This window comes from Carcharodon carcharias, chromosome 14, assembly GCF_017639515.1.
Source record: "Carcharodon carcharias isolate sCarCar2 chromosome 14, sCarCar2.pri, whole genome shotgun sequence".
Taxonomy (NCBI): domain Eukaryota; kingdom Metazoa; phylum Chordata; class Chondrichthyes; order Lamniformes; family Lamnidae; genus Carcharodon; species Carcharodon carcharias.
In genome coordinates, this window is record NC_054480.1 from 139,795,791 (window position 1) to 139,867,879 (window position 72,089).

Genomic DNA, 72,089 nt, shown 5'->3' on the forward strand with positions numbered 1-72,089 from the left:
AGGCCACATTAAAAAGGCAATTGACCGAGGTTTAACGTTGCCTGAACGGTTTCACGCATGTCATACGGACAAAACGACATTTTGCAATACCTCATCCAAGGGTGGGATTGAAAAGAGTCAGCAGCATTGCCAGTGTGAGTAGTGAGGAGGTTTGGAGATAGCTTGCTGTTGGTTGCTTATTGGTACTTGGCAGCTTCATTTCTGTTCGTGGCTTCACTGTTAGCATTTCCAGGCTTCATTTCAGGACTTATTGGTGTCTTCAAGGCCTCCGGAGGATTCAAACCGTGTGGACCCTTCCAAGCACCAGACAACTTCCTGTTACCCTGGTAATGGAGATTATGGTCTCCGCTGGAGGCATCTCCTCTGAGGAGGAAGAGAGGGGCAGCAGAGAGAGGAGGCCAGGGGTCCCAATGCAACTTTCAGGGGAGCGACATGTGGGGAGAGAGGTTCAGGCACAAGGGGCACAGGGCCAGCAGGTAGTCCAAGGCAGAAGGGGCCACAGAAGACGCCACTATCCTGCTGCCAGGGTTTACAGGCAGCAATGCATCTACCCAAAGAGGTGCAGATTTTTGCGGTGCAATGCTTAGAAGATTCTGCCTCTTGAGGGAGAGTGTGACCGCCATTTGTCATATGATTGGACCTGAGATCAGCTTTGATTATATGGGTGGGCACCCCAAGCCAGTGGCTCTGAAGGTCATAGTGGCCCTCAGCTTTTATCCTCTGGCTCTTTCAAGGGGTCAGTGGGGGATTTGTGTGGAGTCTCCCAATCAGCTGTCCATAGTTGCATCAAGCTGGTGACAGAAGCTCTCTTCAGGTGGGTAATGACATTTATTCATTACCTTGCGGACGAGGCCAGCCAGGCTGAGCGAGCCAGAGGCTTTGCAGCAATTGCTGGGCTCCACTGCATCCAGGGTGCAATAGACTGTACACATGTGGCCATCAAGGCGCCGCAGGTGAGCCCGGTGCCTTCATCAACAGGAAGGGCTTCCACTCCATGAATGTGCAGATAGTGTGTGATCACAGGATGCAGATTCTACAAGTCTGTGCAAGGTATCCAGGCAGCTCCCATGATGCTTACATCCTGAGACACTCCCAGGTGCCGAGGCTCTTCAGTGCTCCAGCCCGGCTGGATGGATGGCTGCTGGGTGACAAGGGCTATCTGTTGTAAAGGTGGCTCATGATGCCTCTCCTCCACCCAATAATAGAGGCAGAGAAGCGTTAAAACAGGAGCCATGCCTCCACAAGGCCAGTGATAGAAAGGACCATATGTCTTCTGAAGATGCACCTCCAATGCCTGGACCATTCAGGGGATGAACTACAATACCCCCAGAGTGGGTGTCACTGATTGTGGTTGCATGCTGCACTCTCCACAGTCTAGCACTGGCAAAGGGGGACCCACTGGAGGAAGAAGGTCTTGAGGCAGCTCCACAGGCCACAGATGATGAACCCAGTAGTAAGTCAGAAGAGGACCCCAGTGAGGAGAACGCTGAGGGCATGGAGGCAGAACTCTATACCCTTCAGGGAGGCAGGGACAACAGGACGCCTTGATCTAATGCCCCTTCAGTTAGGCTGCCAAAGATCCATTCCCACCTCATGCCAGGGCTGCTGCCTCTATCCTGGATGCCCAAAATGCCCCTGTCATGTGAACCCAGAGTCCACTCAGTGCCTGTGCAATAAAATTTAGAGCCACTCAGACCCAGCATTACATATTGGCATGTCCTGCACCAGAAAGAAAAGATTAAACACACTCAGGCCATCACAACAAAAGTTATTCAATGTTATTGTCACATTGAAATCATATTGACATGACCGTTACTGGTGTTGATGTCCACACCAGTAGATGTATAAACTAAACGTAACTGAACAGAAGATCACCCATGAACAGTTCCTCTTGTGCTCATAATGCCTTAAATTTGCGTTTGCGAGTGCTGCGTCTTGGTGCCTCCCATGGAGACAGCCTGCTCACTCTGCTGCCTTGTTGGTCATGATGACCTTGGTAGTCGTCCTCTGGCCAGTGGAGCCTGTGCTGGCCCCACCTGGGAGGATGTGGCCAGCCCTAGTCATCGCAGCCTCAACAAATGCCACCGTCACACCCAGAGGGGCGGACGAGCTGCTGCCATCATCAGGAGCACCCTGAAAGGAGACCACAGAGACGACAAGCATGTAGTGCACCAACATGAGGTCACTGTGGACCTCCCTGCTCACCAGTGATGGACAGACACTGAGCTGGGATATTGGGTGCCCATGAAGCCTGGGGGTCTCCGGCGTCAGAAGTGGCCCTTCGGGGTCCCGAGAATGAGTGTGTGCTGGTGAATCTATGAGAGAACAAGGACATTTCATTAGTTAAAGTCACCACACTGTCACTGTGCACGCCAGACACCCTGGTGAGACAATGGAGATCTGCATCATGGTGCCATCGTCTTTCAATGATCAATGGGGAATCCAGGTTTGAGGCTCCCATCAGTGAAGAAGCTACATGAGAATAGTTGTACAATCCGAAACTCTCACCTCTGTGCACTGCACCCTTACCTTCGTCTGGCAGCCCTGCCTCCCCATGATAGTTGCATGGGGAATGCGCTGGCTCTCCAGCTCCGGAGCGTTCTGCTCAAACCTGGTCAGCAGCAGCAGGTTGGGCAGGCCTTTGCCTGTCTATGACCTCTTCAATTGGTTATGGCTTGTCTTCTTCTGAAAGGACAGAGGAGCATTGATTAGTCCACTCTCTTCCTGCAGCACCATTGCAGCCTGGCCAACCCCAGCTGAGGAACACCTTGCAGAGCACATCCAAGTCATGGCCCTTAAGCCTCAAGGTACTCAGACCAAGATGCAAGGGCCCCTTGGTCAGCTCTGGCACCAGTGACAGTTGGCACTAAGACACTAACACCCCTGCGCTCCATCAGGGGGCACAACCAGTCCTTAAGACTTCACCACACTGTTTCATGCCAATGCAGTACTCATCCTTCCTGAAAGCAGCAGGTCATTGAACCTCTGGTGGCACTGCACCCATGTGTGCAGCACCATGTCATGGCTGCTGATCTGCATTGCCATCTCCTCCCAGGCTTCCTTCGTCAAGTGTGGTGGCCTCCTCCTTCCGTCCCTTGGTACAAGAGCGTCCCTCTTGGCAGCCACCTCCTCCAGGGGCACAGCGAGGCACTCATCCACAAAGCGGGAGGCTAAGTGCCCAACAGACCTGCCCTCCAACCTGGCATCTCCAGCCGCTGCTGAGGGCATAAGTACCATCTCCTCAATGCAGATTGAATGCTTCTTCACCAGCAGCCTTCAAGGGGTGGTCTGTGCTGTTTTTAAGCTGCCCGCCAGGCTGCCATTGGACCCAGGCGCATGACATGCCCCCCGGCACCAGCCCCTGCCCCCGCCCAGCCCTTCCCGACCATTGGAAAGCAGTATTTCACACTGGGTGGGCCTTAATTGGCGTGAAATCACAGTCATGGGCCGATCGAGGTCAGGAGCCTGTTTCCCGGCGGCTCTGCCAATCTTGCACGCTGGCCCGCCGAGCTGGAAATTCAGGCCAGAGAGAGGATTCCCATTGCAAAACCAATTTGTAGCAGCAATGCAATATAGGAATAAAAACCAGGTCTAAATAGTTGACAGTCTCATAACTGCAGTTCCAATGTACGGTACAGTAATATTCCAGCAACAGGGATGAAGACATGTAATGGAAAAAAATTGTGTACTTTTCTGAGAATGTTGATGTGAAATGGGCAAATTGAATGAATAGTTGGCCTGAAGATCTGTAACACTGGTTTAGAGTAATAGGTGCAACACTTCATCCCAAAATAAGGGATAACATCCTTATGTATAAATAATTAAATCCAAGAACTGTCTTTAAAACTACAGAATTAATCAACAATTGCTCGTTGATTCCCCAGAAACCCTAGATGGACTGGAACATTGCACGTATATTTAGAAATTGCAGTCATCGCCTCATTGAAATATTTGAATGAAGCCTCCATTTATTTTAGGTGGCCAGTTTTTATGTCTGCTTTCCTTGATCCTGAGTGTATGGTGAGTAAAGTAGGCAGAAATCAAATGTTACAGATCTTCAGGCCAACTGTTCATTCAATTTGCCCATTTCACATCAACAGCTCAGAAAAGCACACACTCTTTTTCCCATTATTTGTATTGAACATGTCCTCATCCCTATTGTTGGAATATTGCTGTACCATGCATTGGAACTGCAGTTTTGAGACTGTCAACTATCCGACAATTAACATTATTTGCCAGGGGAGAGAGTCTGCTCAATTATAGTAGATAATGGAGGTTATACTCTAAATGTGGCTTATTGGAAAGTTTACTGTCAAAGTTCAATGTGAGTGTTAAACTACAACACGGCCAATGAATGGCCCCTTGTTTGTGGGTGGATGGTGGTTGGGGAGTCTGGCAGCCAAATATTTTTAGCCATGTCTGGTCTAGATCCTTTCTTTTTTGAGACGGGTTGGTAATGACTGAAGAAAGAGAATGAGAGCAAGTTGCACGAAGAAAGAAAAAGTGCACATAGGATAAAAGGAGAGACGGACAAAGAGAAAGATAAATACAACCTGTGAGAGAGAATAACATGTATACATACACAATGAAAGTAAAAGGAACCCAGAAAGCTTATGAACTGTTTGATTTTCCCAGCTTATTCCACATTCCTGCCTCGTCTAATCAATGAAATTCTGTCGCTGTTCAGAGAAAGGTTGAGAAAATGAATTAATTCTCCCTGAACAGAGGTGCTCTATCAATTATTTAGTCTGCACCTGCTCTGATTCTCCAGCCAAGATCAGAAACTCACTGTGAAGAAAATCTGATTTTCTATATCTCCAAGATACAATGGCCTGGATTTTCTTCAACCCATCCCAGGAGGGTAGGAGCACCAAATCAGGCATGATCTTATGGTAGAGCAGGTTCAAAGGGCCAAATGGCACAGTCCTGTTCAAATGGGTCCTATGGGTGGCACGGGAGTGTATGTTCATAGACATTAGCCTGAGCTACACTCCACACCATCTTCCCTTGATATTCAATGGCATTATGATCGCTGAATCCCCCACTATCAACATCCTTTTGGACCTTTGACCAAAAACTGAACTGGACCATCCACATAATACTGTGGCTATACATACTCGGCAGGTCAGAGGCTTGGAATTCTGCTGTGAATAATTCACCCTCCGACTCCCCAAAGCCTGTCCACCATCTACAAGGCACAAGTCAGGAGTGTGATCGAATACTCTCCACTTGCCTGGATAAATCCAGCTCCAACAATACCCAAGAAGCTCAGCATAATCTAGGACAAAGCAGCCTGCTTGATTGGCACCCCATCCCTCACTTTAGATATTTACTCCCTTCACCACCGACGTATAGTAGCAGCAGTGTGTACCATCTACAAGATGCACTGCAGCAACACACCAGTGCTCATTTGAAGCACCTTCCAAAATCATGACCTCTACCATCTAGAAGGACAAGAGCATCAGTTGCATCCTTCATTGGTAGAAAGAAAGATGTGCAGAATATTTCTCAAGTGGCAAGAGATTAGAAAGCGTAGATGTACAAAGGGACTCGAGTATCCTTGTCCATAAGTCACTGAAAGCTAACATGCAAGTGCAGCAAGTAATTAGGAAGGCTAATGGAATGTTAGCCTTTATTGCAAGAGGATTTGAGTACAGGAGTAGTGAACTCTTGCTTCAATTGTATAGAAGCTTGATTAGATCGCACCTGGAGCACTGTGTGCAGTTTTGGTCCCCTTACCTCAGAAAGTATATTATTACCAAAGAGGGAGTGCAATGAATGTTCACCAGACTTGTCCCAGGGATGGCGGGACTGTCTTATGAAGAGAGATTGGGCAAACTGGGCCTGTATTCTCTAGAGTTTCGAAGAATGAGAGGATTATCATTGAAACCTACAAAATACTTAAAGGAACAGACTGAGTAGATGCAGATAAGATGGTTGGGGAGTCTAGAACCAGGGGACAAAATTTTAATATAAGGGGGAAGCCATTTAGGACCAAGATGAGGAGAAATTTCTTTACTCAGAGAGTTGTGAATCTTTGAAATTCTCTGGAAGCTCAGTCATTGAGTATGTTTAAGGTAGAGATTGATAGATTTCTGATTAGCAATAACATAAAGGGTTATGGGGAAAGTGTGTGTAAAAGACATTGAAGTGTTCGATCAGCCATGATAGTACTGAATGGCGGAGCAGACTCGGTGGGCTGAATGGCCTTCTCCTGTTCCTATGTTCCCACCATCACCTTCAAATTCCCCTCCAAGCCACACACTATCCTGACTTGGAGCTAATATCACCATTCATTTACTGTCGCTGGGTCAAAATCCTGGAATTCCCTTCCTAACAGCTCTGTGGGTGTACCTACACCACATGGACTGCAGCTTCAAGAAGGCAGCTCACCACCACTTTCTCAAAGGCAAATAGGGATGCTGACCTAGTCAGTGACACCACATCCCATGAAAGAATATTAAAAAAACAGTTGAGACCCCAGCACTGATCCCTGTGGCACTAGTTATACCTTGCCAACCCGAAAAAGACCCATTTATCCCTACTCTTTGTTTCCTGTTAGCGAACTAATCATTTATCCATGATGATATGTTACCCCCTACATTATGTGCTGTTATATTGATGTGATACCTTTTCAAAAACCCTTTGGAAATCCAAATACACCACCTCTACAGGTTCCCCTTTATCCACCTTGCCTGTTACTTCCTCAAAGAACTCTAATAAGTTAGTAAAGACAATTGCCCTTTCACAAAACCATGTTGACTCTGTCTGATCCCATTATGATTTTCTAAGTATCCTGCTATAACCTCCTTAATGAAGGATCCTAGACACTTCCCTATGTCAGATATTAGGCTAAGTGGCCTATAGTTTCTGCTTTCTGTCTCCCTCCTTTCTTGAATAATGTGTTACATTTGCATTTTCCAATCTGCTAGGACACTTCCAGAATCTAAGAAATTTTGGAAGATTATAAACAATACTTCTACTATCTCTGCAACCATTTCTTTTAAGACCCTAGGATGCGGTCAGCTGGTTCTGGGGACTTTCCAGCCTTTAGGCCTAATAGTTTTCCCAGCACCATTTCCCTGCTGATGGTGATTGTTTTAAGTTCCTCCCTCCCTTGTACCTCTTGATTTTCAAGTATCTTTGGGAAGTTTTCTAATTCTTCTACAGTGAAGGCAGACACAAAAAATATCTGTTCAACACCTCTGCCAGTTCCTTGTTTCCCATTATTGATTCTCCAGAATCACTCTCTAGAGGGAGGACACTCTCTTTAGTTACTCTTTTCCCATTCAAATACTTGTAAAAATGTTGACAGTCTGTTTTATATTACTATCTAGCTTTCCCTCATGTTTTACTTTCTTCTCAATCTTTATAACAGTTTTGATCATTCTTTGCTGGTTCTTAGAACTTCCCACTTCCCACTTCATACCAGTCCACAGCATGAAACCAATTTCACAGCCTGAGGCTCTGCACCATCAGTTTCATTTTGAGGCTTAGGGAGGGTGGCTGATGGATGCAGATGGAAGCTAAACTGGATGCTATTGGTTTTGCTGATGCTGAATCACCTGAAATTTCAATTCAGCCTATGCCTAATGTCAAACAAGCAGTTTGCAACACTTAAATTAACAATGGTGATGGAGAGATATATGTGTAAACTATATTGCTGTACTCATAGAGATTGACAGGTGGTTATCAATTGTATTGACAAGGGGTGGCTTATAGATGATAAATAGGAAAAGGCAAAGGATACCACCCCCTGGGTTATACCGGAGATAAGCATGGCAGCATGGTTGGAGAAACCGCTTGAGGAGTTACAGTGACCACGCTGCACTGAACAGCTCCATTGCGTCTGAAAGCGGGATCCTGAATTCTCAGTGGTTTACCATATTATCTTGCCCTCCAATTCTCACCCTGACTGCTTCGCCTATGCTCTTCTGCACTGTTCTAACGAGGCTCAATGCTAACTTCAAGAATTGTAGCTCATCCTTTTGCTGACTACACAACAGCTTTATAGATCGTCAAATCATGGAATGATCCACTATGAAAGGAGGTCATTTGGCCAACTATACCAGTGCCAACCCTTGAAAGAGCAGTTCCCTGCTCTTCCCCAGCAAATTCTTCCCCTTCAAGTGTTTGTCCAAATTCAAATCCCTTTGGAAATTTATTGTTAAATCTGCTCCCACCCCACCCTTCTTGCAATGCTGTTCGGTACACAACTTGCAGTAAAAAAAACATTCTTCTCATCTCACTTCTGATTCTTTTGTGAATTACCTTCAATCTGTAACCTTTGTTACCAATCCATCTACCCCTGGGACAGTGCAAATAAGTAGCAAATAAGTAACAAAATCCTTCTTGATTTTGAATGTCTCTAATAAATCACCCTGAATTTTCTCTGCCTTAAGGAGAATAACCCAGCTTCTCCAGTTCCTTCGTGGAACATCGATTGTAATGGTCTTAGCATTAACTTTAATACATTTGGGATAGAGTTTCCGCTCATTTAAGCCAGTAATATCTGTGCAATCCCATGGAATTGACCAAACCAGAGCAAAAAGATTGGAGAATTTTAAACGCAGTGGAATTAAACTCAAAATAAGTTGGGTTCGAGTTTTTCCACTGGGTTAAGATTCAATTCACCAACCAGGCCCCGGCCACAACAAAGGGCCCTTCAAATCAACATTGCTGATTGGTCTGGTAAGAGAAGACTTTTCAAATTGCGTTAATTTTCTTAGGTGCATGGGAACTGAGAGGCAAGTTTGAAAAGGCCTTCCACATCAAAAAATATTTAATTTACTAAGAAACTAACTAGTATTCACCAACAAAAGTCATGAATGATTCACTATAGACTTCATTTTTAGTGACTGAAAAATCTGGCTACTGGAGGATGCCTCACTCTGACTAAAAATGCTAATTCTTTTTATCTGGCAGACTGAGTTTCACCTTTATTGATAAATGCAGCAGTTAATAATTATTAGTGGAAAGAAACAAAAAAAATGTCCTATTATGCTGTCCAATTCATTGAAGATTTTACATTTGTTATTATGCAAATTTTTTTATCATAAACTTGAACAGTCACCTAACCAGTGGAATTTTGAGCACATTTTGGCTGCAATTTCCCAATTATGCCCAATGCAGCAACCCTACCCCAAGATCTTTGCTACACCCTCCATTCTCTTCATAACTACTTGACTCTTGTTACAGTCCTGTGTTTTTTACCTGGTCATTTCTTAAGTTAGCTAATGACAACTGAGGCGATGGCAGAGACACATTTACAATTGGCCTCTGCATCTCTGGACTAGAATTGGGAAGGTAAAAAAAACACCCTGAGTTCCTGCTCCTGACCACTATTCAGCTTGAAATGTTCCATGTCTGGACATTGGGTTCCAGCAGGATCAAGCTCGGATATACGGCACCACCATCAATGGAATACCTTTACTTTCTCGGCTTAGAGACTGGTGCTTGAGTGAGGCACTACAGGGCAGACAACAATCATGGAGCAGCATTGCAGATTGGATCAGGGCCTTCAATTAAGAAAGGGATGGGGTTCGGTGGGGAGTGGGTTAGACAGCAGTAGCACCAGAGAATAGGAACAACAGGGGTAGGCCATTCAGCCTCTTGAGCCTGATTCTACCATTTAATCAGGATCACAACTCCATTTACCCACCCAGCTTCCAATCGCTCGATACCCATACCTAACAGCAATCTAACAATGTCAGTATTGAGAGCTTCAATTGTCCGACTACCCAGACCCTTTTGATTCCGGATCTGAAACATAAGCGGCAGAGGAAGCAGTCGGCACAAGCAGATCATGTTAGCTTCCTTTGCATTACACGCTGGAAGTTTCCAATGGTTCAGCCAGGGTCAGAAAGTGCACAAAGTTTCCCTGAACAATATTTGATTGGTGACATGCTGTCTACATGATTTCATGAAGTGAGGCTGCTTTTTGACAAGTGCGAATCTGGCTGATTATATGGGTCAGTGGTCATATTTGATTAGCTATCAGTTCAGGCTTTGAGAGCGAAGTGTAAAGATGCCATTGCACATGTGGAGCCCTTCTATAGGAGATGATATGGCAGATTTAGAGATTAATATAATCATGAAAGCATCTGTTGCAGAACTTTATGATTGTGAAATAATATTTCATGTGAAAAATAGACTGGTTGACATTTCTGTGTGTTTTTTTTCATGTTATGCTCCTTGGTTTTGTTCCATTTAACCCCTTAAATGCCAAATATTTTTTCTACCGTTGGTAGACTGTATTTGTGTGCCTTGTCGTCAGGTAGTCTCACCCTCTGGCCAGGGTTTTATGGTTGGTGTGCAGGCTCGGCGGGAGCTGAGGAAGGGGTGGGCGGGAAGCTGGCTGCCGCCCGCGATCGGCTCCGCGCCGCCATTTTATGCGGGCGGGCCAGTTAGGGCCCACCCAGCGTAAGGCGCGACGGCGGCTACAGGGAGAGGGGGTGGGTGGTTTGGGGGGGGGGTGGAGCTCAATGTTCGCGGGTCCAGCGGTGAGCCGGTGGCCGATTCAAAAGCGACAGCGACAGCCATGCAAAGGGCTGCCAGTGAAGCCGACACACCTCATCACGGAGCCAGGGAGAGGGTAGGCTGGCTTGGGGGGGCGGGGGTGGGGGAGTCAGCTTTTCTGATGAGTGCCTCGCTGCCCTCCTGGGGGAGGGGGTAGCATGCAGAGAGACCCTGGTCCCCAGGGACTGGAGGAGGAGTCTCCCCCACCCCGCCCCCCCCCCTCCACCCCCCCAACCCCCCAACCGAACCTCACCAAACATGCCTGGGAGGAGGTGGCATCCTGGGTGAGCACCCACGACGTGGTGAGGGGCACATGGGTGCAGTGCCACAAGCGCTTTAATGACCTCCTGCGATCGGGAAGGGTGAGAACCATGTTGGCATGGGTCAGTTAGGAGCAGGCACCTCACCCCTCCCCCACCCCGGACCTCAGAGTTCTTAGAGGGTGAGTGGCAAATGTCATTGAGGCAGCATCTGGGCAAGAGGGTGAACCCTGGCTGCTTGGAATGAGTGTCTTGCAGCTCCAGGGTCACGGATCGGCTGAGCCCTGCGAGGTTTACCTCAGGTGGGGTTGGAAAGGCTGAAGGGTGGACTAATCAATGCTCCTCTGTCCTATCAGGAGAAAACATCCCATAACAATGCTGAGAGGTTGTGCACTGGCAGAGGAGTGTCCCACCTTCTAACCCTGTCCCCGTACGAGCAGGAGGCACTGGAGCTGGAGAAGCGCTATGCACTCAGGTTAACCTACCGCGGTGAGGTTGGGGTGCCACAGGGAGGTAAGAGTTCAGGGCACTGAGGTCAGAATGTCTGTCATAGCAACCATTCCACTGTTGTCTCTATATTGATGTGAGCCTCAAAATGGAATCCCCACTGATAATGGAAAGATGAGGGCACCCTGATCCAGTTGCCAGGCAGGTACAGTAACAGTGTAATGGCTTCAACTAATGACATGTCCTTGTTCTTCCTTTCAGGCTCACCAAGAGCCCGTTGGGGTGAGGAGCCTTAAGGCCCACCACTGACCCCAAAAGACAGCAACCATGGAAACACACATGCGTCACACCCACTCCACCAAGCAGGCACCAGCACAGATACCAGCACCTCGGTGGGCATTAGGTCAGCGAATAATATCTCGGTGCACAGCAATAAGGGAGCTTCACACTTGTTTGAGGTACAGGCGGAGGCAGAGAGTTCCCAGGGCGCTGGTGGTCAGAGGGCTGCTGGGGACCAGGAACGTGCTCAGTCAGTGGCTGATGATGGGCCTCTAGAGTCGTCCCTGAGGCAGCAGATGCTGGAAGTCCAGCAGGGTGTGCGGGAGGATCTGGTGGGGATACATGAGGGAATGTGTGCCATGATCTCCATTGTGGAGGAGTCTTTGTGGAGGGTGAGCGATGCAATGACCCTCATGGCCGAGCGCACTGCCTCTTCCATGGAGAGAGTGGTGACTCTCATGGAGAGGCTCCTCCAGGAGCTGAATCAGGGATTCCTGGGGATGCGCTCGGACCTGCAAGCCCTCACACCGGCAATGACCTCAGGTGGTCAGTGTCAATGTGGGAGATGGATTGGGCACCAAGTATCCCAGCTCGGTGCTCGTCCATCAATGGTGAGCAGTGAGGTCCAAAGCGACCTGACATTGGCGCATGAGCTGCTTGTTGACTCTGTGGGCTCCTCTCAGGGTGTTCTGTATGATGGCAGCAACCCCTCCATTTCTCCGCCAGTGACTGTGGTGTCTTATGAGGCTGCGATGACTGGGGAGGTGCCAGCTGTGGAATTGGCCGCTCCCTCCCAGGCGGGACCAGCACAGGCTCCACGGGCCAGAGGACACCCACCAAAGTCATCAAGGCCAACAGGACAGCAGAGTGAGCAGGCTGTCTCCAATGGCGGTGCCAGCAAGGGGGGAGGACCTAGATATAGACCCCGCAAGCAAAAAGTTAAAGCACCTCAAGCACAACACGGGCTTATCACTGGTGATATTTTTTTCCCCCTGTTTTATTGTAAATAGTATTTGGTGTGATGGGTAACACCTTTCAATTTAATTTAATTTATGTATGCCTGGCACCACAGCATTACATGTGTTTCTGTTCAAAAAGCCTCTGGGTGCTTCATTAGTTCTGCAGGTGCAGGGTAACCCCTGATATTATGAATGACTTTGTTTGTCAATGAATGTCATTGAAATGGCGCATAGTGCATGTTGCTCACCAAGCAAATGCTCCTGTCAGGGATCGAGTATGGAGCCTGCAGCCCTGGCATGTGGTGGTGGTTCTTATTTGGGTGGCTAGCTGAAGGAGCGTTGGATCAAGTCCTCCTGGGTGTCCCTGCCTTCCTGGAGCTTGCCCAGGTCAGCGTCTATCCCCTCAGTGAATGAAAGTCATTGCACGCCTAAACAGAGCGCCTGTCACCAGCTTGACACAACTGTGGACAGCTGATTGGGAGACTCCACAAAGATCACCCACCGACCCCTGGAAAGAGCCGGAGGCATAGAAGTTGAGGGTCACTGTGACCTTCAGCGCCACTGGCATGGGGTGTCCACCCACACAGTCAGAGCTAATCTCAGGGCTGATCATCTGACAGATGCAGGACACTGTCTCCCTTGAGAGGCAGAGCCTCCTTCGACATTGCACCTCAGACATATTGAGGTAGCTGCATCGCCACCTGTAAACCCTGGCAGCAGGATAGTGGCATCTTCTGCGGCCCCTTCTACTTTGGGCTTCCTGCTGGCCCTGCGCCCCTTGTGCCTGCACCTCTCCTCCCACTGGTCTCTCCCCTGGAGGCTGAATAGAGACACCTGGTCTCCTCCCCTTTCTGGCCCTCTCTTCCTCCTCAGAGGAGGTGCCTCCAACCGAGACCACAATCCCCATTGCCAGGGTGAGGGAAGGCTGTCTGATACCTGAAAGGCCCCAAGCGTTATGACTCCTCCGGAGTCCTGAACTGAAGCCTGTTATTTCTGTCAAAGCAGTTCTGAAGCCAAATGAAGTTGACCTGCTCACACAAGCCAACAGCAGCAACTTACAAGCTACAGCACAAACAGCTTGCATTAGCGAGCCCACTCACCCCTCTTATCCCGCCCGTGGATGAGGTTTATGAAAATGTGGCCTGCCTGTTGCGCCATGCGACCCCCTGAAAATCACATGGGCTGCGTAAATTCACGGAGAATTGGTGCCTCAAGGGCCTTAACTGGCCCGTTAATTCATAGCGGATGCGCCTCCTTTATCATCGTGCGCCCGCCTTCCGAAATATCACAACGGTGCGCAGTGACATCAGGACACGCCCGATCTCATCACGCATCATTTTACGTTCCAACTTGTTGGGCCCGTCCTGCATGCCAAAGGTAAAATTCTGGCCTCTATTTCTTGGAACTTTATTATGTATCTTGTCTGCTCACAAATATCTATCTTTGAGCAACTTTCCTTTTCCCAGCAATGCTGAACTGGCTGAATTGTGGAGTCAAGTATTGGTCTGACACTGGATAGAGTTGGATGAATCCCCCCTCATGAAAGCCATAGAACTTTGCTGTGCTGAAGGAAGCCAGTTACAGGTGCGTTGGTTCTCTGTATATGCTACCCTACTTAGATCCATTCACCTGCCCTTTCCTTGTACCCTACTTGTTTTCTATTTCCTGTGTCTACTTCTCTGTTTAGATCTGTAGTGCATCACCCACCACTGTTTCTGATAGGGCATTCCACGTAAAAAAAAAATTCCCTTTGATTCTTTTGGTAATGATTGTGAGTTCATCCCCTTCAATTCCTAACTCGCAGCCAGTGGAAATACTTAATCTTCTATTTGATCTTGAATTTCTCAGAATGTTGAACATCTCCGCAAAATGTCCTCTTTGCCATCTCCTTTCTACAGAAGATAGAGTTTGGCACCCTTCATGTACTTTTACCACGCTGCTATGTCAAACTTGATTTTAAAACTGTACAGAAGGTCCCTTTTATCAGACATTTCTTAATGTTTTCGGAGGGGGATTAATTCTATAGCCTGAATCTTCCATTTGTTGGGTCCACACGATTGGCGGACCAGGAAGCAGATGCGAGATGTGCTTCTGCCCACGATCGGCCCCCGAACGCACTTTCATGCTGGCTGGTCAAATACTGGAAGACCACATATGCACAAAGCTTAACGGGCAAGACGTTTGGGTCATGGGGTGGGCACAGCAGATGGGCCCAGGAGTGCCCGGGATCAGCCCCTGACCACGAGTTCATGCCGGCTGGCCAATCAATGAAGGCTGAAAAGCTCAGCACTGCCAGGGTGGGAGGTGGGAGGAGGGCGAGCGCCGAGGTCCGCGCACGAGCAGGTGAGTGCGCACTGAAACCTCCCTGAGGGCCGAGAGCCGCCTCGGGGAGCTGAAGAGTATAAGACCCTGAAATAAAGACATGGGAAAATGTGAAAAAAATGTCCCCACATAGGACTCACTCACATGAACGTAGACATTATAAGAATCCTGTTAAAACACTCTTATCTTAAAAAAAATTAATGCCAGAAACCTCACCCCGCCCATGGATGAGGTTTCCTCAGAACTGCAGAGGCCACCTGGCTGATTCACCCACCCGCCAACCGTAAGGGCAGTGTAAAACCTGTCTTAAATAAGCCTTTAATGGCCTCAATCGGCCTCTTAATTGTCGGCGAGCGCGCAGCCAACCCCCACACACACCCGCTAACCAAAATATCACCCGGGTGCATGATGACATCGGAACACTCGCCCAGCGCCATCGCGTGTTATTTTACGCCCGATAGGGTCAGGCCCATGCCCGCCCTCGGGATATAAAATTCTGCCCAGTGTTTCTGTGTAAGCTTATTTTAAATTCCACGTCTGAATGCACTTCACCTACATGCCTACAGTATAAACAGAGCACATACCAATATGGAGCAGAGTCAAAGCTTTTCATCCTGTTAGGAATTTGGAATGAACTTTCAGACTGAGCAGCAGGGTAAAATCTCTGGACTCATTTAAGAAACATGCTATGGAATTGGGAAAGGGCGGGGATAACAAAAACACAAAAGCAGAATTCCGCAACTGCTGGAAACAGAAAATGCTGGAAATATTCAGCTGGTTTGGCAGCATCTGTGGAGACAGAAAAAAAGAGTGAACTTGATGAGACTGGAAACTTTAACCCTGTTTCTCTCTCCAGGGGTCTATTTGTGCTGTTTCTTTTTTTGACTTGTAGCCAAGAATTTACAAATTCTTTCCAATCTGCAAACATCCTCCACCAAACAGTAATTAAATATTGTTTGACCTAAGGCCTTTGTTTACTTACCACAACTTGACATTGTCGATTTAAAGGAATAGATCAGCTTAAACATAATACGGCTCCATTTTAGCAGCAGGATATCTTTACAAGATATAAAATGGTGCTTGATCCAATGCAATGTAAGCAATGCCACACACCAGCTTTATGATGTAAACATGTTTCCATAAAATCAATATAGATTGAACTTAAGAACATAAGAACTAGGAGCAGGGGTAGGCAATTCAGCCCCTCGAGCCTGCCCCTCCATTCATTACGATCATGGCTGATCTCATTTTGGCCTCAACTCCAATTTCCCACCATCTCCCCATAACCTTTCAACCTGTTACTAATTAAAAATCTGTCTATCTCCTCCTTAAAGTTATTCAGCGTCCCAGCATCCACTGCTCTCTGAGGTAGTGAATTCCACAGATTCACGACCCTTTGAGAAAAGTAATTCCTCCTCATCTCTGATTTAAATCTACCACCCCTTAGCCTAAAACTATGGCCTCTCGTTTTGGAATGTCCCACAAGGGGAAACATCCGCTCCACGTCTACTTTGTTTATCCCCTTTAGCATCTTATATACCTCAATTAGATCTCCTCTCATCCTTCTAAACTCTAGCGAGTATAGGCCTAAACTGTTCAATCTATCCTCATAAGACAAGCCCCACATCTCTGGAATCAATCTAGTTAACCTCCCCTGAACTGCCTCCAATGCAACTACAGCCTTCCTTAAGTAAAGGGACCAAAACTGTACCCAGTACTCCAGGTGCGGTCTCACCAATGCCTTGTACAGTTGCAACAACACTTCTCTATTTTTATACTCTATTCCTTTAGCAATAGATGCCAAAATTCCATTTGCCTTCCTTATTACCTGCTGTACCTGCATACTAGCTTTCAGTGATTCATGCACGAGGATACCCAGATCCCTCTGCACTGAAGCATTCTGAAGTTTCTCTCCATTTTAATAATAAGTCACCTTTTTATTCTTCCGACCAAAATGGATAACCTCACACTTATCCACGTTAAACTCCATCTGCCAAATTTTGGCCCATTCACCTAACCTGTTCATATCCATTTGTAAATTTCTTATTTCTTCTTTGCAACTTACTTTCCCACCTATTTTAGTGAAATCTGCAAAGTTAGCTATAGTACCTTCTATCCCTGAATCCAAGTCACTAATATAGATTGTAAATAGTTGGGGCCCAAGGACCGAACCCTGTGGCACCCCACTAGTTACAGCTTGCCATCCAGAAAAAGACCCATTTATCCTGACTCTCTGGTTTCTGTTGGTTAGCAAATCCTCTATCCAAACTAATATATTACCCCTAACTCCATGTGATCTTATCTTGTATATTAATCTTTTGTGTGGCACATTATCAAAGGCCTTCTGGAAGTCCAGATATATGACATCTACAGGATCCTCATTATCCACTTTGCTTGTCACTTCTTCAAAGAACTCTAGCAAATTAGTCAAGCATGACTTACTCTTCATAAACCATGCTGACTCTGATGGATTGTATTTTGACTTTCCAAATGCCCCATGACTACTTCCTTAATAATGGATTCCAACAATTTCCCAATGACAGATGTTAAACTAACTGGTTTATAGTTTCCTACTTTCTGCCTCCCCCTTTTTGAATAATGTTATTATATTAGCATTTTTCCAATCCACTGGAATCTTTCCAGAATCCAGGGAATTTTGGAATATTATAGCCAATGTATCCACTATCTCCGCTGTCACTTCCTTTAAGACCCTGGGATGTAGCCATCAGGTCCTGGGGATTTTTCACCCTTTAATCCCAATAGTTTGCTCAGGACTTTTTCTCTAGTGATGGTGATTGTTCTAAGTTCCTCCTTCTCTATACCCTCTGCTCTACCTGTTACTATTGGGGTGGTACTAGTGTGAAAACTGAGGCAAAATATTGATTAAGCGTCTCTGCCATTTCTGCGTTCCCCACTATTAATTCCACAGTTTCATCCTCTGACATTCACTTTAGCTATTCTCTTTCCTTTTATATACTTGTAGAAGCTTTTGCTATCAGTTTTTACATTTTGCACTGGTTTTCTTTCATAATTTATCTTTGCTCTTTTTATTATTACTTTAGTAACCCTTTATTGACCTTTAAAAGTTTCCCAATCTTCCAGCCTGCCACTGACCTTTGCAATTTGGTATGTCTTAGCTTTTGCCTTTAAGCTATCTTTAACTTCCTTGCTTAGCCATGGATGCTTTTCCCCCTCTTACCATCTTTCTTCCTCTTTGGAATATATTTTACTTGGGAGGAATTGAATATCTCCTTAAATATCTGCCACTGTTAATCAACTGTCCTACCTTGTAGTCTTCCTGCCCAGTCCACTAGGGCCAAATCTGCCCTCAAGCCTATGTAGTTACCTTTGTTTAATTCCAGAACACTAGTGTGGGGCTCAAGTTTCTTGCTCTCAAACTGAACTTGAAATTCTAGCATGCTATGATCACTCTTCCCTAGAGGATCCTTTACTATGAGATCATTAATTAATCCCATCTCATTACACAAAACCAAATCCAGAATTGCCTGCTCCCTGGTTGGTTTCACAACATATTGCTCCAAGAAACAATCTCTAATACACTCTATGAACTCTCCCTTGAGGCTACCCTTGCCAATTTGATTAGTCCAGTCTATATGCATAGTAAAATCACCCATGATTATTGCCGTGCCTTTCTTACATACTCCCAGTATTTCCTAGGTTGAAAACAGATGTAAAGCATCTGCTGTGTCACTGACAGATGTACTTGCTCTCTTATTGTCCATTATGTTTTGCATGGAAAAATGTGTGCCCTTCCTTACCCTTGGCATGTGTATTTCAATTTAATAATTCAGCAGCATGAGTTCATGAGTTTAAAATAAAGAAGGCTATTTATTTTCACACTCTTACCCCAAATTAACACAATGTCATACACTCTGTTTCACACACACACACAAACAAACACACAAAACACACACAGACAAAAATTAGATACAGGTAAATATGGTGCACTTTTACAGATTACAGTTAATTTAGTCTCTGATTTACAATTTCCGGTTTCCTACATGGCAGCCCTGTATTTTCTTCAAAAGTTTCAACGATTTAAAGTTGAATTGAGCATTTGTAAAATGACGGGTTCACAGCAGGTTGTAAGGTTTCTTGTAGTTGAATATTTAGGAGGTTAGATCTCAGGTAAACTTTGAAACTGGAACACGTTAAGTATTTTGGCTGCTTGATGCCTTGCAACTAGTTTCAGAGTCTGTTTCTCAGATTGGCTGGTGACAGATGGCTCTGATGGATCTGCTGGGTCTTGGGGTAAAAAGGTACAATCCCTGAAACTAGGTTTGATTACATGACTTGCTGGGTTAACATTTCTGAGGCCCACCTAGCCTAGTTTGGATGGGGGGGGGGGACCAGTACAATACAATGGAAAGTTGATAATGGCCATTGAGTTTCGATCTTCCCTTTTGCCCAGTTTGAAACTTGGAAACAGGCAGTCTGGAAACTCCAATGTCTTTAGGTGTTGGCCCATCCTTCAGCAATGAGATGTATGAATCCTAAAAATGGTGTGAGGTAACCTCACCTAAGTCCATATTTAATTAGGTATTCATCAGAGTCTTGACACTGTCTATAGCCCAAATGCCAAAAGTCACAAGATTTGTGGCAGCCATCTTAACAGCTTGTTCGTGCTTGATTTTTAAAAGTATTGACGGAAAGTTCACAATATGACATGCCTGTACTGGGTATGACAGCTGGCACATGAATAGAAGCATCCTTCCATCAACCTCAAAAATCTTTTGGAAGAGAATTTATTTTGTGGTGAGGCTTAAAGTCACGGCAGCAGAAAATAAAGGGAGGTTCACTGAAACACAAACAAAGTGTTTCTTGTACTCAAATATATTCATGGAAAATCAGCAATACAGAGAAATTGAGGCTTGGATTTTGGTTATCTGCCTCCACTCCTCACACTGTCAGTGATCCATTCCAGTTCACACTTTCAGATACAAGAGGAATACAAGGGGTTTCTTGTTCTACATGGAAAACTTTTTTCTTTGTTACAGCAAGATGAAACAAAAGCACTTTGCATTTGATGCATTCTCGGCTTTTGGGATCAAACGAACAGTTAGTATTGGACCCATGCACCAGCTCATCAATCATTCACTTAACCATCCTGCTCATTTACGGATACAGTTCATCCCAGCGTACGGTGACAATGGGATACAGAACTCTATGGAGGATATATCTGATGCAAATGTTTGGACACCTTGGCAGCCATATTGAGGAGAGCAACTGTGAGTCACTAATGCAGATGCCACAACACACAAGCCATTATAAGCCGCCATGGTAAAATACAGAAACAAGTTTCATTGAAGACCAAGTGTGTCAAACTGAATGATTCTTAAAAGCTTATTTTTAAATTCTACATCTGAATACATCACCTATCTCTTACAGTAATCTTAATCAATTTCCATTCATTTTAAATGGATTAATATGATGGATAAAATAATGGAAAATGGACTTTAAGACAAACATGTCAAGTTTACAAATGTTGATAACCCACAACATAATTTCAAGTCTTTTCTTTCACAATAATTGCTCCAGTAACTTCCTGGTGAAATCATTAAACGGCTTTTTCTGCCTTCAGTACTTACCTCATTTGATGCACTTCAGCCAACTCGCTAATAGATCTCAGACTTTACCGATGTCTCTCAATTTTCCCTTTTGACGAAAACAAAATTCAAATGGAGAGAGATGAGATACTCAGCTTATTCTTTTCACAAGGAAAAACCTTGATTGCTTACTTGTGATTTTGTCACTCATGAAAACTTGCTGATGAGATAAACATACAATAGATCCTACGGTATATCCTGTGTAATTGCTCATTGAATTTGAGCTGTGTGATACTGGTAACTGATGCATTATGTCTGCCATTTTTTACAAAAGTTTAAACCTGTTTAATAAAGGTGGATTAAAATAAGGAAATTTAAATGAATGCATTAATATACTGTCACTAATAAAGCACAGTATGGATTCAATCCTTTGATAAGCATTTATTGACTATATATTTTTTTAGAGTGGCTTCTATAATCATAACCGGATGGTTATTTGGATGAAACGCAAGGTACAATTCTTCACACTGTATAAAGTGAAGAGCATCAACGTGGTGAATCTTGTTTTAAACAAAGACGATACAGCAAAATAGAACTCATTGAAAGTTTATATTTGGATGGTGGCAAAATAAAATGTTAGTGGATTAGAAATTGGATTTAAAACTTCTTCCTAACCCATTTTCACCAACTGAAGCAGAATAATTAGCTTCGAAAAGCAAATCAAGAGCAGTTTGTCTTGCCATCCCAGTAATGTCATTTGCTGTTTCAATGCCGTTCTAAATCAGCTGAGTCAAAAAAATAAAAACAAATATATAATTTTTCAGATAATTTTGTACTCCTAAGCTGAACTATCATTCAATTTTCTTTCTAAGATATGTTGTCCGTTTCTATTACTCCAGCTGGGTCTCTTTAAAATTGCCCTTTTCTAAGTGGATTCAGCAGTTAGCAAGGAACAAATGGCTGAATGAGTAAAATATTAATTTAGAACTGATATCAGGAGGTTCTCTAACCAGCTCTACCTGTCCCACCTCCCCTCAGCCAGCTTATATTCCACCTCATTTCTATATTTCTTAGTCCCGATGAAGAGTCATACGGACTCGAAACATTAACTGTGTTCCTCTCCGCAGATGCTGTCAGACCTGCTGAGTTTTTCCAGCTATTTTTGTTTTTGTTTCAGATTTCCAGCATCTGCAATATTTTGCTTTCATCAGGAGGTTCTTCCCCACATAAGGAATGATCAATGCTCAGAATAAATCTCCAGCCAGAATATTGGAGGTGAAAACTGGAGACCTTAGGATCTTTATGGATAGATGGGTTAAGATTGGTTGAATGGCCTTCCTCATCTATAATTACCTTGTCGTGGTTCAGTGGGTAATAATAAGAAACGCTAACAAAGCTCTCCCATTCCTAATATAGGAGTTTTGGGGTTAATATAAGTGTCCTACCATCCAGTTCTGATTAGCTAATGGCATAGACCTGTGACTGAGCCTGGGAATTTAATAAAAACAAAATACTGCAGATGCTGGAAATCTGAGATAAAAACAAAAAATGCTGGAAAACCTCAGCAGGTCTGGCAGCATCTGTGGAGTGAGAAAAAGATAATGTTTCAAGTCTGTATGACTCTTCTTCAGAGCAAAAGAGAGGTAGAAATGTGATGGATTCTATACTAAGAGGGGCAGGAGCAGGTGGAGCAAAACAGAAGGTCAGGGATAGGTGGGAGCTCAGGAGAGATTGACAAAGATGTCATGGACACAAGACAAAGGGACTGTTAATGATAATGTTAAAGACTAAAGAAGGTGCTGATAGTGGCATAAAGGTAAGAAAGCAGAAGGTATTAATAGCAGAACAAGGGTCAACACTCTGTTAAAGCAAAATGTAAGAACAGTGACAGTTGGCCCTCTGGGGGTTGGGGGAAAAATGAATTGAAAAAGGGATAAAGATAGAGGAGCAAGTTTATAGTCAGAAGTTGTTGAATTCAATATTAAGCCCAGAAAGCTGTAAAGTCCCTAATCAGAAGATGAGATGCTGTTCCACCAGTTTGCGTTGAGCTTTAATGGAGCATTGCAGCGGGCCAAGAATGGACATGTGGGCATGAGATCAGGGTGAGGTGTTAAAATGGCAAGCGACAGGAAGGTCTGGGTCACGTTTGCGGACTGAGTAAAGGTGTTCCACAAAACAGTCACCCAGTCTGCAATTAGTCTCCGCAATGTAGAGGAGACCGCGTTGGGAGCAGTGAATACTGTAGACCAAATTGAAGGAGGTGAAGGTGAAGCACTGCTTCACCTGAAAGGAATGTTTAGGGGTTTGGATGGTGAGGAGGGAGGTGGTAAAGGGGCAGGTTTTGCACCTTCTGCAATTGCATGGGTGGATGCCTTGTGAATGGGTTGAGGAGTTTGGGGTGATGGAGGAGTGAACCAAGGTGTCACAGAGGGAATGCTCCCTATGGAATGCTGACAGGAGTGGTGAGGGGAAGAAGTATTTTGTGGTGCCATCATGCTGGAGATGGCAGAAATGGTGGAGGATGATCCTTTGAATGCGGAAGCTGGTGGGGTGATAAGTGAGGACAAGGGGGGGCCCTATCATGGGAGGGGAAGGAGTGAGGCTAGAGGTGTGGGAAATGGGTCAGACATGGTTGAGGGCCCTGTCAACCACAGTGGGGGGGGGGGACCCTCGATCAAGGAAAAAGGAAGACATGTCAGAAGTGCTGTTTTTGAAGATAGCATCATCGGAACAGATGCGACGGAGGCTGAGGAACTGGGAGAATGGGATGGAGTCCTTACTAGAAGCAAGGTGTGAGGAGCTGTAGTCGAGGTAGCTGTGGGACTCAGTGGGTCTGTAATGAATATTGGCATACAGTCAATCACCAGAAATGATAAGTAGGAAGAAGTGTCTGAGAGTTGGCGCTCAGCCTCTGTGAGGTAGAGGTCATTACGCCAGAGAACAATGGCACTACCCTTGTCAGCAGGTTTGATAAAAAAATGTCAGGTTGGACCTGAGAGAATGGAATGCAGCAAAGTTCAGAAAGAGACAGGTTGGAGTAGGTGAGAGGAGCAGAGAAATTAAGATGGCCAATGTCATGCTGACAGTTCTCAACGAAAAGATCAAGAGGAGGTAAAGGGCCAGAGGGAGGTACCCAGGTGGAGGGAGAACACTGGAAGCAGATGAAAAGATCTGTTGAATGGGGGGGAGGGCTGCTGCCCACAGAAGTGAGCACGGAGATGAAGGCGGCGGAGGAAGAGTTCAGCATCGTGCCGAACCCAAAATTAATTGAGGTGAGGGTGTAAGGGGATGAAACTGAGTCCTTTGCTGCATACAAAACTTCCAGCATCAGAGACGGGAAGATCAGGGGGCATGGTGAATACATGGCAAGGACTGGCATTAGAAGAAGGGATGGGGTCAGAGGGATGGGCAGGGGTGGAGGGTCCCGGATGGGCATTAGAATCAATAAGTTGTTGGAGCTTGTGTTTCTTAACACCTGAAAGGAAGAGAAAAAGTTACTTGTTAAGGCATCAGGTGAGACAAAGAATGAAATGAAACTTGGGACAAGGACAGCTTTGAGATGGGGGAGTCGTGCTGCTGGTGAGAGAGAGCGAGTGTGTACATATGGCGGCACATGGCACTGAGTGTGGATCTCAGCATGCAGCGAAAAAAGCAGTCCGAGGAACATTGAATGTCCTGGAGATATTGGTAATCCTGGCGGATTCAAAACATGAGGGATGGAATTTCAGTTGGAATCCACGTGTAGTAAGTCAAAGACAGAGACAGTCACTGAGGAAGGAAATATAGCTTTGAAAGCGAGTTTTGGTAAACACTTTGTTAAAGAGCAGGAGAGAAATGGAAAGCAATGAGGGTGAACCCTTGGTTCAGAAAAAAAGGAAGATATGTCAGAAGCATCAATTTGGAAGGTAGCATCATTGAAACAGATGGGACAGAGGCGAAGGAACTGGGAGAATGGGATGGAATCCTTACAGGAAGCGGGGTGTGAGGAGCTGTAGTCGAGGTAGCTGTGGGAGTCGGTAGGCTTGTACTGAACATTGGTGGACAGTCTGTCACCAGAAATGGAGACAGACAAGTCAAGGAAGGGAAGGGAAGCATCATAGATGGATCATGTGAACATGAGAGAGGGACCATTGATTTATATTGGTTAATACCACTCTAGGAGCGACAGTAGCTGAAGTCTTAATTCTACCTCTTCATCTCATTGGCCTCGATATTAGCACCATTGTCCTTCATGACTAACGTCAGGGGTGCGGGTGGTAAAAAATTCTAAAAAATGAGAATGTGCCCCCTACCAACCATATCTGTTTTTACAGCAGGGGGTTAATGTGTGAGAGTGCCCTGCCATTTGGAAACTTCAGGAACATTTTTAATCAGGCTTCCACAGTGCAGGAATTATAATGTGGTATTAGTGTTAAAATCAGCAGAACCTTTGCATCTCTTGATTTCTCCACTGTTTCTGAATTGTCAGACTGCTTCACCAACATCCAGTATTGGATGAGCAGGAATTTTGTCCAATTAATTATTGGAAGACCAAAGCCATTGTCTTCGGCTCCTGCCACAAATTCTGCTCCCTAGTCGCTGACTCCATTCTTCTCCCTGGTGACTGTCTTATACTGAACCAGACCGTTCACAACCTTGGTGGCATTTCTGACCCTGAGGTAAGCTTCCCCACACATCTCTATGCCAGACCAGCTGAGTAGCACTGCCCAACTCTGTCCCTGCCTCATCAGGTCATCTCCTGCAGAAATACTCAACCACATCTTCATTACCTCTAGACCCTATTCTAATGCACTCCTGGCCGGCCACCGACATTCTACCCCCTGTAAACGTGAAGTCATCCTAACATGTGCTGCCTCTGTCCTAACTCGCACTAAGCCTGTAACAATCACCCATGTACTCCCATCATCGCAGGTCATGTTACATTCGGGCGTGTCGGGCACATGCCCACACACCCAAGGTAAAATTCTGGCCATATATATTTAATACCTGATTAATCAATGTCTTGATTTTATAATTCTCATCCTTGTTGAAATCCCTCTATGACCTCACCCTTTGGTACCTCTGTAATCAACCCCACAGCCCTCACAGATTTCCGCACTCTCTAATTCTTGGCCCTTGGGCATCCTCAATTTTAATTGCCCACCAATGGTGGCTGAGCCTCAGCTGCTAAGGCCCTAAGCTCTGGAATACCCTCACTAAACCTCCCCATCTGTCTACCTCTCTTTCTCCCTTGAAGGTGCTCCTTAAAATCTACCTATTTTAGCAAGCCTTGGTCATTGGCCCTACTATCTCCTTGTGTGCTTGTGAGGTACCCGTGGAGTTTTATTATGTTAAAGGTGCTATAGAGATATAAGCTACTGTTGTTTTAGAACATCTGCAAGAAATATGTTCTGTACGTTATTTTCACCCCATTTTGCTCACTCCTGAAATGAAGGTACTGATTTCATAACGAGATATCGGGCAAGATTTTGCCGTCGGCAGGGGGCGGGGTCCATTCGCCGACGCGTTAAATGACGGGGGATGACATTGGGCGGGGGGGTGGGAGCCCTCGACATCACCGCGCCCCATTAAATTTTCGTGAAGGTGGGGGCACGGCCAAATCAGCTGCGGGCCCGCCGACCTGTCAATGGCCAAATTGAGGCCACTGACAGGATCGTTCAAACGATTAAAGGAGCTGCCCGTCCAACCTTAAGGTCGGCGGGCAGGTCAGGAGCCCCGGCGGGCAATAGAGAAAGGGCAGGATTTTATGGCTGACGTGCGGGTGGCGGAGTCCGCACATCAGCGCTTAAAATGTCGCCCGCTGACGTCGCGCGAGGGTCCCCACATCAGCGCGCGGCATTGCGATGTTTAGCTGGGTGGGCGCTCTGCAGCACGACGTGTGCCCGCCATTTATTAAAGGCCTTGTTAAAGCCCTTAATTCAACATTCGATGCTGATCTTGAGGAGCCCGTTTGATCTTCACTTCAGCGCACAGGCACAACGGGCAGGCGGGTAACTGATTTTTTAACAAACCTCATCCACGGGCAAGATATGTGGGTTCAGAGGGGTTGTTAATGTTTTATCTGAAGCATTTAATGCAGAAAGTGTTTTAAACTTGCCTGTGTGATCGTTAGCAGTTCAGATCGATTTCCAGCAGCTTTCTCTGTGCTTTGAAGCTTCAGCTCAGCTCTCTGCGGACAGGAATCTTTATCGGGCCTGCAGCTTTCCGGAGGCCTCCCTTTAGCTTGGGTATGGGTTCTGACATCTCCACTGGAGGCAGCTCCTCTGAGGAGGAAGGGAGGGATAGAATAAAGAGAAGGCCAAGAGTGGACAATCAGCCTCCAGGGGAGCCACCTTTGGGAGGCCAGGCGCAGGCACAAGGGGCGCAGGGCCAAGAGGTTTTCCAAGGCAGAAGGGGCTGCAGAAGATGCCACTATCCTGCTGCCAGGGTTTACAGGTGGTGAAGTAGCTACCTCAATATGTCTGAGGTGCAGTGCCGAAGGAGGCTCCAACTCTCAAGGGAGACAGTCAACTACACCTGCCAGATGATTGGCCCTGAGATCTCCCCTAACTGTGTGTGTGGACACCCCATGCCAGTGGCTCTGAAGGTCACAGCTGCCGTCAACTTCTATGCCCCTGGCTCCTTCCAGGCTTGGTGGGTGATTTTTGCGGTGTCTCCCAATCAGCGGTCCACACTTGTGTCAAGCAGGTCACAGACACTCTGTTCAGATGGGCATTGACCTTCATCCACTTCCGCTGCGACCAGACAAGTCAGACACAGCGAGCCAGAGGCTTCCCAGCCATGCCTGTGAAACATACAAATGCAGCACAAAGGAAACACCCTCAGCCATGGTCAGAAAAGTGGACTTTATTCCCACCAAAATAAAGCACAAATGTTGCTCTGACGGACACAATGATATATTCCCTCACCTAGGGCCAACACAAAATCACCAGTGACAAACCCATAGTGCCTAGCGTGCCTTATCCTTATGTTTGCGGATGCTATGCCGAGGTGCCGCTCGGAGTGGCTTGTGAGACAGCCTGCTGACTCTGCTGTCCTGTTGGCCTCGATGACCTTGGTGGGTGTCCTCTGGCCCGTGGAGCCTGTGCTGGCCCCACCTGGAAGGGAGTGGCCAGTTCCAGAACTGGCACCTTCCCAGTTGTCGCAGCCTCAATGGATGCAATGGTGACTGGCAGAGGGGCAGAGGAGCTACTGCCCTCATCTGGAGCGCCCTGAGGGGAGATCACAGTGACGACAGGCAGCTGCTGCGCTGACGTGAGGTCACATTGGACCTCCCTGCTCACCGCAGATGGTAGGGCACCGAGCGCTGACACTTGGTGCCCAGAACATCTCCCACATTGGGAATGACCACCTGTGGCCATTAGCGCTGTGAGGGCTTGCAGGTCAGAGCGTAACCCAATCAGAAGACTTTCAATCCGACCGAAGCCCCTCTCCATGAGAGTCGACAATCTCTCAATGGAGGAAGACTGAAGTTCTGTCCTGAGGTTCATGCCATCACTGACACCCTGCCTGGATTCCTCCACCACAGAGACCAAGTGAAGCACACCCTCATGCAACCCTGCCAGATGCTCCCAAGCACCCTGCCACTTGTCCTGCAGCTATTGCATGGCTGACATCTCCACAGGCACATCATCACTGCTGGACTCAGCATGTGCCTTGTCCCCTGCAGTCCTCCGGCTGCTGGCACCATCGGCACTCTCTGTCCGTGCCATCTCCTCCAGCAATTGTGAAGTGCCCTCTCCACTGTGACCCGGGACACTAGCCCACGTCATAATCCCCACCGGAGCGTTCATCGCTGCGCTGCTGCCTGGCTCGCTGGAAGGATGTGACGCAAGTTGCAAGTCTTGGCCCTCAGGTGTGGAGGGGGGTGGTGCTGTGGACTTGTTGGGGCGGCCATGCGGTGTTGATACTGAAATTAACAACAAGGACTGTGCATCAGTTAGTGTTCAGTCAGTAACACCTTTCATCCCTTTCCCCCTCAGCCTCATAAGTCGCTCACCCTTCAAGAACCTAAGGAGATGAACATTGGTGGGGTGGTAAATAGTCAAGAGGAGGCCCAAACATTACACATGCATACAGACAGGCTGGTCAGATGGCCTAAGGAATGCCACATGGAATGTTATGTGGATAAGTGTTTGGTTAAGCACTTGGGCAAGACAAGCAAGAATACATGAGTAATGGTGGGACCGTGAGAAGTCACAACGATCACAGGGACCTTGCTGGGCAGACCTGTTAAGGTAGCAGGACAGGAACATAAGGCGTTTAACAAGGTCAAAGCCAGACTTGCCTTTATTAGCCAAGGAATAGAATGTAGAAACGGGGAGTTCATGTTGCAAGTGCAGAAAATGCTTTCGAGGCCACATCTACACTTTTGCGTTCACTTGTGACCTGCGCTTCATGGGAGGGATGGGATTGGATTGGGGAGAGTGCAGAGGTTCCTGACCTGGATGCATGTGGCCTGGAGAGTTGCGGTGAAGAGGAAACATCACAAATATTTGCGACATTTGCCGTGGAGCACAGGAGATTGACAGGTCACATTATTGACCTTCATACCGTTATGAGGGGCATAGAACGGGTGGTACAGAAGGCAACATTTCCTCTTGGCGCAGGGATGACTAACGTGGTGGCATTTATTTAAGTTGAGTGCCATGAGGTTGACAGGTGAGGAGCTGAGGACCTTTTGTACAGATTAATGTGGGACGTGCTGGCTGAAAGGGTGGGGGAGGTACAAACCCTTCTAAGATGCAATAAGTCTTTGGATGTGCAGCAATGATGCCTTGGCATGTTAGGCCGTGGGGACAATGGTCACAAATGGGATAAGGCGACTTTGGAAGATGCTAGAGACGCACATCCTCGAGGGGCCAAGGAACCTTTGTGTATGACCCACACGTCTGACTGTATCAGTCTGTGAATGAGCAGTGTTGCTGCATTAACAATTGCAGCAACCATCAGTGCTTTGGATGGTGGGGAGACAGAGTGGATGGGACTGTGGCCCTCAAATACCTGGCCGCTGCACCCCAGCCTCACCGATACCTGCTGCCTTGGCCGCCTGCCTCCTCCCCAGCTCCATGGCCTGCTCCTCATAAGTGGTGAGATGTTGCAGCATGGTGAGCCCACCACCAGTCCTCAGATGCTCCCGGATATTGCTCTCAGTTTTTGCCTGCAGAACAGAGAAGAGTATTTACTGGGGCTGATCGCTCATGTACTCTGCACGTGCACGCTGCACCCCAACCACAGTGGCCCATCTGAGGCCTCCAGCGGCTCCTGTCCACGCTACTGGTGATCAGTCACCAGTAGGTAATATGGCTGGTCCCAACCCCCTCCCCCAATGGACACCTTGGACACATTCGGCGACCATCACTTTGAATAACACATGGGTCTTAGCTCCCATGGCAAGGAGGCGCAACTAGGTGAGGTGCCTAGGCCAGCAGATGGCTCTTTGCCACGACACATTGAGGCTCCCCTTCCACCATCTCATCACCATCAATAAGACATGTGTTGGAGTTCTGAGTATGTGTCTAGCTGCCTCCCCTGCAGGTTGCCCCCACACTACTCAAATGCAACAAAGACCAACATATGCTGCGGGGAGAACCCATCTTCTCCTCAACCACTAAGGCTGATGTAAGCATGGTCACTATCTGTTTGCCCACCCAGCCAAATGCCCAATGTAGTACCGACACTAAGACGTGGGGCAGGGTGTGGGGGAGGCCCTCAAAGGCTAAGGCTACCTGCTGGGTAAAATGGCCGAGGCTGACATGGTACTCACCCTTCCAGAGCGCATTGAATCTCTTGCGGCACTATGTTCCTGTGTGCCGCACTGCATCCTGAGAGCTAACAGCCTCCGCCATCTCCTGCCACATCTGCCTGGTCACGTGGGGGGGCCCTCCTCCTCCCATCCTCCAGAAACAAGACCTCCCGATGGTCGGACACCTCTTCCAGGAGGACAGCAAGGCAGGTATCAGAGAACCAAGACCCCCCCCCACCCACCACCCCCCCACCACCTCCCCTGCTGGCCTACCCTGCAGCCTGCCCCCCTCCTCCTCCTCTGCCCTCACCTCTTGTGGGGCCTGGTCACTGGTCATGATCAACAGCCTAAGGGAGGCTGCCTGGCCGCTCCTTATACAGACGTCCGGTTCCCCATTGGAACCGGCGGTCCGAACACGCCCGCCATCGATTTAATTCTCCTGAAGAACACGGGAGTCTGAAACGCGCTGAGCGGGCCTTCATTGGCCTGCCCGCCCAAAATGGCGGTGGGGCCCGCTTCTCCGCTCGGCCAGCAGGCAGAAAATTCTGCCCATGATTCCAAAGGCACTGAGTGTCAGCCTCCTTATATAACCCTAGACACCGGGCCATCCAACACCAGCCAGGTATTTAACACCAGTCACGCTATATCTTGCACTCCTCACTAACTTGCAGCTCGGGTTGACGGTCGGTGATCAGGAGAGGGAACCCCGGTCTATTAGGCCTTCTCAAATCTGGGTAACCGAGGCTAATTACAGAATCTTGTTCTGACTTGGTGACTCAGAGAGTTAAACCTGTGACCTGCTGGTCATAGTGGCTCAGCTGCTTTCTGCGTTAGCATTAAATGAGTCAGTGGGAAAACTTTAAATCCATTACTAAATCTAAAAACTACCACCGTTATAGAAAAACAAAAGAATATTCCTCATGGACATTAGCCTTGGGATAAACTAGGCAACTAGTTTAATCCTCCAATGCCGTATTCACCACAGTGGTTGCTGCACTTCAGACCACCGCATTATTATCCTGATCACTTATCCAGCTCAGATTCACAATTTTAAGTTGACAAATATTGGTTTGTAGCATAGCTGTGAATCAGGCTTTTCGATGAGATCTGTTGCAGTCACATATCGGCTTCCCATAGTTCCCAGAATCACTTGCATTTTATCCCATTGTACTGTACACATGGATTTTGTGTTTAGTTCTGGAGCTAAGTCTATAATCCTAAAATAATAAAATTAACTTACACAGATGAAATGTAGGCAGTTAATTTGCATAACAAGATTATTCAAACTCTCTTAAACACTTACTCAGTCAATCATCACATAGTCATTACTTTGCCTTATCCAAAAAGCCATTTCCTCTTACCAAACTCACTTGTTAACATTTTTTTCCAGTGATTAAATCATAATAACCCAAAACCATTTCCTTTCTGAGATAGCCCCTTCATCGCTGCATTATTCTTACTGAAAGTTTAATATACTCTGGCTGCTGTAAAGTTATGCTTTTTGTCCCCATTATTCTTTCCTCTTGTCCTGAAAGGGCTCTTTCTGGGGTGAAGATTTCGAGCTGCTGACACTCTGTGATATTGGTCCAAATGATCATTTTTCATCCGTATGGGCAGGATTTTTACCTCCACGGGTGGGCACAGCGGGCGGGCCTGGGAGCGGCTACGATCGAGCCCCAGCCTCAGCGCTGCGGGGGTCAGGGTGGGAGGAGCGCAGGCCCTGAAGTGTGCACTAAAGCGTGGGCTCAGTGAAAGCCCCCTGAAGGTGCACAGCTGCCTCAGGGAGCTGAAGGTTTTTAACGTTACAAATGAAGAGTTGAAAAACAAGGGAAACATGTCCCCTCACGTCGCACGAGCAGGGAACGTGTTAAAAACAGAGTTTTAAAAGTTTTCATTTTTTATTTTTAAATCACTGGTCGAAACCCCATCCCGCCCGAGGGCGAGGTTTTGCAAAAAAATGCAAAGGCCGCTTGGCCTATTCACCCGGCCGCCAGCCGAACAGTTGGACGGGCAGCTAGAGATTTGATTTAATTAATTGATTAAGGGCCTTAATAGGCCTCTTAATTGTCGGCGGGCGCGCTGCTGCCTCTCGCACACGTGCCCGCCAAGCGAAATATCGCGAGATGATGTCGGGACGCTTGCCCTACATCATCCCGCACCATCTTACTCCCGCTCTGGGTCAGGCACACACCTGACCGATGAGGGAAAACTTCTGCCCTATATGTTAAAAGCCTATACAGCCTCAGGCATTACTATGGCTGAGCCTAACCTTGCTCTCGCCTGATGACTGAACCGTGAACACCTCTTAGCAGCCAATCACCGGATTTGCTTTTCATTCGTTCACGGGATGTGAGCGTCATTTGCTAGGCCAGCATTTACTGCCCGTCTCTAATTGCGCTTGAGAAGGTAGCAGTGATCTGCCTTCTTGAACCACTGAGGTCCATGTGGTTATGGGTATCACCAACGTGCTGTTCGGTGGGGGAAGCTGGGAGTTCCAAGATTTTGACCCAGTGACAGTGAAGGAATTGCCGTAATGCTCAGGAGTATGATGACTGGTGGTGTTTTTCATTTTTCTATCCCTGTTGATGTCAGCTAATTGGGAATCCAACTTAGAAGTTCCCTGATCCGTATGTATCATTTTAACACCAGGCACTGACCTTACTCTCCAGGCCAAACATAGCTGCCCTCTGGGGTTCACTTTTCTCCATTGTATATCTTTTGTAAGCTAAAATACTTATTCTGATAACTTATTTTGTCAGGAATACAAAATGGAAAATGGGATGTTTTTGATAACTGACAGAGAGCATTTTACTCAAGTTCTTTGTATATGTTACGGACAGGGTTGGGAGAGAACTGAAACCTTTGTAACCTTTCCCTTACTGTCCATAATCAGTGGGTTTTTTCGAAAAGGAAGATGTGCGCATTTCTCAGTTCCCAGAATGTGTGTGGCCAATTTTAATAACGCAGCAATCTTTCATGGGTTCAAACAAAGAGGATCATTTATTCACGCATTCACCCCAATAATCACTCGTGCACACGTGCATATGAGAAAGATCCAGCTCAAGAGAATAGTGCACTTTTATAAGTTGTAAACAAGGAGAATTGTTCATAGTTCATGTGTTTGGCTCATCGTAGGAAAAACAATCGTTGCAGACCAGTTGAAGGTGCCATTTTCTACCTGAAAGGGTTCAGTAGCTGGAATAGCATTTCAGGATTATTGCAGGATCCCCTCGAAGAGATGGATGTTCAGCAAGTCGTGAAACTAGTCACTTGTAGTTTTTCTTGCCAGAAGGTCAGGTTTCCTGACAGATGGACTTGGAATAGGAATCAGATGGGAAACATTTCAGATGTAGGAGTCACCAGGTTTGAAAAGGTATTGGTGATACTGCCTTGACATCAGCTGGTGGTCTGCAGTGGGTGTTCTTTGCAGACTGCCTAGTTTCTGTCTGGTTCTTGGGATAATAAAACTTGTTATTTGAAGACAGTTTCAATCAGATGATCAACTGATATTGTCCACCCAGAATGGTTTGGAAATCCAAAGCATTGCTACACACCGGGAGATAGATGATGGCCATTCACATCTACTCATGGTTAATTGGTTCCTGCAGCCCTCTTGTTAAATTTCAGGCTTGGAGAGATCGAGCCTGGAGGCCTATTGGTTTTGAGTTTTGATTAAACCACAAACAACAGCAGGTATAAATTCCACAGTTGGGTTCTGTCTAGGTATGTCCATTCAAGGGGGATGCCCCCCTGCACCCACCACCTGACCCTAGGTAATTCAGTTAGGAACTTGCTGGAGGCTTGAGATAGTCGAAGTTGAATTTGCAAAAGTCACCTGACGCTTGGCAGCCAGCTTAGTAGCTTGTTTAGCATCCATTTCTACGAAAGACAGTTCCAGAAAACGTACAATCCACGTTTGAAGTTTATGATTAGGACATGTCTTCACTGGGCATGGATTATGTGAGCAGTTGCAATGTCATTCTGCATTTAATATTTGAGGTAATGGAACTGGGGATGTTTGATGTTAATACTGGATGGAAAATGTGGTCACACTGTAGGTTCTTGACACTGAAATTGCTGATTTCATAACATAGCTATCAACATAATTGTAAAGAGCACCCTTGTCTGTGATACAATAAAGCTGTCAAAAGTATGATTTTAGCATATTGTCATCAGAGTGCTGTTGAGATGTAGTCACTGTTGTGGGAAACTCAACAGTCAATTTTTTGCACAGTAAGATCCCACAAACAGCAATGTGATCATGGTCAGATAATCTGTTTTTATCACGTTAATTGAGTGATTTGGCGCCTGCCTGAGAGAGCAGATGGGATCACATCCGAAAGATGGTGCCTCCATCGCTGAAGCACTCCCTCAGTACTGCACTGGAGTATCAGATTTTAATGCTTAAATTTCTGGAGGGGGTCTTGAACTCATAATGTTCATGACAGGGTCAGGGAGGGCACTCAAAAAAATACAACACATTTTTAAAAACTGAGAATTCCTCATTTCCTCTTCCATTATTTCTCCATTGCAAGCAATCACCACCCCCACCACCCCCCCACCACTCCCACCCCACCCCCACCCCTTTCCCCCACTCCCTACGCTCATACAATCTGGACTCTCTATTCCCTTCCCCCTCCTCACCCAATGGAACTCTGCTTCTGTCCACTACTTTAATGCCGGTACCAGGGGTGTGTTCAGATAGGGACAGCAACTGCAGCAACTCCCTATGCCTGATCTGCCCTCTTGGCTGACCAGGCAGGAGAAAGTTAATGACCACTCCAAAACTAACCCCCTATTTGATAGGTAGTGGGATAGCAGAGTAAAAGAGTACTACCACAATGCCTGCCTCTGTCAATAAGTGCAGGTGAAGTCAGCTGAAATTTTCCAAATGATATGCAGCAAAAACCGAAGTAAGAAAGATACAAATATGTAGATAATCCAGTTGTTTCACCCTGTTTTAAATTGATTAACACCTCCACTATCCTGGTGGCCAAGAAAATGTCATATGAACATGTTAAGAATTCATTCTGTAATATTACTACTAGTCACATTTCTGGCTGATGCAGAAGCAACATTCCAAAATGCATTTAATTCATAATTTGTCAGGGCCAAAGGATGTTTGATAGCCTCAACAGATGTAAACAAAGAGGGATAAAGTAATCTATATAACATGTAGCTAAGGTTAATCAAAATAAAGCAGAAACATAAATAAGCCAATATGTCCCTCTACCAGAGTCTTTCTACTGAGAGGATTCATTAGCTGTTTATTCGGTAGCTAAAAGTTTGATCTCTTCAAAAATTACTGAAGAGATCAAACAGCCCCACCGACTCATGGGAGTTCCTGGCTTGTGACCAAGCAAAATGGAAAAGGTTCTTTCGGGAAGGCACTGAACACATCGAGAGACTTCGTCAGGAACACACAAGGGTAAAATCAAGGCGTTGGAGAGAATGCACGACCGTCCCAACGCTTCATCTACCCAACCTTCCAAGTACCACCCTGCATGTGACAGTCTGCAGATCATGCATTGGACTTATCAGCCATCTCACAAACCTCTGAACTGGAGAGGAAACAAGTTACCTTCGATTTCAAGAGCTTGGCTAAAAAAAAAGAGCTAAAAACAGATTAAAGGAGAGTTATTCCACCATACAAAGTGTCGTTTCTTTTCAGCGAATAAAGCGGCACTGATGGAACGCAGACCAAAGTCTCTTTCCCTTACGAAAAGGGCTGGAATCCAAGGAAAGAAAATTAGAAAAGAAAGTACTTGTATTTTTATTGTTCCTTTGACCACTGCAGGGTGTCCAAAAACACTTCACAGCCAATAAATTACATTTTGAAATGCAATTACAGCAGTAATGAAGGAAATTAGAACCAAGAGTCAAATTATCACACAGTCTTAAAATATAAAAAAAGGGATCATTAAATAAAAGGTGGCAGTGTCATGAGTACTGTATGTGTTTATTCAATCCTACAGTTAAAACACATACAGGTAAAGCCGTTCCTCTTTATAATGATGTCCTTTGAGATCCATACAAATTGCAAGCTAGGAATCAGGGATGCTTTATAAAGTGAATGCTTTATTTGAGTTTTCTAATTGTGAAGAAGCCATAAAAACATATATTAAAGTTCGAGGAACATTGAAGACCCTTATAGAAGAGGTATATTGTATATATCTGTTGGAAAACTTAATTTCATAATTGCAAATAGTCAGCATGAGTTATATTTTATATCACTTTATGAGGGTCCAGGACAAGGAAATATGTGATCACGCTTATCATCATAATTTGCATTGCTTCATTAAAGTGTTAGCCTCAGAGCTAAGGGAGGCCACTATATTAGTCATCAAAGCATTAATCTTTCTCTAAGTCAGAGGTTTATTGGAAATACTGAAGAACTGATAAAGTATCAAACCTCAATCCTCCCTTTACAGGATTCAAATACATTAACAATATTGATTGACAGTGGCTATGTTTGACAATATATTGGTTTGGAATGCAGCATTGCAAATGCATAAATTCCAATCCATCCTCCCCTCATCACCACTGCCTAAAATAGCAAATATATGTCAACATACCCTTGATAATATAGAAGTAAAACTGCAACTTTTATCATGTCATGTGTTACCAGTTGTAAGAATAAATATTACTGCAGTATCTTGACCAAACTCCAAAGTTGACAAAGTTTCATGTACCAGCATGCTTTGCAAGACTGAAAGACATTTTTTGAAGTAAAACAAACTGTTGAATGCTTCAAGATGTTTTTCACATATAAGGAAGACCCTACACAGGAATGGACCATTGGACCAGTACGATAAACATGAACATCTCCAGATCATGGCATGTCCAGCTTTGAAGTCTAGGGTTGGTTTAAAAAGCCACTGATATGAGGAATGGGAAACTGCTGGAATGTAAAGTGTGTATAGGAAATCAGAATGGTTGGACAGAATAGCCATTATTAGTGGCTTAGTAGTAGACTTGATGAACAGCTCTAAGTTTAAACAGCTGGTAATAGATAAACACAAATAATGAAGACCCTGAAAGTTAGTTTGAAGGCCAGAGATAGGATGTCTCAAGGGAGTTGTGAAATTGGTCATCAGGATCAACACAAGATGAGATAAGCGGAAGGTGATGCAGCGGCCTGATTAATCAAGGTCAGAGAGCACATGTGAAGGCTCTAGAAGTTCAAGGTAGGTGGAAAACATTAGTGCAGGCTTCTACCTCTTGGTTTAGTCAAAGAGCTCAATATATAATTGGGCATTTTGTACTTAGGAGAACCTTTAGAGGACAATGAGGCCCTGATAATATAACACCCAGGTCCAGCCCAGATAAAGAGTACAAAAGATGTTGTAAAAAGATTCTCAGGGCTGCAGTTGAAGGCAACTTACTCAGTTGCCAATTAAAGGGCTATGTTGAGCCTCTGCTGAACTGGTATTCATACATATTTGCTTTTGCTTATAGTCGCTTGAACTTAAAGGGGGTAGATCCTTGCACGCTCATGTTTAATCTAGGATTACTGTGTCACAATTATTGGAGCATTACTTGTAATCTCCTGCTAACTTTTAAGGAAAATAAATTTTTTTCCAGAAGTCTTTGTCTCAAATTGTTTGTTCAACAGGTTCAAAATCTCTAAACTGTTTGACAAGGGTAAGTCTTACACGGCAGACTAAATAAAATAGGAAACCAATTATGCAAAAGGATGAAGCACATATTTAAAAATATTTTACTGCTGTAATATTTGTGAAGGAGCAGACAGCTACCTGTGAGCTGGAGAAGTTAAGTGAATTCGAACATTTTGAAAAGACATGCAGAATGGAAAAGGAGGTGGGGCTAGTCTTGATAATAAATTATGACATAAGGACGTTAGTGAGATAGATCGTGGCTCAAAAAATTGGGAAATGGAATCAGTATGGGGGAGATAATGAATAGCAAGGGCCAGAAAACTCTAGTGGGAGTAGTTTATAGGCCCCCTAACAGGAGTTATGCTGCTGGACAGAGCATTAAACAAGAAATTATTGGAACTTGTAACAAAGACAATGTACTTGTTGGTAACCTTCATTTGGACTGCACCATTCAAATTAGCAAAGGTGACCTGGAAGATGAGTTTGTAGAATGCTTTAGTGATAGTATCCTGGAACAATATGTTGTGGAGCCACTAGGGATAAAGTTACATTAGATCTAGTATTTTGCAATGAAACACGATTAATTAGTAATGTCATAATAAAATATCCATTGGGAAATAGTGATCATAATATAATTGAATTCAACATTAAGTTTGAAAATGATATTATCCAATCACAAACAAGAATCTTAAATTTAAAGCCAATTACTTAGGTATGAGGGGAGTTCTGCTTTAGCCTGACAGCATTTATCAGGAAAATGCTGGAATCTATTATTAAGGAAGTCTTAACAATGCACTTAGAAAAAGCATAGTATGATTAAAACAAGTTAATGTGGCTTTAAGAAAGGGAAATTATGTTTGATAAATTTATTCAAGTTTTTTGAGGATATATTTAGTTGGGTAGATAAAGGGGAACCAATAAATACTTGGATTTCCAAAAGGCATTTGATAAGGTGCCACACAATGTCTAAGTATCCATCCGATCAAACCCCTTCACAAGATAAGGGCTTATGAAGTTGGGGGTGATATATTAGCTTGGATAGAGGATTGGTTCACAGACAGGAAGCAAAGTATAGGCATAAATGAGACATTTTCAAGTCGGCAGGCTGTAACTAGTGGAGTGTCACAAGGATCAGTGCTGGGACTCAGCTATTTACAATCTATATTAATGACTTAAACAAAGAGACAGAGAGTAATATATCTAAGTTTGCTTATGATACAGAGCTAGGTGTGCATACAAGCTGTGAGGAGGATTACAAAGATGTGTAGATAGGTTAAGTGCATGAGCATCAAGGTGGTAGATGGTGTATAATTTGGGGAAGTGTGAGGTTATTCACTTTGGTCATAAGTATAGAAAAGCAGAATATGTTTAAAAGACCACGCAACTTGTAAGTGTTTTCCAGGTAATTCTGTTTTTGTTTTTGTTTTGGATTTCCAGCATCCGCAGTTTTTTTGTTTTTATTTTTGTAAGTGTTGATGTTCAATGAAACTTGGGTGTGCTTGTACAAGATACACAAAAAATTAGCATGCAGGCACAGCAAGAAATTAGGAAAGCAAATTACATGTTGGCCTTTCCTGCAAGGGGATTGGAGAACAAGGATAAAGACATGACTTTGGTGAGACCACACCTTGGATACTGCGTGCAGTTTAGTTCTCCATAAATAAGGAAGAATATACTTACATTGGAGGTGGTACAGTGAAGGTTTATAAGATTGGTCCCTGGGATGAGAGGGTTAGCCTATGATGAGGGGGTTAGCCTATGATGAGAGGGTTATCCTATGATGAGGGGGTTATCCTATGATGAGGGGGTTATCCTACGATGAGAGGTTTCTGAGTTTATATTCTCTTGAGTTTAAATGAATGACAGGTGATCTCATTGAAACTTACAAGATTTTGAAGGGGTTTGATGGGGTAGATACTGAGACATTGTTTCCTTTGGCTGGGGAACCTAAGACGAGGTGGCACAGTTTCAGGGTAAGAATATAACACAAGAACGTAAGAAATAGGAGCAGGAATAGGCCATTTAGCCCCCCAAACCTGCCCTGCCATTCAATAAGATCATGGCTGATCTGCCCCAGGCCTCAACTCCTCTTTCGTGCCAGCTCCTCATAGCCCTCAACCTCCCCGATATTTCAAAAATCTACCTATTTCCTCTTTAACTACTTTCAGTGATCTAGCCTCCACAACTCTCTGGGGTAGAGAATTCCAGACATTCACTACCCTCTGAGAGAAGAAATTCCCTTGCATCTCAGTGTTAAATGGGTGTCCCCTTATCCTGTAACTTTGTCCCCTAGTTTGAGATTCCCCCACTAGTGGAAACATCTTCTCAACATCTACCCTGTCAAGCACCCTCAGAATCTTGTACAGGGCCAATCATTTAGAACTAAGATAAGGAGAAATTTCTTAACTCAAAAGACCATGAGGCTTTGGAATTCTCTACCCAAGAGGATTGTGAATGCACCATCATTGAATATATTTAATGCTGAGATAGGCAAATGTTTGGTCTATCAGGGGTTCAAGGGATATGGGGATCAGGCAGGAAAGATGAATTGAAGCCCAAGATCAGCCAGGATTATGTTGAATGGCGAAACAGGCTCAACAAGCTTTATGGTCTACTCCTGATTCTATTTCTTATGCTTTTAAAAGATTCAGCCATGCACAAGAAAATCAGATTAGCTTAATTTTAAAGAAATAATTAGGTATATATCTTGAAGGAGGAGCATTTGCAGGACTACGGAGTAACAGCAGTGAAGTAGGACTAATTGGACAGCCCTTTCAGAGAATTAGCATAGGTACAAAGAGCCAAATGGACCTTTTTTGCTTTATCATTCTATGGGCTGAATTTTGCCCTTGTCGGGCAGGCATGGTGTGCAGGCCTGGGAGTGGACACGAAGCCGACTGCCACCTGTGATTGGGCACTGACTGCGATTTCACGCTGGTGGACCAACTAAGACCCGCCCGATGTGAAACGCGGCTCCGCACTGTTTGTGAAGGGCCAAGAGTGGGCGGGGCCCTGTTGACCACCTGGTGCAATAGCGATCCAGCGGCCTGTTTGCAAATGGCCCAGGCAGCCCCTGGAAGGCTGCCACGGAAGCAGGTCTCAATATCTAAGTTTTGGAGTTGAGTGCGGCTGGACATGGCAGGTGAGCGGGCAGGTCCGATGGGCACTCAGACCCCCGCTTTTCCGACGAGTGCCTCGCTGCCCTCCTGCAGGGGGGTGGCTGCCAGGAGGGACACCCTTGTCCCCAGAGATGGGAGAAGGAGGCCACCGCACATCACTAAGAGGGCATCGGAGGAAGCAGCAGCCTGGGTGAATAGTCATGATGTGGTGCAGCGCACATGGGTACAGTGCTGGAAGTGCTTCAAAGACCTGTTGCGCTCAGGAAGGGTGAGTACTGTGTTGGCATGGATCAGTGTGCAGAAGTGTTAAGGTCTCTAGCACTCAGGGCGCTAGAGTCTGAGTGTCAACTATCAAAGATGCTGGAGCTGCCAAGAGGCTGAGCCCTGGCTGCTTGGACTGAGTGCCTTGCGGCTCGAGGGCCACGACTTGAATGTGCCCTGCAAGGTGTTCCTCAGCTGGGGTTGGCCAGGCTGCCAATGATGCTGCAGGTAGAGGGTGGACTAATCAATGTTCCTCGGTCCTTTCAGGAGAAGACAAGTAATAACTAAGTCTAGAGCTCACATACAGGCGGAAGGCAGCCTAACCTGCTGCTGCTCTCCCGGTTTGAGCAGGACACCCCTGAGCTGGAGAGCCAGCACACTCCCCATGCAACCCGTTGTGGAGAGGTGGCGTTGCCAGACGAAGGTACGAGTGCAGTGCACAGAGGTGACACTCTCAGATTGTGCAACCTTTCTAGTGTAGTCTTCTCATTGATGGGAGCAAAGAACAAAGAACAAAGAAAAGTACAGCACAGGAACAGCAATGGCTGCGAAGCCTCTGGCTCGTTGTGTCTGGCTGGCCTCATCTGTATGGTAAAGAACAAAGGTCAGTACCCGCCTGAACAGAGCAGCTGTCACCAGTTTGACACAAGTGCGGACAGCTGATTTGGAGAGTCCACAAAGATCCCTCATTGACCCCTGGAAAGAGCCAGAGCCATAAAAGTTGAGGGCCACTGTGACCTTCAGAGCCACTGGCATGGGGTGTCCACCCACACAGTCGGAGCTGATCTCAGACCCAATCATCTGACAAATGGAGGTGATGGACTCCCTTGAGAGGCGGAGCCTCCTTTGGCATTGCACCTCAGACATATTTAGGTAGCTGCATCACTGCCTGTAAAGCCTGGCAGCAGGACAGTGGCGTCTTCTGTGGCCTCTTCCACCTTGGACTTCCTGCTGACCCTGCGCCCCTTGTGCCTGCGCCTCTCCTCCCACAGGTCCCTCCCCTGGAAGCTGCAATGGGAGATGTAGCCTCTTCTCCCTACTGTCCCTCTCTTCCACTTCAGGGAAAGTGCCCCCAGCGGAGACCACAATCCCCATTACCAGGGTAAAGGAAGACTGTCTGATACCTGGAAGGGTCCACACGGTCTGAATCCTCCCTGGGCCTGACAGGTAGCAATAAGTCCTGAAGTGAAGCCTGGAAATGCTAAGAATGAAGCCCCGAACAGAGATGAAGCTGCCAAGTACCAATAAGCAACCGGCAGCAAACTATCTCCTCACTACTCACACTGGCAATGCTGCTGACCCTTTTTGTCCCACCCCGTGGATAAGGTTTGTGAAACTGTCGGCTGGGCGCCTGCCCCTTGTGCCTGTGCGACGAGCAGAAAATCGCACGGGCAAGGAAAAATCTCAGACAATGAGGTGGCCCGTTAATTAATGGCGGGCGCCACTCCTGCACCCGTGTGTGACCTCCGAGCGAAAGAGCGCGAGAGTGCGTGATGTCATCGCGCACTGTTTTACTCTCGTTCGGGTCGGGCGAGCACCCAGCCAACCAGGGAGAATTTCTGCCCTATGATTCAACATGAAATGCAAAACAACTTTCCAACCAATTTCCTCTCAGTCGGTGGATTCATACAATCAGGTGGGGGATTCATACAAATTGCAGCACTAATATGCTTTGTGTTTTAACAGTGAATTAATATTTTATATTAGAGTTTGGTTCCTGACAAATCCCACTTGTCTTAACTGTCATTTATAGCAAAATAATGTTTGAGAACTAGAATGTACAACACGGTACATCTGTTCTATCCTTTGTTGTTCCTCCTACGACAACAAATTTAATTAAATCTTTTGATGCAGATTGAGTACGGGGCCTGGCAGTTAACGGGCATTTGATAATGTGAAGGGAACATTTATTCAGGTACTGACTTCCTCCCTATATATCCTGCGTTGTTTGCATAACAGGAATGACTTTATAATGGGCCATACTTTGCAGCTTACGAGCTGCTCCCATTAATAAACTTTTAGCAATGGTTAAATTGGGTTGAAACACAACTGGACATAACTCTTGTGTCGTTTTTACATTTTTTTTAAGGAACTTGTATCCCGAACTTAAGCACGCGATGGCTGTCACTGCTGAGGGTCGCTGAACTGACTAAAACGTGTCAACCTTCAATCAGAATTGAAGCTAAGGCCTCCTCTTCCTCCTGTGTTGGTTCAGGTGCAGTTCCCATTACTCACAGAAGAGCAGATAGTTCACAGAATGTTACAACACGCAGAATTCCACTTGGATCATCATGCCTGTGCAAGCTCTATTAATGAGCTATCCAAATGGACCCCTGCCTCTCCTCTTTCTCCATAGCCCTGCAAATTTTTCCCCCTTTTCAAGTATATATTCAATTCTGTTTTGAGCTTTACTGTTTAATCTGCTACCATCGGCCATTCAGGTAATGGTTCCAGATCAAAATTACTTGCCTCTCCTCTCCCTTCTTGTACTTTTTGCCAATAACTTTAAACCTTCGTCCTCTAATTACCAACCCTTTTGCAAGTGGAAACAGTTTCCACTTATTTACTGTATCAAATTGGACACAATGGGCACCAAGTTTGGATGCATTGTACCCATGAGCGACTTTAGAGATTCAGAAGGGCATCCGTAACCTGCATAAACACTTCTGGTGCAAATTGCATTAGATGCTCTATTGCAGTGCTTCCTAAATGTTTTCCCGGTGTGACCCCATTTTAATGCTCCAGACTTAACATGCGACCCCTGAGTGAAAATTTGGGAGTTATGAGAATTAGAGAATTATTGAGTATGGAGGATGATATCTTCACTTCTTGAGTGAGTTGGGGATGGGGGGATGGGGGGGGGATGGTGGGGGGGGTAGGGGTGTGGCCTTCAGCTGTTGAGTGGCGCTGTGGGGGCGGGGAGCAGGAGTTGAGCCTGGTGTGGGAGCTGACGAAGAAAAAGATCACCTCCCTATTCACAGTCTTGTTTTTTTGCAGTAACAATCGGGCCTCACGGAGCAGTCCATTTGGCCGCGCCCACCAGGAAATAACACGAGCGTTTAAAGGGGCCTTGCAGCTGTCAGGGATCAGTCCGAGCTCAACAGCAGCCATTGTTGCCTTGGAGTGTGTGACTCCAAAATCTCATCTTCTGACCCGCAGTTTAGGAAGCCCTGCTCTAGTGGTAAGGGAATCGTCACTCGCCCAGTGAGCATCCATCTGGAATATGCAGAGGAGGCAGGTCATGGTGTCAATCAGCGTGGAATGCTGATTTAGTATCAGTGCTGATGTTCTGGAGCCTTATACTCCAGCTAACACCATCTCTTAATCACCCACACAGCAGCAGGAAGGATTCCAGCACCCCTCACACACCCCCCCTCACCACACACACACACACACACACACAGCAATCATCAATTACAAACTTTCAGGTTATTTGCTGATTGATTTAATCTCAGCTGTTGCTAAGATTGTAAAAATCTTTGGTGGTGCTTCCTAGAATTCTTTAAAGTTAGTAAAGTTTTTGGGAATGGTGTGGCAGTTGCTGAAGAAGTTGCTCCTGACTTCAAGGCTGCTGAACAAATGTTTGCTCCCAGACATGTATGTGGAAGGAGGCATTCTCCTTGGAGTACAGTACAATTGGGAAAATGGGTAGAGGATACACAGACTATAACAAACTGCTGGAAGAGGGAGGAGGAGAGGACTCTCAGCAAGAGACCATCTGCCCAAGGTGTTCAGGCAGAAACTCAGCTAAGTACATTCAGCAAGTAACAATGTGTGTAACATCTATACTCCAATTAGGATATCTTTGCTGAGATACACCATGTGCTACAACCACAACTGCAACCTCAGAGCAGTGTAAGGACTGTATTAGGGGTGGCTGTGAAGGTGACAGTGGCAACGACCTTTCATGTGTCAGGCTCCTTCCGGTCTGTAGGTGGAGATATTACAACATCCTACAGTTTTCTAACCACTCTTTTGTAATGGAGGTCACTAATGCTCCCTATTCAAAGAGGGCTGACTACATTTCATTCTCACTTACCAGAGAGCATTAGGAGAGTGAACACATAACTTTACAAGGATCACTGGCTTCCTTGTGTTGCAGGATGCCATTGACTGCACATATGTCACATTGTGAGTGTTGCCTGCCAACTCTGACATGTACTACAACCAAAAGGGACTCCACCCCCCTGATAGCCAGCTTGCGTGAGAACATAGGCTGCGAATCATGCAAGTAGTCACAATGCCTTCATGCTCTGGGAGTCCTGCTGAGATGTGCAACCGCTCAACTGGTGTGGTTAGCACTGACTATACCCTACAATAATGAGAATGAGCAGGCAGTATGGACACATTGTCTGTGTCTGAAGCATTGGGTGCTGGTTAATTGTGAGCACAGCGCCTATTTTGGGGGGGTTTGTTGAATTTTGCAGGCAAAACTCCAGCTGTTCTTTCCTGGTTTCCTCACTAATGATTTCCCTCAACCAATACCTTCAAAAACACATGAATCAGTCATTTTGACAGTGATCTGATTGTCCTCTGTGGGATTGTGCTGTGTGCTAAACGTTTGCTTTCAGAATAACAGAGAATGCAGCAGGGAAAGGGTGGTAGGTACAGCACTGTGATCCTTGGGCCACTACCATCCTATGTCTGCCTGGCAGAGTGACCTTACATCCATTGCCCTGTGTGCTAGGCCATAGGAGATCAACAAGACTTAAAGAAAATTCCTTTGTTGGGGGATTCTTTAAAGGGTATATTTTCCTTTTATTACTTAGTTGAGGCAATCTGCTTACTGAACAACCAACTGGGAAATTTCCAAAATGTAAATCAATCATCAAAAGCACAAAACCTGAAAATAATTATTGGTGATTTTATAGGGCAGATGCTTTAGTAGCAAATTTCTTTTTTGGCTTTTTGAACAAAGGAAACAAGAAATTTATTTGAAATGGTTTAAAGCCTCTGTTAAAATGACAGAGAGAGAACTCAACATTTATGCATTAATAGTTTATATGTTTTTTTAACAGGAATATTTCTTCCACTTGTTTCTGTCTTTTACGAATTAGTGGCATGATATTAAAGTTTTCAAAGAGTCTTCGTTAGCGACAAAACTAAAACAGCAGAACTCAAAGCCTTGGTTCAACGTTTATTCCATTCTTTTTGGCTCTACAAATCACATTGGGTAGTAACCTGCTTCACCTTGACTGCAGCGTTAAGGAAAATTCCAAGTGCTCCAAGGTAAGCTACAGTCAGGTGAGAAGTGGTAGAATGGCCCTCCTCTTTTCCACTGCTCGATTGACCATGACAGGTGTTTTTAAAAGAATACACTTGCCAAGTCAGTGGGCGTTTAACTGGTTAAGTGCTGTGACGGTAAAGGACACACGCAGACAGGTTTTCTTGTAAGTTTTTAAAAAATAAAGGCAATTGTATTTAGTGTACTTAACACCTGATCGAAATAAAAATAATAAAAAATGCTCCAATTCTCTCTCACACACAAACACAAACACACACACACGTGAGTTACAAAGTGAGGGGATAGGCTAAGTAGTTTAAGAATCCAAAAGTTAGTTGTTTACGGATCTGGTAGATTGATGCCCTGGATAGTTTCAGACTGGGCACAATGGTCTTTCCAAATTCTGCAATGGGACTATTTAAAGATATTTATGGATGATTTCTGTTTGGTTTCCTGGAGCCAGCAGCTGCTGGGTTGGTTTTTAGACATTGCCTGCGGCGTATAGATGGTCAAACAGGCAGGGCTCACACTTGCAGGCTGGGTTGGAAGAGAGAGAGGGAGAGAGAGAGAGAGAATGCCCACTCAGGGGCTGCCTTCTTCCATGGCTTTTCTTCTTCTCTCCTGGTTAGCCTGGAGAGAAACAGTTCCTTAAACACAAAGAGGCTCATGACATGATCTCCCCCCAACAAACTGACCAGTTGTCCAAACCTGGTGCCATGTCCAGTAAAAGCATGTCATATTCATAAATTTACACATGAATTGAGCTTGTATGGAAACTCTGGGGCTGTCTTTTATTTATTACAAATGGACACTGACAAACTGTTAAGATGGCTGCCAAGGGGTCTGGTGACCTTTGCTTATTTAACACAGACTATTAAGCTTCTGGGAAATTTCGAGTTGAATAACTATGGGTGGGGGTCCCCCTGTCCGGAATGGACACACCAAGATGAATGTCACCTGTGGAATTCACGTCTACCGTTGTTTGAAACTTACCCAAAACACAGAGTCAATGGACTCCCAGGCCCCTCTGGACTGAATCTTCCAAACAGTAGCATTCACTGTCGGATTGCCACTCATCTCCAGGTTCTCTGTGCCATGCCGGAACTCCGCATTTCTGGCTGGGACTTCCGATCCCGGCTTTTCCAGGAATGAAATGAAAATACCTGAATGGCAATACCTGAAACGGAACTGCTTCTTCGTGGTTTTGAAGATTCGGTGGGGGTGGTGGCTGGGGGGCGGGGGGGAGACAAGACACACCCCATTTTTTACAGCACTGGCTGCCACGTTCCTGTAAGTAAAGAGTTTAAACGTCCCAAAGCTTGTTTGAAAAGCTACGGAGAGTAGATAAGTGTGTAAGGGGGTATGGCAGAAGCTGGGTAGGGTGGCAGGTAGGTAGAGTGACAGGGTTGGCAGCTGGTTAGGGTGGCAGGTAGGTAGGATGGCAGGTGGGAGCATTCCTTCACACTCTTGACTTGTGCCCTGTACATGGTAGACTTACTTTGGGGAGTCAGGAGGTGAATTCCTTGTCACGGGATTCTAAACTCCTGACCTGCTCTTGTAGTCACAGTACTCATATATATATTTTTTTTTTTATTTGGTTGTGGGATTTGAGCATTGTTGGGAAGGCCAGCATAAAGAGCCAATCCCTTATTGCTCTTGAGGAGGTGGCTGCAGTCCATGTGGTGTAGATACACCCACAGTGCTGGTAAATGGCTGGTTCATGAGTTTTATGGTCCATGAGGTTTTGGGTCATGGTGACTCTGCCGGGATGTTGACAGTGAGAAATGCAGTAATTGTAATGCTCTTGAATGTCAAGGGAAGACGGTTAGATTATCTCCCTTGTTGGAGATTGGCAGTGCATGGTGCTAATGTTGCCTGCCACTCATCAGCCCAAGCCTGTCCCTGCTTAAGGAACAAGCCCCTGCTCCACTTCCAGCCAGGGAAAAGGGCTGGGGATAAATCCTTATTGGGTTTCTGCTTCTTTTTCCTGACTTTTATGCCTGAGAAAATAACAGGACCCAACAGCCAAGGGCCAGGAAAATTGGCCTCATCCATTCACTGTTTCAAAAATGCCTTTGCGGGTAACTGCTAAGCAGACGTCAGTCCTTTTCCCACAGGAGAATGAAAGGCAATCTATAAAAAAATGGTCCTGTTGGGTTATTCTATCTTAATAAGGCCCATTTACCTGCTTTATAGAAACGGAGATAGCTCTGTGTCCTACTTCAATTCCTTTTCCCACTTCTCAAGGACAACTGGAAAAGAGAAGGATATCCACACTCAATTCCAATTCAAATATTTATGGTGTTTTTTTTACCTTTCATCAACAACACGGGAAGCATGAATCCCACTGCCTGAACGTTACAAAATCCCTTTCCCAGGCGGAAAATACTCCCAGTTTTCCTGAGACAGTCCAAGAATGTTGGCTTGGTGTGATGAGGGTTGCAAGTGATGGGGAAGTGGTCTGCAAGTGAGGTATAAATCACTGCACATATAAAAGGTGCTGTTCAGCAGCCTGTTATTCATGTCCACCCTTTCTCATCTTCCTTAAACACACAAATCTGCACATAAAACTGCGCCCTGAAAGTATTTGTCATTTATGAAGTTGCAGCAGTTCTCTGCATGACCTTATCACACAGAAGAAAGATGCTACTGTTCTGCAAAGAAGAAATTAAAACCAGTGTGCTGTTTGCTTTTAATTTGTCTCTTAGTGGAACACAACGATGAAACAGAGTAGTCTGAAAATGAAAAACACAGGGTGGGGATCTGTAAAAATAAACAACATAGAGGCTCCACAGCGACTGATGTATAATTAGATTAAAAAAATAACTTTAATGGATTAAGTTGTAATTTGTTTACCTCATATTGATAACCTTTTTAAATATGTGAGTGATCATATCATGCAACTGATTTGTAAACAATTCTTGTTTCGGATTTAAGATACAAAGGAGAAACACCAATGTAGTCATGAATTGCATTGGACACTGTTAGCTTCAGGCACTTTGTAATTTCATTTAAACAGCTATTGCAAGGTAATTTAGCACAGGGTACTAGTCACACAATAAAATGCCTGTAATATCCCCCTGTTATATTAATGCAGCAATTCCAGTTGATTATGTTTTTGCATCAGAATCTAATAGACTTACGGAGATTTTTAATAAATCTAGTTAATGAAGGGCATCAGACACTTGTCCCTTGTGGGTTGTTTGAGGCTGGGGTCCCCAACAATTTACAATTGTGCAGTTGGAACATTTTGGGAAAAGTCAAGAAGGATTCGCTGGGAAAGCAACTTTCACTAGGTAAAAACAAAAAACTGCAGATGCTGGAAATCCAAAACAAAAGCACAAATACCTGGAAAAACTCAGCAGGTCTGGCAGCATCGGTGGAGAAGAGCAAAGTTGATGTTTCGAGTCCTCATGACCCTTCAACAGAACTAAGTAAAAATAGGAGAGGGATGAAATATAAGCTGGGTTAAGGTGGGGGTGGGTAAATCAGGTGGTAATGGCGGAGCTGGGGGATGGAGTGAAATGATGAAACACGTATTTACTTCGATAAGCTAATCGTCCATTTCTGTCATGTGTGTTCTTATGAGTAAATTCAGGTGCGCTCACCAGACCATTCCTTTTCTTTGTAAAAATAAGTTTCACCTGCTCTCGCCTTACTGGGAGGACCTCCTCAATGTAGTAAGGATATCAGTTTGGTGTCAGCATGGCTCAGCTTGTAGAACTCTTAGTACTGAGTCAGAAGCTTCTGGGTTCACGTTCTACTCCAGGGCTTGAGCGTATAAATGTTATGCTGTCATAGTACTGTACTGAAGGAGTATTATGCTGTTGGGGGCACCAACTTTCAGATGAGACATTAAACCGAAGCATCACCTACCTGCTCGAGTGGATGCAAGAGATTCCATGGCCCTACTCTGAAGAAGAGCGGAGGAGTTAGTGTCTTGGAGCAGTGTTAGAGAGTTAGTGTTAGAGCAGTGTCCTGGCCATTTTTATCCTTCAATCAGCATCACAAAAACAGATTATCAGTTCCTTATTACATTGCCTTTTATGGGCATTTAATGCATACAGATTACTTGTCATGTTTCCTTAGTTACAGCATGGTGACTACATTCCAAAATACACTTCATCAGCTGTGAAGAATTCTGGGGTGTTCTACGTTGATGAATGGTGCTATATAAATGCGAGTCTTTCTTTACTCCCCATAGGCGGTTGACAGTTATAGTCTGTCAGGGCTTTTTGCAACTGTACCTCTGTAAGCTGCATCTGCTGTAAGTGTGGTAGCTCATTGAAGAATCTTTTCTTCGCCAAAGAACATTCCTCAGGGAAAATTCTACACCCAACCGCAATCCAAGTGTTGGTTAATTTACTTGTGTCTGCCATTCCGAGTTTATCGCTTTAAGAAGCTCGGCCAGGTAAAAGAAAATAAATCCTAGGAATAAGAGAAAATACTCTAAACCCAAAATGAGAATGGAAAGAACACATCAGTTCAATCAGCATCCGTTAAAGAGATATTTTAATCCCATTTTACATTCAATAACACCACCCTATAACATTTATGATTCCACATTCAATTCCAAGCTGTAGACATGGATAATGCAGAAAGACCATCCTTGCAAAAGTTAATCCTAGCCCCTTCTACATCATTACTGAAGCAAACAACTCTACCTGTCCTGCCTTCAAGTCTTGATGTAAGTGTTTTTAAAACAAACTGTTCAGAACAAAAAGTCTTTGAGTGCACGTAGATGACCATAAAGATCAGGTTACTCCGCCGATGCTGCCAGACCTGCTGAGTTTTTCCAGGTAATTCTGTTTTTGTTTTAGAAGTAACAAGTGTTTTATGTGCAAGAAAGGCTAGGAATATTAAATCAAGCTTTATATCTATGTCTGTATTTACAATGACTGTAAGCCATCTAAATCACAATGACTTACGGTGTTCCTATCAAATTGCACCAAATGGTCCAACAACTCAAACACTTTAACCTTCGCTGTTTGCAGCCCATCCTGGGCATCCCATGGAAGGACAAAGTCATGACTGCCACAGTCCTCTCAAAGGCAAAGCTCCCAAGTATGTTGGCACTCATCAAACAAAGGTGACTTCGCTGGCTCAAGCACATTCGCAAGATGGATGATGGTTGCTTAACTAAAAACTTTCTGAATGTTGAGTTAGCCAAAACCAGATGACCAGAAGGATAGCCGAAGCTCTGCTTCAAGGATGCTTGCAAGTACTACATGAAGGCCCCAAACATCAATTCTCGCACCTAGGAGACATTAGCGGACGACAGAGAAAAATGGCGACAGCACCTGTGCACTAGTATGTACCGCCATGATGATCAGTGGCTACAGCAGCTTGGCAACACATTCCAACTCTGGAAACAACAACCCATGATGATTCCTGATAACTATTTCATATGTGATAGAGCCTTCCCCTCATGGATGGGTCCCTTCACCCATCAGCTGAACTTGTAAAGGACACTAGTTCAGCCTCAGCTGGAGTATTGTGTACAGTTCTGGGCATCACACGTTTGGAAGGATGTGAGCACATTGGAGAGAGTACACCGTATGAAGCGACCCAATCCCTAATGGATTTGATTTCCTGCATGTCTATCACCTTACATAGATGGAAGGATGCTGACAACAATCACATTACATTGTATAGTTCAAGTCTCAACTAGGACTTCAACTCATGATGCAGGCTAGTGTTATAGTGCAAGACTGCAGACCAGCAGTGTTGTTAGTTAAAGCAAGGTCTGTCTTATCCAAATGTTTCAGAGACAATATAAAATAAGATGTACCACTCTAAAGGGTGTGCAGGAGCAGAGCGACCTGGATATATATGCCCATAAGTCATTAAAGGTGGCAGGACAGTTGGAGAGAGCAGTTAATTAAGCATACAATGTCCTAGGCTTTATTAATAGGGACATAGAGTACAAAAGCAAGGAGATTATGCTGAACTTGTATAGGACACTGGTTCAGCATCAGCTGGAGTATTGTGTACAGTTCCGGGCATCACACTTTTGGAAGGATGTGAGCACATTGGAGAGAGTGCAGATGAGATTTACAAAAATGTTTTCGGGGGTGAGAAACTTCAGTTGTGAAGATGGATTGGAAAAAGTTGGGACTATTGTCCTCGGAGAGGAGAAGGCTAAGAGCAGATTTGATAGAGGTGTTCAAAATCATGAGGGAGCTGGGCAGTGGATAGTAAGAAACTGTTCCCATTCATAAAAGGATTGAGAATGAGAGGGCACAGATTTAAAGTGATTTGCAAAAGAAGCAAATACGGCTTAAAAAAAAACCTTTTCACACAGCAAGTGGTCCGAGTCTGGAAGGCAGTGCCTGGAAGTATGGTGGAGACAGGTTCAATCAAGGCATTCGAGAGGGCATTAGATGATTAGCTAAATAGAAACAATGTGCGGGGTTACGGGGAAAAGACAGGAGAATGGCATTGAGCCATAATGCTCATTCAGAGAGCCATGCAAACACGATGGGCTCTTTCTGCACTGTAACAATTTTGTAATTCTGTGACAGTCAAGACCCCTTATTGCTATTTGCAAACAATAGAGGAGCCAGCCTCGTTTTCTGGCCTCCATTTCTCTCCTAACCAATATCAAAAAGAGAAGAACTGCTCATTCAGCTTGTTGCTGTTTATGGGATGTTGCTGATATTGAATGACCGCTGTGTTTGTCAACATAACAAGGTCACTGCACTTCATACGTTATCATTACCTGAATCAATCTGAAACATTCCAACATGATAAGATGCTGGATTTCAACCGACCCGCATCCAATGGTTAAAACAAAAAAACACCCAGAAACCGGGGACAGTAATGAGGACACCGACTGCAATGTTATTAGGAGTTCAGCAAACACATTGATGAACTTGAATTTTAAATCATTCTTGCACCTTCCAAGTTAAATACATGACTAGGGATAAGTTACAAACTTGATAAGTCTCAGGGTCTGGGTGTGCAACTTAATGAGATATTACTGCAGATGGTGTAAACCCGTAGCTACAATGTCTACTGTGGACTACTAACACATCAGAATATATAGCCACCCTTAATTTTCTTCTCTCTTTACTTACGGACTTACATAATAGTAACTGCAAATGCAAAAACCATTCATTGTGGAAAAGCAATGTGAAACATTTCAATATGACCAGTCAAATTGGAAGCATTATAAACTTATAAAGTATAGTTTTATAATTTAATTCTTATCTTGTGTTATGCAGGACATAAAGAACTATATGGACTTTAAACTACACAGTGCAAATCTTTCAACAGAAGCTACTTACATTAAAAATCTTAAGGGCTTTGTTAAAAAAAAGTTAGGCAGAGGAGTTTCATGCAAATGTTACATTCTTGCACACTAATATTTGTCGAACGTAATCTTTTGATCTCAAAGAGAGCTTGTTTCCGATCTGAAAATCACAGTCAGAAAAAAAACTCTCATCCTCCAGCCCAGGTGAGTTACTGTTTAGCTTTGATGGATTGGACATTGACCAGATGCAACTAGATCACGCCACCTCCACATTTCCTATCCGCCTTTCCCCCACATTCCCCTTCTCCTACTTTCACCACCTCCCCCGGCTATAATCTATTATTCTGACTTTTCTGGCTGAATCTGATCTCTTGTGGTCTGTCGTAGCTCTTTTGCTTATCTAACTGTGCATTTCCTCAGTGCATTCCATTCCCCTCCATAAAATGTTACTCTTTAACCTCACAGTAATGATTCTTCCTAGAATACATTTCCACAGGCCTTTGCTTCACACATAAGTCAGAACAGTGACAATTGATGGACTACTTGACCTTGGAATCAGCATAACTAGGTCTGACTCCATCCCTGCTTGGCATTCATTTACACACACCGAACAGAATTTAATTCCACCCCCACTACCCTTCGAGTGGGCTGCATAGCGGTGCCAGCTATAGAATTGGGAGGAATGGTCATCATCTTCCTGATTCATTCCCCCTACCCCAAACCGCCCGCCCCTCCAATTAAGTTAAGAGCAGAGAAGGTCAAGGATGGCCTTGCCAACCAGAGGCCAATTAATGGCTACTCAATTGGCCGACTCTGCTATTCCACCAGCAGTGTTTGTGTGTGTGTGTGTTTCTGTGTAGGGGTTGAGGGCAGTACACCGCATGGGGAAGCAACTCAGTAGAAGCTGGTGACCTCCCTGCAGGCTCAGGGGTGCACCCTGTGGGCCACAGAGGAGCCCCTGGATCCACTTGTCTTGTGTTGATGGTTGAGGATAAATCCTGATATGGCTCTTCTTCAAAATTCTGCCATTGGATCTTTTATGCCCATCTGAAAGTGCAGGCTTCTGAAAGGCAGTGCCTCCAACAGTGCAGCATTCACTCATTCCTGCACTGTAGTGTCAATCTCAATTATGCGCTTCCCTCATTAATGCACCCCGCACCCCCCCAACAGCCCCCCCAAACACGGGGCCTGCAGGAGTGGTCCTTGCAAGCGTGAATCCAGTTGTCTTAATTCCAGGGTCTCCCCCATGGTCACTGCTCCCATATCTGGAATACCAGCAGTGGCCACTGCTCCCACATTCCCCAGAAGGGTCATGTTGGATTCAACATTATAACTCGGTTTCCCTCTCCACAGATAATGCCAGACCTGCTGAGCTTTTCCAGCGCTTTCTGTTTTCATTTCAGGTCTTCAGCGTCCATAGTATTTTGCTGTTTTGATCAGAATACAATTGTTTTTCCATCCATCCTTTCAAATACAAACTCACCAATCGCCCAGGTAGGACTGGTAAAAATGTCATGAATTCCTTTATTCACAGATTACAGTGGTATATGTTGGGAGGATGTTGGTTACAGAATCATGTCTCATAAAGAAGACTCTGTAGTTTTCTATACGTCTTTATCAACAAGTAGAACTATTTACACATGTACAGTAATGGGTACAGGCTAGGAGTTATCTCCATGCATAGGTCTTTGCACATCCCTGCTCAACACCACACTGACCCCAGGGTCTGGGTCATGTGCCTTCTTACATCACGTTGTAGGTGGTACTGTACTCAGTCCCACCTTAACCCTCTATGTGCCAGGCCCTTATACCACAGTGTGAACACATTGATGGACTAATTCGTAACACATCTTGTTTAGTCAACTAACATATTCCAATTCAGTATCACGTGATATATGACAACATATCACATCTGATGATGTAGACTGGGGTGGATGTACCCATTTAAAGTCATACTGAAACTGATAGTATGGAGAACACTCCCACTCTTTATCAGAAGGCACTATAGGACCTTTTACATTGCCTCAGTTCCAACTCTCATCTGAAAGATGGTACTACTGCCTCAGAGCTGCACTGGAACATCAGCCCAAATTTGCATCATTGATTTTCTAGTGGGAGTCTTGAACTCACAACCTTCTGATTCAGAGTCAAGAGTGCTACCAGTGAACCAAGGCTAATATCTTGATAAGAGAATGCCATCAGTGGGAAGTAAAATGACTTTATACCAACACAGCTAGTGGCCAGTTAAATTGCCACGTGAGAAGTAACTTTTCAAAGATTTTGTCAGCACTGATTTATAGATTCTAGATCATACTTATTCCTAACAAGTTTTCTGTCAGTCAGCAGTCAGACAGGTTTTAGCTGAATGCTTCAATTCATCCCAGCCTTTATATAACAAATTCAGACCTTCAATCTCTGCACTGCTTGATTATCTTAAACTCTGTTCAAATGGCTACACTGGGGAGCAGGGGACTTGGATAAATAATATTCCTGTCAAATACTCCATTTTAAATTCACATAATGTAGCAGAGTGCTTAACAGCACATACCAATGCTCTTCAAATAGCATAAATCTTTTGCAGTAGAGTGCAAGAATTTATTGACTCAACACTCATGGGCTTGAAAGTATTTTCACCAAGGCTCTACTTCATCTCTTTCTTTTTGTAGGTGTGGGTTAGAGGAGGAGGGAACTTCTGGTCTTATTTCATTGAAGGACCCAGTCATAATATTTTGCGGTGCCCCATCAAGGTTGGGTATAAAAATAATGTTTGCATTTTTATGGTTCATAGCAATGCATCTCACGTAATGAGGAGCAGAGACCATCCATACAAATGCATAAGCTTTCCAGGCTAACAATGCACCACAAACAACAATGAGATGAATAACTGAGTTAGGAAAGAAATAAAATGAATCTATGTGATGCATTTCACAATCTATGGAAGTCCCAAAGGTTGAACAGTTAGCAAAGCACTCTTGAAGTGTCATCATTGTTTTGATAAGGTTTCACTTACTCCGTGAGTACTTGGAGATAGTCAATATATGGAAACTATTAATTTACATGATTTGTAAAGACCTCATGGTAGGTACATTGTTCTCTGGAAAGATACAGTCCTGTGTCTTGCTCTCTTGGAGCCTCTTTGTCATCTGACCCTGATATCATGAATACATTATCATTAACACCGTTGTCTATTTAACACAGCCAGCTTTACTCTACAGACACTGTTGCTCATCAAGATCTCACAAATTGCAATGAGATAAGGATCTGATATTCTGTATTGTTTTGTTGATTGAGGATAAATCTTGACATGGATGTTCTTCAAACTCCATTGGATCTTTTATGTTCATCTGAGAGTGCAGACTTCTCAAAGACATTGCCTCCAATGACATAGCACTCCCTCATTCCTGCACTTAAGTGTTAGTCCCAATTATGTGACCAAGTCCCGGGAGTGGGTTTATGATCACACAAGTTCTGACTCAGAGGTGAGAGTGCAACTACTAGGCCAGAGCTCCCAGCTACCCAACACTTCAGAGCTAAAGTTCTCATCCTTATGCATGAATCTATCGATAGCCTCGCCCACTGTATGTCTGTCACCCCCTTCAGCTCAACAACTATTTCCCATCTCCTAAATTCTCCATTCCTCTGACAGCAGCCTCACATTCATCCTCCTCTCCTATTGCCCCATATCAGCAGCTTTGTCTTTAGCCACTTACCCTAGAATTCCTTCCATAAGCTCCCCCACCTCAGGTGGAAATTAAAGCCCTCCCCAAGGTGAGTTTGATGGCGGGGAAGGTGGGGAGGGGGGAGGGTGGCGGGTGGGCGTTGGTGGGTGGGGACCCTGCTGCCTTCCCACTTCTGCTGCTATTAAGTCTGGGGCGGAAAGGCTTGTGCCAACTAATGCCCACTTAAGGGTCTCATCCTGCTACTGCTGGTATACACACAATAGCAGGCACGGGACTCACAATCCAGGAAGCCTAAAAAGCCAGAGGGTTGCTTGCAGGCTTATGGGATTGGGCAGGGTGTCCATCATTCAGGGGCACTCATAGCTGATCAAGGGACCTGGCGTCAGGAAGGTGGAGGGTAGGGGACCTTGCTGAAAGCCAGCCAGCGGGTGAGACTCTTGCTGCCTCCGTTAAATACCACCCTCCACTTTCTCCTTTAAGATCCTCCTTAGAACCTACTTCTTTGAGCAAGTTTTTGGTTACCTCTTCTAATATCCTCTTCTTTGGTTGGGCATCCATTTTAAAAAAGAATCATTTCTGTGAAAGGCTTGGGATAGTTTCTATGTGAATGGCACTAAATAAATGCAGGTTCTTGTTGTTGCAGCTGCAACCAGCGGATAGTCTATGTCCCGTGCGAACAGCTAAAAAAATAAACCAGGGACAAGCAAGGTCAACACTGCTATGGCCTTTACACGTATATAGGAAACATTGGGTGGGATTTTCCGGCTCTGCTCGCTGCGAAGGTTGCCTGGTCCCACCTAAAGTCTGTGGGCTTTCGGCTGGACTGCTGAATCTCCAGCAGTGGGTGCTGTCACGGCAGGGCTGGAAAATCCCAGCCAAAGGCCAGGATTTTACATTCGTTTGGGTGGGCTCAGTGGGAGCAAGTGGTGGCCGTTGGGGAGGCAAGTGCCGCCCCCGATTGGCTCCGCACCGCGATTTCACGTGGGCAGGCCAATGAAGGCCCGCCCTGTGTGGACCTCGAGCGATAGCGCTTAGCACTACCTGTGTGGGCCGGGGGGGAGGAAGGAGGGAAAGTCGGGCCTAACGCGCAATCTGCCAAAGAGCACTTAAGGGAGTGCCTCAGGGAGATTGAAGCGCTGTTTAAAAAAATAAATAAAGGCATCAAAAATTTAATGAAACATGTCCCCTCATGCAGCCGTGTCATATGAGATGGGACGTGTTTTTATTTTTCAAAATAAAGGCTTTACTTAATTGGCTTTAGCTTTAGGAAACCTCACCCCGCTCGTGGATGAGATTTCCTAAAAAATGTAAAGGCCGCTTGGCCTTTTCGACTGCCTGCCGACTGTCAGGCTGGACAGGCAGCGTGAACTTCATACTAATTAGGCCCTTACTGGCCTTAATAGGCCTTTCAATTATCGGTGGGCGCGCAGCTGACTCTGGCGGGCACCTGTCGAATGAAATATCGCACCGGCGCGTGGTGATGTCAGGACACACGCCTGACATCATCGCGCGTCATACTACATTCCGCCATGTCAGGCACGCACCCGCGTGCCGAATGTAAGATTCTGCCCAGAATTTCTGACATCATTGGGTTCAGCAAAAAACGTGCAGAGGTGTGGAAATGCCTATCGCAGGCGATCATGTTGCGGGGAAGGGGGAGGGGGTCAACAAGTCTCAGGAAATATGAATGCAAACAACATGGGCATCTTCCCTGTGCTCAGTCACCTCTTTGAAGAGTAAATAAATTAAGGGGGTCAAATTGTACAGGGTCCAGTAGAAATTCTGGGCTTGATGAATCTGATGGTTTTTCCTGTTTCGGTAATTTCCTTTGTCCTCAATGTGCGCTTGCACCATGTTGTCGGAAATGCAATCAGTTTAAATGCCCTATTGCTTTCATTAGAAGGAGTCACGCAACTTCCTGTAGTTCCAGTTGTCAGGCATTGCCTTTCAGTTTCTTCCCAGAACCCTGGGAATACAAATACCACATGGGGAGCTAGTGGGTGGTGACATACACTGGGGATAAATGTCTGAATATTCCATAAACAGGCTGCTTGCGTGAATCTTTTGTTTCAAAATAAGAACATTCACAATATCCTAGAAGCCTGATCATTTGCCCAGAAACTCATGAGATCTGTGTCTGTAAGAACTCTTGTGCCCTGTAGTATCTTCCAATTGAGTTGGCAGGGGGAGGCAAAGAGTGCAGTAAACACACACGTTATGTAGCAGGCTGCTGCTGTTGTTACAAGAACAAAGCAAACATGGGGATATATGTTTAGCCTTTCATTTCGTAGCTGGATCGCGAACAGAAGTGGTGGCCAAAAATGTGTTTCAAACAAGCTGCGAATCACTTATAGTGTTGGTTAATTGTCCTTTGTTCCAGTAACCTGTTAGTATTGAATGATTAGCATGGACTAGTGGCATTCACTGGTGGAATATTTGATTAGAAAATTAATTATTTAACAAAGCTTCAGTGAACTATAACATATGACACTCTGGGTGTTTAAATCCGTAGACCCTTGCGTTACAGTTCTCGTTTCAGCAGATACATATTTCTATAAAACAAGCACAACTCCCTTGGCAAGACTTTTGAAGTGTGATCTTATGAGCAAGATTTATTCCTGCTCAGCCGTGTTTAGTATTTAGACAGCAAACCTCAGGGGCAGGATTTTTAGGCTGGCACGATTGGCGCGCCCATGAGTGGCCGGGGAATGGACCCCCCTCCGCAGTTTCATGCTGGCTGGCCGACTAAAGGCCAGCGTGAAGCGTGGGCTCTGAAATGCATCATTGTCTGAATATTTCATAAACAGACTGCTCATGGGGGGTCAGAATCCGGGAGCTCCCCCCCGGACAGCACTGTGGGTGCACCTACAGCACATGGACTGCAGCGGTTCAAGAAGGCAGCTCACCACCACCTTCTCAAGGGCAGTTAGGGATGGACAGTCGGCGCTGAGCTGCCAGGGGTGGGGGAGGGAGGAGGGCGGGCGCTGACATTAGCTGGGGGGTAGGGGGTGAGCTGCCTCAGGGGGCTGATGACTTTAAAACCGATAAATAAAGCTTTTAAAATCCAGAAAAAAACGTCCACGCATTACAATCGGTCACCTGAACACGTATGTGATATAAATTTTGTCCATAATTTTTATATTTTTTTTTAAATTTAACGCCGGAAATCTCATCCCGCCCTTGGATGAGGTTTGAGGAAAATTGCAAAGTCTGCCTGGCCGATTTGCCCCACGGGAAGCAGGGGGCAATTACAACTTTAGTTACGCTAATTGGCCTCTTAATTGTCAGTGGGTGGCTTCCACTGACCTGAATATCACGCGGGTGCAGGATGATGTCATATGACGCTCGCCCGATGACATCTTGCGCAATTTCACATCTGATCGGGTTGGGTGGTGCGCCCGCAAGCCAAACTATAAATTCTGCCCTGGATGAACGATAAACCGGTGTTTTTGTTTTCTGGATTACACTCAATATTTCCATTATGTGACTTCGTTACTTCAGGGCATGATTTATATCATGCATACCCAAGACATCTGTAAAGTTTAAACCACCAAACAATGACAGGGTCATTTATAGAAAGGTTGCAGTAACAGGCCCATTGTTTCAGTTCAAATACCACAACAATTTAGATCTAGTTCTTGAAAAATAGTTGGCAAGACAATTTACCAAGTTGAGTTTCCAACAGGTCTTCCAATATAAGCAATCACTTGTTCTGAATAGATTAATCCCTGCTAGTTAAATTTTTTTTTATGGAATTAAGTGAATGTTTTGCCCATGCACTCATATCTTAGCTGTGAAATTCATTTCTTTAGCATACCTTTTCACTCCTTCAGTAGCAACGTCCAAACCCATGACCTCTACCACCTAGAAGAACAGGGGCAGCAGATGCATGGGAACGCCAACACCTGCAAGTTCCCCTCCATCCTGACTTGGAAGTACATCGCCGTTCCTTCACTGCCGCTGGGTCAAAATCCTGGAACTCCCTCCCTAACAGCACTGTGGGTGTACCTACACCACAGGGACTGCAGCAGTTCAAGAAGGCGGCTCACCACCACCTTCTCAAGGACAACTAGGGATGGGCGATAAACGTTGGCCCAGCCAGCGACACCCACATCCCATGAAAGGGGAAAAGAACCCATTACGAATGCTGTTTTGGCCCCACGCTTCTTATATGAGCTGTAGGGAGCAAGCAACTTCCAAGACACTTGTGGAGTGCCAGTGGTGCGAGGGGGAATGCTGTCAACCTGAGACGGGACAGTAAGTTCATGCTGCATGGAGCTGCTGCCACTCCTTGCCACGGTCCTTCAACAACCATTGTAATCTTCTGGAGGATCAATTGTTGGATTGGACACCCTGAAAGCTCCATTGAACACAGGTATCCACATCCATGGTGGGAGGAGTATGACCTTATGTGGTAGCAAGATCTGCCCACATGAAAGCAGTCCATGTCCACAAGCTGGCCTTACATTACAGAAGCTTCCACTGAACACCCAGACATTGGATGGCTTGTACTTGTGCTGGAGTGGAAGCTGAGACACCAGCCATCACATTTTTTTTATTCATTCATGGGATATGGACGTTGCTGGCTAGGTCAGCATTTATTGCCCATCCCTATTTGCCCTTGAGAAGGTGGTGGTGAGCTGCTTCCTTGAACCACTGCAGTCCCTGTGGTGTAGATACACCCACAGTGCCGTTAGGGAGGGGGTTCCAGGATTTTGACCCAGCGACAGTGAAGGAACGGCGGTATACCTTCAAGTCAGGATGGTGAGTGACTTGGCGGGGCACTTCCAGGTGGTGATCTTCCCATGTATCAGCTGCCCTTGTCCTTCTGGATTGGAGAAGTCATGGGTTTGGAAGGTGTTGCCTACAGAGCCTTGGTGAGTTTCTGCAGCGCATCTTGTAGATGGCACACACTGGTACCACTGTTCATTGGTGGTGGAGGGAGTGAATGTTTGTGGACGGGGTGCCAATCAAGTGGGCCGCTTTGTCCTGATGGTGTCAAGGGTGTCATTGGAGCTGCACTCATCCAGGTAAGCGGGGAGTATTCCATCACACTCCTGACTTGTGCCTTGTAAATGGTGGACAGACTTTGGAGAGTCAGGCGTTGAGTTATCTCCATTTATACAGCATGTCGTCCTGCAAGAGAGAGGGAAGTGTGTCAGACAGTGTGGTACAAAGTTTTTGGATAATGTGCCAATATTACAATAAAACCCTGATGAGTTGAATCCTAGGAGCGGCAACCTCAAATCTGTGTGAAGTGGAACTTCACGATGGCTGAGGAGGACCCATTCCCATGTCAATGTGCCTATGTAACTCGATATGCCCACAAACGTGGCCTATGTCAAAAAACAACAGATTCAAAAACCAGATGAAACGCGGTGGGCAGAATTTTCTGGCAGACGTGCGGGTGGCGAAGTCCACACGTCAGCGCTTAAAATGTCGCGCGAGTGTCCCGACGTCAGCTCGCGGCATCGCGATATTTCGGTCGGCGGGAACGCTCAGCAGCGGAATGCGCACCCGCCATTAATTAAAGGCCTTGTTAAGGCCATTAACTTGCCAGTTATCCAGGATTTTGAGGGGCCCGTGCGAACTTTGGGTTGACGTACACGCCCAACGGGCAGGCGGGTAAGAGATTTTTTAATAAAACTCATGCACTGGCGGGATATGTGGACTCAGAGGGGTTGTTCATGTTTTCCACAAAGTTTTAATTGCTGAACGTGTTTTAAAGTTCCCTGTTTGATTGTTAGCCATTCACATCGATTTCCAAGAGCTTTTTGTAAACCAGTCTGCAGACAATAATCTTTCTCAGGCCTGCGGCTTTCCGGAGGCCTCCATTTAGCCTGGGGGTTTGGGTTCTGACATCTCCACTGGAGGCAGCTCCCCTGAGGAGGAAGGGAGGGATAGAATAAGGAGGAGGCCAGGTCTGGACAATCAACTTCCAGGGGAGACACCTTAGGGAGACCAGGCGCAGGCACAAGGGCTGCAAGGCCAAGAGGTTATCCAAAGTGGAAGGGGCCGCAGAAGACGCCACTATCCTGCTGCCAGGGTTTACAGGCGGCGAAGCAGCTACCTCAATATGTCTGAGGTGCAATGCCGAAGGAGGCTCCCACTCTCAAGGGAGACAGTCAACTATATCTGTCAGATGATTGGCCCTGAGATCTCCCCTAACTGTGTGGGTGGACACCCCATGCCAGTGGCTCTGAAGCTCTCAGTTGCCCTCCACTTCTACACCTCTAGCTCCTTCCAAGGCTTGGTGGGCGATCTTTGCGGTGTCTCCCAATCAGCTGTCCACACTTGTGTCAAGCAGGTTACAGACGCTCTGTTCAGGTGGATATTGACCTTCATCCACTTCCGTTGGGACCAGGCAAGCCAGACACAGTGAGCCAGAGGCTTCACGGCCATTGCTGTCTTCCCCCGTGCCCAGGGTGCTATAGACTGTACACATGTGGCCAGTGAGTGAGCCTGATGCTTTCGTCAACAGGAAGGGCTTCCACTCCATGAACGTGCAGATAGTGTGTGATCACAGGATACTGATTCTACAAGTCTGTGCAAGGTACCCAGGCAGCTCCCACGAAGCCTACATCCTCAGATACTCCCAGGTACCGGGGCTCTTCAGTGCTCCAGCCCGGCTGGATGGATGGCTGCTGGGTGACAAGGACTATCCCCTCTGAAGGTGGCTCATGATGCCTCTCCGCCATCCAAGAACAGAGTCTGAGCAGCGGTACAATAGGAGTCACGGCTCCACAAGGGCTGTGGTGGAGAGAGCCATCGGTCTTCTCAAGATGTGCTTCCGATGCCGGGACCGCTCAGGGGGTGCACTCCAGTACCCCCAGATCATGTCTCAGTGATAGTGGTTACATGCTGCACTCTCCACAATCTTGCGCTGGAAAGGGAGGACGCAGTGGACGATGAAGATCTTGACGCAGTGGCTGCGGCTGCACATGATGAATCCAGCAGTGGTTCAGAGGATGAGGAAGCACAGGGTGATGATGAGGGGTACAACGCCAGCCCGCTACTACACCAAGGAGGCAGGGACGCCCGGGGGACTTTAATCCAACGAACCTTCAGCTCGCTCCACACACATGGATCAGCAGGACAAGCATTGCCTGGCGCTTCCACACGTGGTACTTAGGTGCTACATCTTCCACCTCATCAGCTGCAACTAAGGGCTTAGTACAGAAACATCAATGTCCACTCAAACACTCATGACATGTCTGTGAAAAAGAAAAATGCAGCACAAAGGAGCCACCCTCAGCCATGGTCAGAAAAGTGGACTTTATTATGTCCAAAATATAACAGAAACTTCTCCATTGCAAACATAAGTATATTGTTCCCTATTCTAAGGCCAACACAAAATCACCAGTGACAAACCCGTGGAGTGCCTAACGTGCCTTATGCTTAAGTTTGCGGGTGCTACGTCTTGGTACCGCCCCATCGCTCGGAGTGGCTTTTGAGCCAGCCTGCTGACTCTGCTGTCCTGTTGGCCTCGATGACCTTGGCGGGTGTCCTCTGGCCCATGGAGCCTGTGCTGGCCCCACCTGGGAGGGAATGGCCTCTTCCAGAACTGGCACCTCCCCAGTTGTCGCAGCCTCAACGGAAGATATGTTGACTGGCAGAGGGGCGGAAGAGCTGCTGCCCTCATCCGGAGTGCCCTGAGAGGAGCTCGCAGCGATGACAGGCAGCTGCTGCACCGACATGAGGTCCCTTTCGACCTCACCACAGATGCATGGGCACCGAGCTGCGACACTTAGTACCCAGAACATCTCCCACATTGGGCCATCCCCTATGGCCAGTACCGCTGTGAGAGCTTGCAGGTCAGAGTGTAACCCAATCAGAAGAGTCTCAATCCAATCGAACCCCCTCTCCATGAGAGTCTCCAATCTCTCAGTGGAGGAAGCCTAAAGCTCTGTCCTCAGGTTCATGCCTTCACGTGCACTCTGCCTGGACTCCTCCATCGCAGAGACCAACTGAAGCACACCCTCATGCAACCCTGCCAGATGCAAACACAATCCCTGCCGCTTGTCCTGCAGCTGCTGCATTGGTGACAACTCCAGAGGCACGTCATCAGTGCCAGACTCAGCATGTGCCTGGTCCCCTGCACCGTTCCAGCTGCTGACCCCATCAGCCGTCTCTGTCCCTACCATCTCCTCCAGCGATTGTGAAGTGCCCTCTCCACTGTGACCTGGGACACTATCCAACGGTAAAGTCCCCACTGAGGTGTTTGTGTCTGCGCTGGTGCCTGGCTGGCTGAAATGATGTGCTGCAAGTTGCACACCTTGGGCCTCAGGTGTGGAGGGGGGGCTGCAGTGTCCCTGGGCTCGGCCATGTGGGGTGATGCTGAAATTAACAACGAGGACAGTGTATCAGTTAGCGTACAGTCAGTTAAACCTTTCATCCCTTTCCCCGCCGAGCCACATAAGTCGCTCACCCTTCAAGACCCTAAGGAGACGAACATTGGTGGGGTGGAAAAGAGTCAAGAGGAGGTCCAAACATTAGACGCACATACAGACAGGCTGATCAGATGGCCTCAGGAATGCCACATGGAATGTTACGTACCATTGGAGCAGGGAGAGTGCAGGGGTACCTGACCTGGATGCATTGTGGCCTGGATAGTTGCAGGGCTGAGGAAGCATCACAAACACTTACGACATTTGCCGTGGAGCACAGGAGATTGACAGGTCACATTATTAACCTTCATACCGTTATGGGGGGGGCATAGAACGGGTGGACAGAAGGCAACATTTCCCCTTGGCGCAAGGATGAGTAACGTGGTGGCATTCATCTAAGTTGAGTGCCATGATGTTCACAGCTGAGGTGCTGATGACCTTTTGGACAGAGTAATATGAAACGCACTGGCTGAAAGGGTGGTGGAGGTCCCAAACCCCCCTAAGATGCAATAAGTCTATGGCTGTGCAGCAGCGATCCAATGGCATGTTAGGCCGTGGGGATAGTGGTCACAAATGGGATAAGGTGACTTTGGAAGGTGGTGGAGATGCGATTCCTCAAGGGGACGAAGGACCTTTGTGTATGACCCACACATCAGAGTGTCTCAGTCTGGGAATGAGCTGTGTTGCAGCATTAATGATTGCAGCAGCCATCAGTGGTTTGGCTCCGCACATCATCATGGGAGCTGACAGCGTCAACAACCTCCTCCCACGCCTGCCTGGTGAGATGGGGGGGGGGCCCTCCTCCTCCCATCATCCGGATATAACACATCCCGACGGCTGGAAACCTCTTGGAGGAGGACAGCAAGGCATGCATCGGAGAAGCGAGGGGCACAGTGGCTCCCCCGCTGGCCTCTCCTGCAGCCTGCCCCCCTCCTCCTCCTGCTCATGCTCCTGTCCAACCACAGCTGCCTCTCTCTCTCTCTCCCCGAGTGGCCATGGTGCACTGCCTGGCCGCTCTTTATACAGCCAGCCGGCTCCCCATTGGAACCAGCAGTCTGAGGCAACCCGCTCGCGAGACTATTTCCCCCTTCTCCACGGGAGTTGCTAACCCGCCCACCGCCGAGTCGGTCAGGCCCACCCACCCGTCAGGGGCAAAATTCTGGCCAGTAAAGCAGTAAATGTGTGAAAAAGTCTTGATTCAATTTGTTCACACCTTACAATGGACTGACCGGAGATTTGCTTTGAGAAAAAGATTGGGAGTCAGCTCTGGAAAAACCCTGTCACCTTTTTCTGCTTAGTGTCCTGTCTTCAGTCACGCACGATACAGTCCACCATGTTGTCAGTGTGGTCAGACATTTCATCATTGTGTTATCTGCTTTCTGATTCACACCAAGGCTTTCCACTTGCTGCATCAACTTCACCTCCTCTCCAACTGACAACATTTTAACTTTCTCACAGGTTTTAGCCACACTCGGAGACTTTGCAAGTCCTTTCACAGGAAGATATCGACTCCGGTCTGATTGGTCAGCTCAGTCGTATGACAAGTTTAGACAAGTTTGGCTAATCTGGAATTACCAGAGTGGAATTTGGGCTTATCACACAGGTATCGTTCCATGGGATTTGCTATTCTGCTGATGGGAATGGTTGACGACTTCAACATAACTGGAATTTTGAGCCATCCGCGTTTGACTCATTGCAATTTTACCGTTGTTGAATAGTTAGCAGTGTGCAAGCTATGATATGTGTGTGTGAGGCATGCAGCATGGCTAAATATGTGAGTGTGAGGTGGAGCTGTGAATGTTAGGTTAAGAGTTATAATTCATAGAGATTGTTGGTAGATGAATGATGGGGTGTGGTGTATGGAGATTAGTGGTGCAGTTGGTGAGATATGTCATTTGAAGATACATTCGCTGATCTTACCCACTCATGTTAGGTCATTGAACTTTTTTGTGGTAGTACATTCAAGTCCTCAGGATTTGACTCCTGGCATCGACCACCACAGCCATCTAGACCCACTGCCTTTGCGATGTTTGCCAGGTGTACCTCCTGACTCCCCTGTGGATAGATCACTTCTCTCCTCCTTTCCAGCTACTGCATCTAGACTTCCAGTGCTGCATCAGAAAAACATGGAGCCCCACTGTGCCATTATTGAGTATTCTCCATGTCAAAATTATTTTTAAAATGATTTCCAGCTCCTGCTCTAGCCACAATGTGTCTTTAAGAGGTGAAGGCTGAATTTAAGTAATACAGGCTAAGCTTTAAGTCAGTCTAGCTTTTCAGGATTTTACTAACCCTGCCCACCCCACTCAAGAGCAGGCAGCAATCCACAGCTTGGTTAGCACTTATTTAAATTAAGGGGAAGCACAAAGCTTGCTTGCTGCATGCATCAAAAGCAACAGGAACCAATTAATTCCACCTAATGAAACCAATGCCTGTTTTTGGGGCCCGTCCAATTTTGCCCTCTTTGTCTCCATGTCTGCTGTTGCTAGTTCAAAAGTAATCAACCTTTATACGTCTCATTCTCTTTTAAATACAGTCTTATCTTTGAGAAGGGGAATGTACTTGAACATTGAACCATCAGCACCAAAACCCTGTGATGTCTGATGATGCTGAAACTATCCTGATAAGATTAGGCCATTAATTAATAACCTGGTAATAAGACATGGTAATTACATACCATATTTGGGTACTCTTGGTGATTGGCAGTACTGGCTTGGCTGGTATCTTTATGATATATTCATCTTGAGCCAAAAGATAAAAGGTAACTTCAAGGATGAAGCCATTATCAAGGTGATGTTGCACTTAGAAGGGTCTGATCTTAAGTTAAAAATTGCAGTACAAAGAATCCAAAAACTAGACAGAAAAGTATTGCATTTCTTTCAATGAAAAGATTAGAATTAAAACCAAGAGGCGAAACAGTCGACAGGACATTACTAAAGGTAGAAGAATAGTAGAGAAAAGATGAATCATTAAGTAAAAGTCAGTAGGCATCAAGTTTGTGATTTTTAAATCAATGGATTAGAGGGAGACTAGAAAACTGAGGAAAGGGGTTCCAGTTCTACAAAAGAATAACTTAGATAAGGATTCAATTCAAGTTCTTATATAATCATTGTCGGGATTAAGGGTGAAGAAATAGAAAGTGAAGATGGTGTATTTGGAGCACAAAAGGAACAGGAGAGGATAATTCAGAATAGCAATTACAATGGACCTAATTATTAGAATGAGTGACAATCAGAAAGACTGGAGGCTAAAGATAGAGATCTGGCAACAAGATTGTAAAGTTTTCCTGTCTCAAGGCCAGGACTGTGTGATCTTCCTTGATCTCTCTGTCTCCATTTCTGGTGATAAACTGTCCACCAATATCCATTACAAGCCTACCGACTCCCACAGCTACCTCGGCTACAGCTCCTCACACCCCGCTTTCTGTAAGGGCTCCATCACCATCAGTTCCTTCGCCTCCGTCACATCTGTTCAGATGATGCCACTTTCAGAAACAGTTCCTCTGACATGTCCTCCTTCTTCCTTAACCGAGGTTTTCCACCCACGGTGGTTGACAGGGCCCTCAACTGTGTCCGGCCCATCTCCCGCACATCCGCCCTCATGCCTTCTCCTCCCTCCCAGAAACATGATAGGGTTCCCCTTGTCCTCATTTATCACCCCACTAGCCTCCGCATTCAAAGGATCATCCTCCACCATTTCTGCCAACTCCAGCATGATGCCACCACCAAACACATCTTCTCTTCACCCCCCGGTGGCATTCCGCAGGGACTGTTCCCTCTGGGACACCCTTGTCCACTCCCCCATCACCCCCTACACCTCAATCCCCTCCCACGGCACCTTCCCATGCAACCGCAGAAGGTGCGACACCTGCCCCTTTACTTCCCCTCTCCTCACCATCCAAGGGCCCAAACACTCCTTTCAAGTGAAGCAGCATTTCACTTGCACTTCTCTCAACTTAGTCTACTGCATTCTCTGCTCCCAATGCGGTCTCCTCTACATTGGAGAGACCAACCGCAGACTGGGTGACTGCTTTGCAGAACACCTTCGGTCTTTCTGCAAGCATGACCCAGACCTCCCTGTAGTTTGCCATTTCAACACTCCACCCTGCTCTCATGCCCACATGTCTGTCCTTGGCCTGCTGCATTGTTCCAGTGAAGCTCAACGCAAACTGGAGGAACAGCACCTCATCTTCCGACTAGGCACTTTACAGCCTTCCAGCCTGAATATTGTGTTCAACAATTTTAGATCATGAACTCTCTCCTCCAACTCCACCCCCTTTCCGATTACCCCCCTTTTTTTCCAATAATTTATATAGATTTTTCTTTTCCCACCTACTTCCATTATTTTTAAATGTATTTCCATCCATTGTTTTATCTTTACCTTTTAGCCTTTTTTGATTCCTTCACCCCACCCCCACTAGGGCTATCTGTACCTTGCTTGTCCTGCTTTCTACCCTTAATTAGCACATTCCTTAGATAAAAGCACCACCTTCAACACCTCTTTGTCCTTTTGTCTATGACATCATTTGGTTATCTCCACCTATCACTGGCCCTCTATCCAGCTCTACTTGTCCCACCCCCCCTTAAACCAGTTTATATTTCACCTCTCTTCTATTTTTACTTAGTTCTGTTGAAGGGTCATTCAGACTCGAAACGTTAACTGTGTTCCTCTCTGCAGATGCTGCCAGACCTGCTGAGTTTTTCCAGGTATTTTTGTTTTTGTTTTAGATTTCCAGCATCCACAGTTTTTTGCTTTTATCTGTTTGGTCAGTATTTAAGTTTTGTACTGATTTGGATAGGAGAGTGACCTCATAATCTCAGACAGCTTTGTTTGTGGAGAAAACCTAACTGAAAGAATTATTGCACAGCGTTGTAATTGCCTGATAACAAAATTGCCAACAATTCTTATCTGGTGATTAAACCTATATGCCCCATGTTCAGTCCTATGTCTGTAACCTGTTTTAATGTTGCAACCACTCCCACCCGCTATTGCTCCACTCCTCTCAGTCTGGCTTCTGGTCCATCCACACCCACACCTCTATCCCCCCTCCCCCAACTTGGTCAGACCATTGGTGGTGGTGCTTCCAGGTACCAAAGTTCCAAGTTCTAGAGTTCTCAACCAAAACCGGTCTCCATCTCCCTTTCCTCCTCTCCTTAAAGCTCAACTCTTTCAATTAGCTTTTGATCCCTCACTTACCACTTTTGGCTCAGCTCCATTTGTTTTTAATGTGCCTCTGTTTTTCTAAGTTAAAGATCTAACATAATTAAAGTTGTTGCTGTTTTTATTATCGCACAAAGTGTCAGCCACCATCTGCGCTCAAGTGCTAGAACAACATTCTGACTCAGGTGAGAGGGCTTGCAACTGGACAAAACTGGCTCAAGATAAATGATTCTATAAAGTCTCCGCTACCTAAATAACACCGTAGTTGGTTCAACTGAGTTGTTGCGTGATCTTGGAATGCACTGCCTGAAAAGGTGATAGAAGCAGATCCAATGGTATCTTTCAAAAAGGAATTAGGTAGAGTCTTGAAGCGAAAATATTTGCAGGGCTATAGGGACAGAGCAGGGGCTCTGGTGTTGGATAGTTCTTTCGAAGCACCAGCACAGCCATGATGGGCTGAATGGCCTCCTTCTGTGCTGTATCATTCTATGATATGATATGATATGTCAGCCCTGTTTTTTTTTTCATTCATGGGATGTGGTCCTCGCTGGCCAGCATTTATTGCCCATTCCCAATTGCCCCAGAGGGTATTTAAGGGTCAGCCACATTGATGTGGGTCTGGAGTCATATGTAGGCCAGACCAGGTAAGGATCAGATGGGTTTTTACAACAATCGCAAGTGGAGCTGAGCCAAAAGCGTTAAGTGAGAGACCAAAAGCTAATTAAAGGAGTTGAGTTTTGGTTGGGAACTGTAGAACTTGGGTATTAGAGAACCAGATGGGCTTTTTACAAAAAAACTGCTTCACAGTCATCGTTAGAATTTTAATTACAGATTTTTATTGAGTTCAAATTCCACCATCTGCTGCAGCAGGATTTGAACCCAGGTCCCCAGAATAGTACCTGTGTCTAGTGACACGACCATTATGCCATCGTATCCCTTGGCAAGCAAGATGATCCGATATAACATTGTATTTTGCACTCACAAGGAAACTCTGAGTGGGGGATGAAGTTGGTCTCTGCCATCAGCTCAGAACTGGCTCCTAGCCAAAAAGTAGCAAGTGACACACTGTGTTGTATATATTATAGATTTGTATTTGATTTTCCTCAGATCAATGCAGAGATGATACTAGTTTCTAAATGTGCAAGAACTTTATTTACAGAGTTTTTTTTTTAACAACACTTTAAAATGTCTTCCAGTACAGCTTCCAGCAGTTTCTATGTGTCTTAATTTTCCTCCGAGTCATCATTCTAGGCGTAAGCAACCAAGCACAATGAGCAAAAATTGTAA